Here is a 72,089-nt window from a genome sequence, read left to right on the forward strand (position 1 = left end):
GTCTTGACACTACGCTATCCAAGGCTTTCTCTACTTTTGCACTCTATGGAGTGGGAATAGTAATTTTGACCCTCCCACTATCCAACGCTTTCCCTACTGTTGCACTCTCTGGAGTGGGAATAGTGATGTTTACCCTCCCGCTATCCAATGCTTTCCCTACTGTTGCATTCACTGGAGTGGGAATAGTAAATTGTAAGCCTACGGTATCCAACGCTTTCCCTACTGTTGCACTCTCTGGAGTGGGAATAGTAATTTTTATCCCTACGATATCTAACGCTTTCTCTACTGTTGCACTCACTGGTGTGGGAATAGTAAATTTTACCTCTACGCTATTCAACGCTTTCCCTACTGATGCACTCTCTGGAGTGGGAATAGTAATTTTTACTCCTATGCTATTTAACACTTTCCTTAGTGTTGCACTCTGTGGAATGGGAATAGTAATTTTTACTACTGCGCTATCCAACGCTTTCCCTACTGTTGTACTCTCTGGAGTGGGAATAGTAATTTTTACCCTTACGCTATCCAACGCTTTCCCTACTGTTGCAGTCATTGGAGTGGGAATAGTAATTTTTACCCCTACACTATCCAATGCTTTCTCTACTGTTGCACTCACTGGAGTGGGAATAGTAATTGTTACCTCTACGCTATCCAACGCTTTCCCTACTGTTGCACTCTCTGGAGTGGGAGTAGTAATTTTTACCCTCCCGCTATCCAATGCTTTCCCTACTGTTGAACTCACTGGAGTGGTAATAGTAAATGTTATGCCTACGCTTTCCAACGCTTTCCCTACTGTTGCACTCTCTGGAGTGGGAATAGTAATTTTTACCCCTACGCTATCCAACGATTTCCCTACTGTTGCACTCACTGGAGTGGAAATAGTAATTTTCACCCCTACGCTATCCAACGCTTTCCCTACTGTTGCACTCTCTGGAGTGGGAATAGTAATTTCTACTGCTACGCTATCCAATGTTTTCTCTACTGTTACACTCACTGGAGTGGTAATAGTAAATTTAACCCTTTCGCTATCCTACGGTAAAAACATTGGATATTTTTTATTAATATTATGTTTATATATATATATATATATTTTCCAAAAGTCGCCGTTTTTTCTCCTGCTTCCCCCACAGAACAACGAAAGGAGCGAGACCACAGCGTAAGTGCAGTTTCTTCAGTGCTTTATTTCGTGCCTAGAGTTTCAGCCTGCAATCCACCATGACGCGTTTCGCCTCAACAATGAGGCTTGATCACATAGCGTGCCATGGACACAAACAAGGGAATTTAAAGTGCAAATGCTTAAGTGGATACAGCTGTGCTGGTAGCATTTAGTGAACAGTGAAAAAATACTACACGGATCTAGTGAAGGATAAAGGGCATAGTGCCCTAAGGGTTCTAAAACATATAAATGATGAATTAAGGGATGTATAAACTCAAAAAATGCATATGAATAAATTCATATATTTACACTCTTTAAAATTTCCAACTCCACTTCGAGAATTTCATATATATACATTATATTACACATAAATCTCTTCATCATATGCATATAAGTAAATACACTATATATATAACATACTATTTTGATTAATATCTTAAGAACCCAAAAATGACACTTCAATTCATTTAAAGAACCGAATGTAGATCACACTGTTATAAAAATAATGCCCATGTGGGCATAATCCAATACAGCACAAGCTCATAAATCCAATGTAGTAACGCACTAATGAATTACCCTTTTAAGGTTGCTGCAGATCAAACAGTGTAATTGAGTGAAAAGTGCTAGTGCTAACATTAAAAACATACTACAGATTATATCAGGCTACAGAGTTAGATTTAAAAATAGAAACCCTTTCTGGGGGGAACTCGTCAGTAACTCATAATTTGTCCAGAGGTGTTATATAGGGTTTGTTTACAGTGAATATAATGTATCAGGAACAGGTTAACATTGACTAGAGGCAGGTGTATAAATCCTCGCTAGCATTTAAACCTCCAGGATTCTTACTGTTGAACTCTAGGATAAATCTAGTTTCCAGTAGACGTAATTTAGCGTCCCTATTTCCCCCTCTTTTCAGAGGTAGAACAGAGTCAACAAGAAAGTACTTTAGGCTACTGGGGTCACTATTATGTACTGATTCGAAGTGCCTAGCCACCGGGTAAGCTTGGTCCTTTCCAGAAATTGCCCTGAGATGTTGTAAAATGCGCTTGTGGGCGGGCGGACGGGTGCTACCCACATATTGGAGTCCACAAGGGCATTGCAAGACATAGACTACATAATCAGTCTTGCATGTGAGTCTCTTATTAATCACAAAGGGCTTTTCTGAAAAGGGGCGTGAAACCTGTGTTTTGTTTATCCCGTGGCGACAGGCTTTGCACGATTGGCACTTCTTGAAACCTGTAATGTGATCCATCCAGGATTTGGTAGGCTCTAATGTATTACTGACTAATGCACTGGCCAAGCTAGGGGATCTACGGAAAGTAAGACTGGGTTTATCAGGTACCAGGCTCCCTATGACTGGATCACCTTTAATCAGATTCCAGTTCTTATTGAAAATTTTCCCAACTGGTGGTCTCTTTAGACCACGCGGAGGGTTCGTCCCACACCTTAGGTCCCTGTCTAGAGGCGGTCGCCAGATGGATGCATTCCTCCTGTTTAAAGCTCAATGGAGAGAAAACAGATGTCATTCTGTTGGGAAATTCTCCCCCCTCTGTTTTTACATCCATCTGGCCACCATGTCTGGGTGAACCCCCGACTCCCAAGCCCCAGATAAAGAGCCTGGGGATCTGGCTTGACCCAGCCTTGAATTTTTCAGTACAAGCCACTAAGATTGCAGCCACCTGTTTTGGGTTGATGAGGATGCTGCGGAAGGTGCTCCCTCTGCTCCCTTTTCAGGCCAGGAGGATTCTTGTCCAGGCCCTGATATTGTCGCGCCTGGACTATGGGAACTCTCTTTTTTTGGGAGCCCCTTCCTTTGTCATCCAAAAGCTCCAAGTCACCCAAAACAGTGCGGCCCGCCTCCTCTACAATCTTCCTCGCCGACAGTCAGCTAGGGATGCCTTAAGAGAGCTCCATTGGCTCCCTATTGCGGCGAGAGTGCAATTTAAATCTATGTGTATTTTACACAAGGCCTTCCATCACACTGGTCCCGCAATCTTGCAGACTTTGGCCACCCCCTACCTGCCTGGGCGTTCTCTCCGTTCTGGCTCCCTTCAGCTGGCCACCTCCGTCAGAGTCAAGAAGGCTCGATGGGGTGGTCGCTCCTTTTCACATAACGCGGCCAGGCTCTGGAACGCCCTCCCCCCATCTCTTCGGGAAATCACTAATCATCTTGCTTTTAGGAAAATCCTCAAAACACACCTGTATGCAAAAGCACACTGATCTGCCCTGCGCATGCGATAATAAAGATTAAGTCATGAGCGCTACGAGGCCTCCGGGTAGATAGCGCTATACAAGTGTAATTTAATAATAATAATAATAATAATAATTGAAAATTTTCCTAATTTGGGAGTGTTGGTTGCTGTAAGTAACAATGGCTCTAGATTGTATTAGCTCATTGTTAACCTTCTCTGCATTTGGTCTGACTTTGGGTACTAGGGCTTCCTCCCTCGTAGTTTTTTTAGTGCGTTTAATCGCTCCATCTATTAGTGTGCTACTGTACCCCCTATTTAGGAATCTGATTTTACTGGCTTGTTGAGCCAGATCACATTCTAAGTCAGAACTACATATTCTCCGTAGTCTTAGCATCTCCCCGTAGGGGATGCTACGGATTAGATGATGGGGGTGCTGGCTGCTGGCATGAAGTAGTGCATTACCGGCAGTCAGTTTCCTATGTAGTTTAGTTTGCAGTGTATTGTCCCTGATGTAAACCTCTACATCTAAGAAAGTAACTCTCTCTTTGTCGATCTGTGATGTAAACTGTAGGTTTAAGTTATTTGTATTGAGTTCTTTTACAAATTCTGTTGCCTCCTCAGGTGACCCCCTCCAGATCATGAACAGGTCATCTATATACCTGAGGTACAGCATTACCTTATTGCACATAGTCTCTTTGTGTTGGTCCATGAGGACTGAGCATATATGTATTAAAAAATGTAATTGGTTTTTTCTAGTTACATTAATTATTTATTAATTTTAAGGTTATTTAAGTATTTTAAGTATGTTTAAGTTAATTATATTTATTATTTCATTAATTTTCAATTACTTTTAATACATTTAAATTATTCGACATTTTGACTATATTTTTTACGATATTTTTGATTCAATATTTTTGTACTTACCTGTTGGGAGATAGGGAGTCGATATTTTTGCATTCTATATTTTTTACTCGATATTTTGGTAAGTCTATATTTTTGTCATCGATATTTTTCAGTGATCCGTCTTAGCCTCCATCTGAGAGGCAGAGTGACCCAATAACTGAGTCAAAAAATCTTTAGAGGGCTTATCCCTCCTGCCCCTGGCCAACAACATGATAATGCAGGACAGTCATAGGTTGCAAAAAGGCTCTTCCCAAGTGAAAGAAGGGGAGACAACGGATGAGGCACACAAAGGTCCAGCACTCACAGGGGAGCTGGCTATCACGCTAAACAGGCGAGGGAGCTGAGGTACGCCTGTGCGTTCTCGCGCCACAGAGCCAGCCACAAGGCGCCGGAGCTGTACAGACAAGCCAGCCGCAGGTCTCCCGCACCATGTGTGCTGCAGCACAAGCAGGCACCGAAGCAAAGCAGTAGTGCAAGCAGTCAGGCTCCTGAAGGGTGCAAACCCAGTGCCAATAAGCCGGTGTGACAGTCGTAGGCAAAAGTCAAGGATGCAGCCCACCTGAATAAGTGTTGACAAAGGCAGTCAAGGGGCAATCAAGGGATGGCCAAGTATCGCCAACTAGGGAGTAAGAGGCACACTGCTACTCTCCACTACTATCTTGCTGTACTCATAGTGCACTGATATCGCCATTACCAGGGGGGGCAGTGCTACCACAATGCAAAGAGGCTGGTGACCCATTTTAGCCCTGAGAACACCGCCCGCCGAACTATGGGCCGACAATGAACCTTTCAAATGCAGGAGCGTAGCAGCCCATGCCTCAACATCACTCAGATCAGAGGCCTCAAGTGGTGGCCCCCACTCTTGTCGTAGGTCCAGCCTCCCTCATGCAAAGCAGCACCTCAAGCCAAGTCTGTCATGGCAGGCCCTCTCCCCGCCACAGACACAGGGCACAACTTGCTCACCCAGACGTGGGGGGACGCAGAGGAGCACTGAGCCCCCACAGCCTCCAAGCAGCGTTGTTTATGCCTCGCGGCGATGCCACACCAAGGCACAAGTCTATCCGCTTAGTCAGAGGGGGATAGGGGAACTCGCTGGACCCGACAGCCCCCACCGCTTCCACTAGCCAGACCCTCCCCGTCCGCCGACCCACGGATCGAGCACACTCCTAAGGGTCAGACCGCCACCCCTCCGCTCTTCACCTCACCTCATTCACGTAGGAAAGCTGATCAGGCAGCCAGGCTGGGTTGCTTCACGTATCCCCCCAGCTGCCAGGCCGAGTGAGCAGATCTCCCGGCGACACCAGGTGCGCGCCACCCAGAGGCGCCCATGGGATCTCGCAGGTAGCAGCGCCACTCCAAGCACAGGCGCTCTCAGCTGCACCGGGATGATAGTCAGGCCGCTGCCTGGACACACAAAATGGCGGGCACCTCACAGCCCCTCCCCACAGGCTCCCGCCAGGAACCCCTGCACACCGGAACCAAACCTCGGGGCAGCGCACCCGGGGGGGCCTGACACCGACCCCCTTCGCCCTCAGTCGCTGCAGCTTCAAGGCACGACCGCCGTAGGAGGCTCACCCCAGACTCGCCGGACACAGCAAGGCCAGGTCTAGGCAGACCAAATCACGCCAAAAAGCCGCAGGGAAACCAGAAAAGAAGTTCAGCAGCAGATCCAGGGCAGCCGCGTGCTTCGTTCCATGCAGTGGTGAGCGCAGATGGGCATCAGGTAGGGCGATATACCAAGGCTAATTGCTGGCGGCACCGGAGGGATAGGGAAACACCTCCTATCTCGCCGCCATCTTAGCCACGCCTCTCTTTGCCAATAATTTAAAGGTAGGATAATAACTTCTGCAGTTTTTTTATACTTATTTTCTTTTGTGTGCAGTGTGTGGTGTGCTGTCTAACAGTATAGAGGTTAGTTGTTCGTTCTATACTTACATGTGTGCATTACTGAAGCCTGAGATCAGTTTGGAAACTGCCAGGAGTGGCAGAACTGCTTTTAAAATGTAAAGTTTTCCCAAAGTCGACTTTGGTGCTAGGGGCAATTAAAAATTAATAACCTTCAATGTTTTGGCATATTAGGGACCCCCAGGGTGTCTTCTAGATATCCCAGGAAAGGGGGATCAGAAATGTATGAGGTACACCCTTATAAAATGAGTTTTGTACACCTGGGTAAAATGACATTTCACATTTTTTTCCCAACTTGTGGTTAAAATACTGCTAAAATTTCAACTCTGATGCTAGGAGTTCACAGTATGATAATTAGGCATTATATAGATCAAAAAATGATTTTGGTGCACTTATTTTTAATAAACATTTTTCCCATATAGTCAAAAAAAATTTTTTAATAATGATCACCAACCCTTTTGATGGTTCCACATATGAAAAGCAAGCCTCATTCCTTTCCTATCACCTTTAAATGCATTCATTTATAACACTGAGCACATATGTTTTACTAAACTGTCAAGGCTCCAGGTTCTCCTCGGAATCAGGCTGAAGCTTAATGGGGTCCACATCTCGACATTCCCAAGTCCGAATGGAATAAATCCTCTCGGACTAGTGAGATGGTCAAGCGAGGGAAGGAAAGGGTAGGAACAGCAGGGAGGGAGATCTAGAAGTAAACAAAAAGATAAACAAGTATTATTGAGGTACACCCTACTCAAACTCTATATCTACAAAGCAGTTTATGTGAGCCACCCCATATCTATTTTTAGTATTCACAACTACCTGTAAAGGAAAAATAAGGTTGGCTGTAATGGAAAGGAAGATCAGAGAGGGGAAGGCACCGGGTAATAGCCTCAATCTAATGCAATTAAATAATGAGTTAGTTCATTTATATGTATGTATAACACAAGAAAGCATTCTCATTCTAGAAATCTCCTCCACATCTTATTTGTACTCATACCAGTAACAGACTCAGGCTTGTCCCTTACTAAACGGTATCTGTTTAGCCCAGAATCCCCCCAACAGATCTCCTCTAGAAACAACAGATAACACAAGGCTGATTTACTGTGTGTTCCAAAATGAGAACATCAATAAGAAATGTTCTGGATTGGATGACTCATGAGTTTAAATGTGTGTCACAAACTATTGCTTCATAGTGCGAACTACTGCTTCATCCGAATCAACTGATGGATGATACAAGGTTTCTAGGGTTCGAAGTTCGTCCTCACAGTTACTCTCACCGTGAGGAGAAAGGCACTCCGCTGATAGATTCAGGAAACAAAAGATCTTTCTCCCGCAAGAGACCGCTATCGAAGAGCATGTCTCGCCAACAGGAGAAAAGAGGTAATGCCAACTCTTCCTTCTCTCCGCACGAGACCGCCGTTGCATGCACGTCTCACCAACGGGAGAAGGAAATGGAAAATCTGACTGCCTCTACCTTCTCCCCGTAAGAGAACGCTCCGGAATCACGCGTCTCACCAATGGGAGAAGGAAGGCAGAGAACAGGCTTGCAAGGAGCCACAATACAATGAAGGAGTACAGAATCAGGTGAAACAGATTGGTGCATCAGCACCCTTACCGTCCGGAGATCAGGTAAACAAAACACAGCAGGAATAATCGGCATCCTCGTCCAGACCCCATCTTCCCATATACTCCGCCGATGACATACGCAAAAGGCATGTTGTCGTCAGTGTGTCAGTGGGCAACGTGCACATGGAATGATGGGAAACTTAGTTTTTCCGGTCCCCATGACGCTCTGAGGCATGCCGTGTCACCGGTGCAGATGCGCCCTGACACTAAATCATGAAAAGTCTGCGTCTTTTTTTAGGACAGTATTTATTTGACATCAGAACCACAGATGTGCTCATTAAAAAGGCAATAAAAAGAAAATCCGTACTTTTAATCTTTGTCTCTGTTATCCAAAATAATAAAACTGTCTTTTCTGAATTTTCTAATCAGCTGTCTGTAATGCACGCCTCCATACCGTGTTTCCGCTAACTTAAGATCTAGTTGACCCAGCATTTTCCTTGTGGCTTGGGACCAAGAATAGCCATGTGTTATTGACTCAGCTGTGCTCTTGACCAGCAGGCGTCAATTTCCACGCCTCTCTCAGGAGAAAAAATGCCTTTTTCTGTATTGTAATGTCCTGACAAAGTTTAATCTCTGTTTGTTGTGTCAGACAGCTTCTTCTCAGTGAGGCAGCTTAAACACAGCTGTTTGAAAGCTTTTTTTGTTCTAGTATTGAAAGTAAGCACGGTACCAGTCTATTTAAAAGTCAGGCATTTCAAGCCAGTCAAAATCTATTGTTTTGTAATGTCGTGTTTATTTCAGCAACAACCAATTCACTCATATGATGTGAATGCCTTTTAATATCTAATACAATGTATCTAAGGAGAATGCTGTAACATTTTGTATTTAGTCCTAGTTATTGCAAAGCACACAATGTTGTTTTTCTTCCTTTCTATGAGGCCTATTTTGTTCTTATTGAATGTGAATTTTAATGTATCTTTACCAGTGTGGCAATTTTCACACATATATACTTTCTTACTTTAATGGTAGCGTGCAGCTATTTAGCATATGTTACATAATTCATTTCTGGATTTTTATTCTTTTAAAATGTAATTAATTCAATGGCATTTGCATAACAGAATGATGACAAAAAACAAATTGAGCTCATTCCAGACATTTTCAGACGGGGGTCATACACTCAGAACACACAATACAGAGCGCTTAAGGCTAGCCATTCTTACACAAAGAGCGCAATCGCTACTTACTCACACAAGTACCACCGGTGTCAAACCACATAGACATTCAAGAGGGGTCAGTGTTTATTCAATTTATCTCAAATGAATAACTCTTGTAATTCAAGGTCATCATATTCTCGCATCATAGGATCAAATGAAATTGATTAATCTGTCCTAAGTATGAAGATTTTTAGGGAACTACGGATCACTTTAGACTATAAAGGTCTACTTGTATTGTAATGTGATTGTGTTATTGTCACACCACCTTTACCACGTTCCTCACCTACTTTGTCACCCCATCTTACCCGAATACCCTCTTTCTCTTTTTCACTGAGAGCACGATAAAAATATCAAAAACATTAAAGCGATACAGATGACTTTGAATTACAAGAGTTATTCATGTACTTTGGTTTTTTAAAACCAGGAGCTTTGATTTATACATTTGGAGCTATGAAATTTGTTTTGATTTTTATGATTTTGTGCTTACTAAATAAATTTTGTTGATGAATTATGACAAATCGATTTGTGGTGAACTTTTGAATTCTTGAAATTCTAAACTGTTGTACATATATATTTTTGGAATTTCCGTAATTTTTTCATTTGAGATAAATTTAATAAACACTAACCCCTCTTCAACGTACTTATTCTATGACCCAGGTCAGGTAGTTTTTAGGGTATACCCCGTTGAAACTCAACACATAGACATTCAAACACACAATCAACCCACAAATCAACACTTAGGACAGAACCAAGAGACAGCCCACAGGCTGTACTGAAAACAAAACCATTTGTCAATACTAATTGGAAGTCATATTTACAAGAAAAACTCCCAAAAGTAGTCCAAAAGACTGCACCAAAACAGCCAAAAGACTGTTCCATGTTCAAGAAGCCAAAATACACCAAATTTACCAGTTTGGCTAGTAGAACACTCAAAAAGCGCTCTGCATATCACCACTTATGAATGTTACTAAGTGCACAGACCAGGATCCTTTTGATGTACATATTTAGTTCCAGGGTGTACTCAGCCACCAAGGAAGAAATACCTTTTTTTAATATACCTAAACCTATTTAGGTATCCCCTCTAGAGGAACCGGCTGATTTCATTCAAGATTCACAATGGTACCTCCAAGAAATAATCACATTTTTCGATGACCGCTTAACCCCTTGGCTGCTGCCGTTGGCCAACGGTCGTCGCGTGCACTACCTTAGTTAAAGAAAAATCTCCTCATTACCTGACTACATAAATCGCAATTTACATATTTCCAAATTCCAAAGTCTTTGGCCAAACAACACAAATCAAGTGTCGACGACCTTACCAAGCACAAATCTCCAGCCTACCGCTGCCAAATTCTGAGTGACCGAACAGTCGTTTTAGAATACTCACACCAAAGAAGTTCGCAGTCGGGAGTGGCAAACACTTGGAGGATCAGATCAGGAAGACCAGAAATATACTGGGCTGGAAAGACAAACAATCTCCGTGCGCAGGGTACCTCCTCAGTAGATTCCTGTCCTGTCCCCCTCAGTAGATTCCTGTCTCCTTTCAAGACCACTCCCTTGGATAGCCGCTTCTCCAATGAGGTACCTGTTCGGGTGCCATTTGAAGAAATAAAAACCTTTTAAGGGGTTCACTGATACACCTGGTCCTTTAACCCAACAAAGAAGAGATTGGCACGGAAGCTGCAATATCGAGAAAATTTATTTATTAACCTCACATGAGGGAGACTGCGTCATACAGTACCCTCAGGCCACTGTAGGAGACAGACTAAGGAGTACAGAGAACAGGGGCCTTATATATGCATTTGTTACATAGTCATCATAAAACCAAGGGGAGGTCCTGGCACATACAAGCATGGCTATTGACTAATATGGGTATGCAACATTTGCTTGCTCAACAAAGTGGGAGGGGAGACATTTCTCCTTACATCAGTTAGAATAGCCTGACAGTTCTACACTAGGAGCAGGTGCAATCTGGCAGCTACAGGTCTTTTTGAGCATGTGCAAGGCTCTGGAAGAGGTAGAAAGCACATGGCGAGCACATGGCTAACTAAGATGGATGCCAAGTACAAGATGGCTTTTAGCTCATGCTAACAGCAATTCCTGCAATCTTTAACAACTAGAGTGCATCCTTGACCCAGGGGGGCCCCTGAGTCTACCCCCGGAACCTTAACTCCCACTACCAAACACTTGCCTAAAAACCGATAAAACTATTTTCCTCCATAGGATTACAATGACTGTTTTTCTGCGAAAAGTTTTTAAGTGTAGAATTTGAAAACCTAAAGAAATTCTTTAAAATTGTACTGTTTAACAAAAACGATTTTACTTACCTGTTTACAGGAAATATCCCAGAGTAGTATCCAGGTATACTACTCTGAGTAAAAAAAGTAATCCAAAAAGTAACTTACCTGTAATCTTACTGAAAATCCCATTCAAAGTAAATGTACTGTATTCTGAAAAGCATTGCTTTATCAGTAACACTACTGTAATCAAATCAAAGTACATTGACAATTACAATCCAAACTGTGTTACAATCTGTATATTTACTGCAAAGTACTTATCACTTACCTGTGCCAGGCTTGCTTGGTTCTATGAAATAACATACCTAAAAGAATATTTGTGAGACAAAACAATTGGTCTGAAGTTCAGTCTTTGAGTGTGTGAATTCATGTGCTGACTGAGTGTGTACAACAAATGCTTAACACTGTCCTCTGATACTGCCTTACTGCTCGACCACACTACCACAAATAGAGAGTAAGGTGCTATCTAACTTTACATCTGCCTACCTTTGGGGATCCACTGGACTCTGTGCACACTATACTTCACTTTGGTATAGTATATACAGAGCCAGCTTCCTATATGGCTGGGTTATAGGGTGAAGAAAAATGTTAAGGGGGATTGTGTTGTAGTTAGTGTAAGACATACTGCATTTGCCAAAGCTCTGGTTAAGAGCCCATTCAAGCATGATACTAATGCAACAATTAAGATTGTTCCCCTTCAATACTTTTATCCCACCAACTCCTTTCTTCTTGATTGCCCTGTATGGTCTGTCCTTTGGCCATATTAGGTCCGAAATTTCACTAGCAAACAGGTTTGAACCCTTGATAGGCCTAGATGGTCTAGATGGAAATGATTAACAAGTATCTGCTCAGGCTGAGTTGCTGGGTCTCAGGCCCATGAGCTCAGTGGCTAACGTATATATTTCACTCCTGTTCCATTTTGTATGAAGATTATGACCTGGAATATAGCGAGATTGAGGTCTAAAAGAGAAAACATGTGGTGCAGGTCCCTCACGTGTTGCCACATATTTGCTTTGTAGGAGACATGGGACACTGACAAGTCCTTTTTTTTTTTTTAGATGAATTGTATAAATTCTTTTCAAGTGCATCCCCCTGTCCAGTGGGGAGAGCCAAGGGTGATATCCTTGTTCTGGTATCACTCAAAATAATTTGCTCCACCAGAGTGGTTGACTGTCACTCACTCCACTTGTTAGCAGTAGAGCTGACGTCTACAAACCCCCCCCCCCCCTTGTTGGTAGTATCTTCTTACAACTGTTTTTGTACAATTTTAATACTGAACATATTGCAACACCAAAGGGGTTTCTTGAACATCATAGCGAGAGGAAACACACTTACTATGAGGTGATAATCTTAGGTGATTTCAAAACACATCTTTGTCAGCTCGACTGTACTTCTGCAAAGGGCCATGTGGATACAATACCATTGGCAGGAAACAACCTTTACTATGCGGTCAAAACACCGCAATACATTCACAACGCAGCTTTTAGAATGCAAGTCGTTACCACGACTTGCACTGGAGGGTGCTCTAGACTAAGGAATAGTGTGATTTACTATTCCAACACCTTCCCTACTGAACGTAGGCTGGAGTTGGAATAGTAAATCACACTATTCCTAAGTCCAGCACCCTACAGCGCAAGTCGTGGTAACGACTTGCGTTGTAAAAGCTGCGTTGTGATGTACCGCGATCATTGTGATCGCGTGGTAACGTCATACATCCCCATTGGCTGCCCACTTTGAGCACACAGAACCAGGTCATCATATAGAAGAGCTCATTGCAGCTAACAATTTGCTTTGCCTAGAACAGACTGGATTGGATGTCCCTGATCTGACCTATTCAGGTAGGGGTTCTTCCACCACAATTGACTTTATAGTGTGCTCTGTCCCTCTGGTGTTGGCAGTCCATAAAGTGAGTGCCTCCTGGAGAAGTTACAGTGATCATAATCCCATAACGCTTGAATTGGCTTGCTCCTTAGACTCACAAAGGGAGGAGGGAAGGAATATTCCAAATAATGTCATTAGCACAAGAGATCAAGCAAGCAGATTAAAATGGGAGAAGGTGATACCACAGGCTTTTTTAGACCATGTGTCCATAGAATGCTCACATGAGATCTCACTCTGTCTGGATACGGGAACGCAGGGCAGAACTGTATTAGAAACTTTTAACAAACGAACTAAGCAGATAGTTGTAAGAAGTTGGCCTGATATGTGATGTTTCCAATTCTGGAACCACCTGGTATCAGTCCAACAATCCCTTATGGTGTCTGGTTGTAAGTCAACCTTATTAGACAAGTTATCCTAGTGGTAGCATGGACTAAGCAGCCTTAAAGGCTAAACTCAAGAGGTCGTGTTAAGCAAGCTGTTTTACCAATCACAATACTTCAATACCAAATGAAAGGACACCACACAAGTATATATTACAAAAATATATGTATTTATTACTAGAATAATCCCCAGTACTATTTATGAGCAAAGGGGCACAAGCGTTAAACAAAAGCACAGTTAAACATATAAAAGTTGCACATTTGTGGATGAGGGCGGGTGGCCAATCAAACCATATATTAAGAAAGTGGTATAAGAGATACCAATCAAACAGTGGTTAGGCCTAGGGCCTAGGGAATCGCTGGGAGCAGTCGGGACTAGCAATTCTGAAGTCGGGAAAAGCCAGCGGGATTCGGGTGCAGCGCTTAAAGCACACGCATGCACCAATTCAAAGTCAATGGTGCGTAAAAGTTATAAAGTTACTGTTTAAGGAGACTTCCGCTTAACCTAGAAGGATGAAATTTAAGACACATATACTAGAGGTGTGTACCAGTGTGGGAACATCGGCGTTGTTGAGTTACCTCACCCACAGGAAGCGGGTGCATAGGGTCGAAGTTGTGTCGGATTTCGTCACGCAGGTTGTTGGTGCTTGAAGCTGAAGATGCTGCAGGCGATGTGAAGGAGAAGTGTCCGGTGTGATCCAAGGGTGGATCAGAGTTGTAGAGTACCTGAAAGCAGAGGGGACAGAGTCTGGGTCACTTAGCCGTGACCAGAGGGGAACCAGGACGGAACCAGGCAATGTCGAGCGCAATCAGGTGGTTGTCGAGGAGCTTCTCTCCGCTGCCATGTGGGCTCTAGGGCATCTGCGATGTCCAGGAGCGGGTGACGAGCTGTCCCACAAAGGCTCTCGCCGTCGGCACAGTTGGCTTCAAGATTGGAGCAAACAACACTTGGCAAGAGCAATCCACTCAGGACTGGAAGATTGCTTCTCACTCGGATCAGGAGGGTCAAAGCGGGTGCTCCTTTTCAGAGGAGCGGGTGCAAGTCTGGAGCAACCAGAATCACCAGTTAGATTTTGTAGTTCGTCGGCACAGGGGCCACAAGCCAGCGGGCAAGTGACCGGACCAACGCGTTTAGCCAAAAGAAGCAGAAGGGCCCCACACAGCACTCGGTGAGTGTAGAGGGGTGAGCTTCGGTGCAAAAGAGGCTCAGGGCTGGGGCTTCTCAAACCCCGGTGTACAGCTTCGAGGGTCACTCGTGGGCTGCACAGTCAGTGTCTCGTGGTTTTTCCAAGATGGCGGGCCCCACGCTTTCGGTCACCTCCACGGGTCTCAGCTCTGCAGGGACTGTGGGTCGGAATGTTAGAAGGCAGGCACGCTTGGTCTTGTCGGTCTCTGTCGCTCGAGTTCCGGCGGGAACTGCAATTAAGCAAATGTCGAGGTGCTGGATGGTGCCTGTTTGCACAGGGTGGTCACTCCTTGACCACAAGGGAGATTTTTCAGTCTTCTACGTCGAGTAGGATGTCTAAGGGTCCAGAGTTTCGTTTCTTGTGTTTCATCAGGATAATCTGAGTGCGTTGGCACTGTTCCCATTCTTATACCAATCTAGGGGGCTGGATTACCTGCTAGGTCCCCTTCTATGGGTGGGACCCAGGAAGGGGGTGGTTACACCCCTCTCCCTTTGTCCAGGTCGCGCTGGGACTGGGGCTGGTGTGCCCCAGAACCGGTTTGACCGGATTATGCAAGGGGAAGCCTTGTGCTCCCCAGGCAGTGTCTGGTTTCTTTCAAACCTCCCTGCTACAATCCACTATCTCCTGTCTGGGGTGGTGTGACACCTCCCTGCGACAGGAAAGCCTTTGTCCAGGCCTCCTCGGCTGAGTTTCGGTCAGCAGTAGGAGGTCAGACTCGTGTCTGTGGCAGAAGCATCCATTTTGTGGATCTGAGGCTCTTTTAAAAATCAACCGCGTTTCAGTAAAGTAACATGTCTTCTCCCTCTAGAGGGGTGAAATGCTATCCCCGTCGACAGGACTGTCGAGGGGATAGTATTCCAAATCGTATGACACCTTACACGACATGTTTTGATAAAGCCAAACCAAAGTTAACATATAACTGCGAGGATTATAATGCACTTAATGGTATATGGTATGGCATTATCCCGGAACAGCTTAGGGAATTGGTCCCGACAGCTGCAGACAGGCTCAGCTCATGCTAGAGCACCATCTCACATAAAACCAAGCACTCTGCCTCCAGGATTGTTAAGTCCTGCCATAGGAGTGACTGATAGGTATATATGTGTCCAGATAGGTTTAGATATAGGCATACTATATCTAAGCAAGCGGTGATTACACCACCTTGCCCCAGCTGTGTGATCAGCCAGTTGTGTCAATTTTAGATAGCCAGCCAGGGGTGGCAAAAGTTATGCTGCAGCCCCTGGTAGGCCTTGGATGCACCTATGCCCTAGGCACCTATAGTGCTCTGTACAGGGGCTGATAAGGTGACCCAAGCCAATCTAGTTATGCGCCTAGGGTACATGGAATCCATTTTACAGAGAGAGCAGATAGCCTGGGGCCCTGATTAGCAGGGAACCAGGCCAACTAAGTTGAAAACCAGCTAAACACTAGGCAGAAAATCTGGGGTAACCATAGTCAGGGATCCACCTTCCTACAATAGTCAATAATCTAACCACTAATTGCAGGTCAAACTGAGTTAAAGAAAAAAAGTTGTTTGATGGCATTTGCTCTAAACATCATAGGAACGTAATGCTGGCCCACAAGCAAAAACTGAGGGTTGAGGTAAGGGTCAGGTCTTGTAGGATGCCTATAAACTTGCAACTCAGCAGAGGAAAAACTTCATTAGGGAGCAGGCATGGGAGGCCCTTGGTCAGGCAATTGTACTGGCCGATAGCACTAAGTTTTGGAAAGTGGTCAATCAACCCTTTTTTCAGACACTGTAAACTCCAGAGTGCACTGCACTATAGCAGCTGAGAGATGGGTCCATCACTTTGAAGGGACGTATAGCGGCGACAATCTAGGGTGGTCAGATGCAGAGTGGTAGTCCGGCACTGATACTGCGCCACTGCATTTCAACATAGATGAGGTACATAAAGCCATTTTGGCCACAGCTGGGGGTAAAACGCAGGGACCGGACGGTGTCCTTGCGAACTGTATACAATTGATCCTCTGATCTGGACCATGTTACTAACACAGGTCTTTAATGTGGCCTCCCCTGTTTTTGGTCAAAGTCTTTCATTTTACCTATTTTTACAAAAGGTATGAGGGATGACCCAATGTGTTATCGACCGATTTCCCTTTTAGAATCAGTTGCAAACATTATGGGAAACGTGATCCTGGAGTGTTTAACCTCCTGTATAGATAATTCTAATGTTATTTCAGACTTACAGTATGCTTTTAGACAGGGCAGAGGGACTCTAGATCAATACATAAATCTACACTTGGTGGTGGGGAAATATACATTAGCCAAGAGGGGATCCATGCAGGATGGCTATGTGTCAGCCTCTTGGGATTTCAAGAGAGGGGTCAGGCAGGGTATACCTTAGCCCCCTTGTTGTTACCCTCTACATTAAGAAGCTAGGGGATGTCCTCTTAGCATCCAGTGAAGACATCCCTAGGGCATACACAAAACATATTCCTGCATTACTCTAAGCAGATGAAATGGTGTTTTTTGCCAGCACTGCCGTAGGTCTCCAAAATCTTTTAAATGTTTTATAGATTTTATGGACTCCCTAGACCTTGCAACCAATTTCTCCGAATCCCACACCATGACGATGGGTACCTAAAAGGATACTAGTCGTACGTTGTTTTGCAGGAGGGCAGAACTAAGTAAAATCTCAACATTCCACTATCTGGGTGCGTTGTTTGACAATAGAGGGTTGTGGGTCGAGCAAAGAGCTCACCAAAAGAATGTCCTGGCAAGGGCAGTGGGGGCAACCATGGACTTCGCAAAGAGATTAGGGGCGAAGCCTATACCCGCCCTGATAAAGGTGTGTAGGGATAAATGTATCCCTATGGCCACGTATGGATGTGATGTGTGGGGGTACAAGGATTTAAGAATCTTGCAGGTGGTGGAAAATACATTTTTGAGCAGACTCATAGCTGTCCCCCCTGCACCCCTGCATGAGGAGCTTGGTCTGGGTTACATCTCAGATGTTATTGCAGCTGCACCGTTAATGTGCCGGCTGATAATCTGTTCAAGTCCAGTTCCCAGCCTAAATCAACTTGTAATAGCAGGCTGTACTGCACTTGAGGGAACCTTGTGTATTTCCTGGTTAAGGTATGTCATGGAGCAGATGAGGAGGCTAGACTGTCCTGATGTGTATACAAACCCCAGAACATTATGCCCTAGTGACACAAGGAATATTAAACACCTGTTTCTGGCTAGGCAGTTGGGGGAAAGGGAGGGCACTTGCTTAGCCATAGGTCAGAAATTACATACACTGAGCTCAAGCTTGCAGGCGCAGTCCTATTTGTCACTCGTTAACAACGCTCACCATCGCTTCATGTTAACCAGATTCAGATTTAACTTTATACACTGGTTATTAGCCCTTCCCAAAGGTTTCTCGAAGCCAGGTGCCTTAAAGCCATGTCCATGTGACAATTTTTCTGAGCAGGACACTTTGCACTTTACATTCTTCTGCGAATTCTATGGCACATTGCAAAACAAATTTGTCTTCCGCTGCTAAGATCTGGCCAATTTGTCCAAATAAAGCCTGCATTATTATATCTACAATTTTTTTCCTCCCCCCCATGGTTTGCTTTGGGTCACAAGTTTCTATTTAGGAGCCCTAAGACTCAGGAAAAAGTTGCTCATGTACCAGAAAGCCTGAACTCGATTTTAGCTCCATGGGCATTATCCATGGGTATGACGTGTCTAGCGCGCCCTGTACGGCACCTCCTAGCCCTGATACGGCACCTCCTAGCCAAGATAAGCTGACAATCTCGCGCTGCCATCATACCACCTGTGTATCTTGAATCACCTTCCTGTGTCACCTAACCTTGGTTCTAGAGTGCACTAATCTGCGCTGGTGAGAAGAAAATTTCACAGACCTCTGTGATTGCTAGACCCTGGTGAACACCTTACTGGTGTCATATCTGGTTTGAAACAATATATGCATAGGCCCTCTATTGGAGCCAACTCACCCCTACGTGGAGCAACAGCAACCCAGGTGCCTATACAAGTCACCCAACAGACAAATTGGCCCTGACTATGTATGTATTCTGGTGCTAGCTTTGGAAAGAGCCTTGCCTTCACTTGCTGCCCCCTGGGAAACCCAATGCCTGTGCTCTGGCCGAAGCGCGGCAAAGCACTCGTGTAGCATCAAACCCCTGGTCAAATAAGAGTGCCAACTCTAATTACTTAACCCTACACCATGACCATGTGTGGAGACTTGCTCTCCCGAAACTTCGGCTGTTGTAACCCACGGTTACACCTCCTGTTCAATTCAATGTAGTAATATATGACACTGACAAACCCAAAGGCCTAATACTGGACTGTGTAAATGCGGCCCAGGGTGACCGTAAACCGTCGACTTGGAGTGGATGGATGCTAACATTACCTGGCTGAAGTGCCATCCCTTTTGACTATCAGTTCTGACCAGATGCGTCAATGCAGGTAGTTATACAGCCCGTCTTTAATTTCTGTCCCAGTTATCTTTCTGTGTAAGTTATTGAAAGATGCCTTCAAATGCTCTGCTCAGAGCAGCCCACTAGACAATGGCTTCCATTGGAAGACGGTGCCAACAGCCCTCTAAGCCCTTGAGGCAGTACCCCACAGTAGGGCTCTATTCTAACTGATGCCACTTGCATCGGATACTGCATCTGGCTGTAAGCTGCTCAGTGCTACTGATGCCTGGGTGCTTCCTGATCCACAGCCCGCTCACCCTTATACAATCCGTTCGTGGCTGGGACTCAACCGTGCGGCGAAAGCACAAGACATCCCGGCCTGACCTTAGTTCTTCAAACCTTGTGGCCTAAAGCATTTGCCCTGTGGGGTGTTTGCAAATGGACTGCAAACTAATCTTAGGCATTCTCTACCAATGTTGTAAATGGAGTTTCTGGTTGGCTAGGGAATTTGCCTGAGCCTGGCTGACCCCACCTCTCTAGTCAAGAGAAAGGAGTACACACTTAAGCTGAACTCAGCCCACCCCAAGGTGGCTAGGCCAAGGTTTTGACTTAGCCCAGGGGCAGTGTAACTGCAAAGTGCCAACCGCACTCCCCCCGTGGCACACTAGAGGGATTCCATACCAGGGTAATTCAATTACCCTGGATTACATAACTCACTAGGTCAATCGCGCCACAGTCCTACTGCTCCAAGTCCAACCTAGTTCAACACTCCACAAAATTGCAACTTTATCGCTGTGTTGCATGAGTAAGGGCAATCTGTCAAAGTATCCAAACGCAACTCATAATTCGAACCTTACCCTGAAAAGTAACCATCACTAACCCCGGAATGAGCAAACAATCCCAGGCAACTCAGCAGCCTCCCTCAGACTTCTCCTGCTGGCTAATTGCCCAAACACTGGCAGCTAAAAGCTTGTTACCCTGTGTGACCCCTGCTTGCCCTCTGCGAGGAGTGGGCCTTAAGGACTACTTCTCATGCACCATTTTTGTAGCTTTGCCTTTAAAAGATCTTTATCACGCTGCAGTCACCTAATGATTCTGGCCCTGCACTAGAGGCTCACTTCGGCGTTGGAGTGGGAAGAGTAATTTTTACCCCTACGCTATCCAACGATTTCCCTACTGTTGCACTCACTGGAGTGGGAATAGTAATTTTTACCCCTACGCTATCCAACGCTTTCCCTACTGTTTCACTCTCTGGAGTGGGAATAGTAATTTTTACCCCTACGCTATCCAACGCTTTCCCTACTGTTGCACTCTCTGGACCATCGCATTGGGAAATTTAAAAGGGGGGTATTTGGCCGCTCTTGCACCCCCCCTGTGTCTGCCCTTAATGCTGCGCCGAACAGACTGCCAAACAAAGCATACAGCGCCTGCAACTTTAGGTCTGGGAGGTTAGGACAATATCAAAGGTTGTCACCCGAAAAACCGAGTGAGCCTCGCTCACAACCCCCTGGGAGGCCTACTCTTTCCCCGGACCCCGATGCTTCACATGCGCTCGCGCCCCCTCACCAGAGGATGACGCTCACAAGCGCCAAACAGCACCTTCAGGGCCGGGGACAGCGACGAGGAGAGGACGAGAAAACACGACCTCCCAGACGGCATATCGGGCAGCAAAGAGGCCCAACAATGGCGGGGAGGCCTAAATACCCCTCCCCAACCCCCGGCGCACCGGACATGACGTGTCCAGCGTGCCCTGTAAGGGGACTCTTCCTGGAGTCCAAAGAAGGGACTGGGGAGGCGCCTAAATTGCACTAAGGGTGGCTGCCGTCCGAGGTGGCCCCCTGCAGGGGCCGCGGGCAACCGCATCGAGGGTTTATTTATTTTTATTTATTTATTTATTTATTTATGCAGTTTTATATAGCGCAAACTTTACCCGAAGGCGTCAGAGCGCTTTACAATAGGAACAGAAATGATACAAACTGAGAACATTACACAAACAGCAGATTGCAAAAGCATACGTTACGTTACATACGGTAAAGTGATCATTGTGAGCAAACAAAAATACATGAGGTAGTAAAAATTGTGAGCTACCAAAAATACATGAGGTAGACAAGGTAATAGTGACACTTCTGAGCAAACAAAATACATGAGGTAGTAAAAATGTGAGCTACCAAAAATACATGAGGTAGTAAAAAGTGCACAGGAGGAAAAAGTGACAAGTGTGCAGGCTACAAGAGAAAATAGAGTATAATTTGAGGTATAATACTGCAATATATGCTAGACACTCAAGCACAAGAACAAACGTTACGTAAGCGAAGGTGGCACTTGTGCAAGTATCAAAGGTAAAAAAACATGTGAGAGGAAGCAAACCGTGTGTTACAGGGGCAAAGTGGTGAGTGCAAGTTGCAAGAGGGTACCAAACACAAGTACATGGATAATACTGTAATAAAAGGCAAACACTCTGACCACAAGAACACACTGGGAAGGCACTTCCATGGACATGAAAAGTAGAAATTTTCAGTAGTGGGAGGTCTTCCTTCATATAAAAGAGAGGACGTGAATTACTTTTGGAGGTGTCTCTGGAGGAGGAGAACTTTGAGGTCCCTTTTAAAGGCCTGGGAGGAGGCGGTGGTCCGGAGCTGAGCCGGGAATGAGTTCCAGATTCTCACTGCGTTGCCTGAAAAGGATTGGGCCATCGTTCTTTCCTTCTTGAAAGTGGGAGGTTCAAGCAGTAGATTCTCCGCATTGCGTGAAGGTCTAGAGCCTCCAGAGAGTTTCAGTTTATTCGCCAGGTAGCGAGGAGAAGAGGAGTGCAGGGCTTTGTGGGTGATACAAGCGGTCTTGTAGATAGCTCTAGCCTCAAAGGGAAGCCAGCGAGGGTGGATAACATCGGTGTGATGTGATCGCTTCTTTTGGCCCCATAAATGAAACGAGCTGCTGAGTGGAAAACAGACTTAAGTGGGGACAAGTGGGATTTGGGGAGGCCAGTAAGAAGAGAATTGCAGTAGTCGAGTCTGGAGAGGACCAGTGATTGCACCAGGGTTATAAGGTCCCGCTCCGGGAAGAAGCGACGGATGCCCCAAAGAAGGCGCAGTTGGTATCGAGCAGATTTTGCAATGGAATTGATGTGGGGAATTAGATTGAGTTTTTTGTCTAGTATGACACCAAGGGATTTGGCGCTGTCGACAATGATGGGTTTATTGTTTAGTAGATTCATCTGATCCATCCATGATTGAACCGGGGGAGGAGAGAGTGAGGAGGAGAAGAGGAGGAATTCAGTTTTGGAGGGATTCAGAATCAGTTGATGAGTTGACATCCAGTTTTGAATGGAGTCAAGAGTGGAGCTTAGGATGGAGAGATCGTGAGTAGAGGCAATCTTGAGGTAGAGTTGAGTGTCGTCAGCATAGAGATGATAGTGAATCCTGGATTTACTTAGGAGATTTCCCAGTGGTTCTAGATAGAGATTGAACAGTGTGGGAGCAAGTATCGAGCCTTGGGGAACACCTTGACCTACCGCCACAGGAGGTGAAAGACTGTTCGCTATATTGATCATTTGGGATCTGCCAGAAAGGAAGGATGCAAACCATTTAAGCACAGTGCCCTCCATGCCCATTCTCCCTTGAAGAATATTGAGGAGGGTGTTGTGATTGACAGTGTCAAAGGCTGCGGAGAGGTCAAGGAGAATTAGAAGACAGGACCCCCCTGAATCGAGTATCCTCAACGCGTCATCAACCACTTGCAGTAGAGCTGTTTCAGTGCTGCAGTTTTGGATGAAGCCGGACTGGCAGTTGTCAAGAAGATCATTGTCCTTGATATGACGGGAGAGTTGTTTTGCTACACATCTTTCAGTGATCTTCGCCAGAAAGGGAAGGTTAGTGATGGGGCGGAAGTTGTTGAGGTCATTTGCATCAGCAGTGGGTTTTTTAAGAAGAGGGGTGACCTGCCCAGTTTTGAAGGAGGCAGGAAGGGAGCCTTGCCAGAGGGAGAGGTTGATCAGAGTGGTCCAATAGGAGAGGGAGTGGGCATAGAAGTCAATGGCAATGGCACTGGGGATAGGGTCAAGAGAATGGTTGGATGGCTTTGTTTCTCGTATGCACTTGAGAAGGGCATCTTCAGATATGGGGTCAAAGCTCTGCCAAATGGCTAAGGATTTGCGCTCCTCTGGAGGGGTAGGATGAGCGACCTGATCCACAAGTGATTTCACTTTTTCATCGAAGAAAATAGCAAAGTCCGCTGCTCTCTTTGTAGAATCATCCACCTTGGAGGTTGGGGGAGAGCAGTTAGGCATTTTGATGAGATCGAATAGTTTTTTGGGTCTATTTTTGGCGGAGTCAAGGAGGGTTTTGAAGTGTGTCGCTTTCCCAAGGAAGATGTGCTTGTGGTACTTGGATCTTGCTGAGCGAAGCATGGCCAAATTGTCGGAGGAGGGCACTTGCCTCCAATGTTTCTCCAGGCATCTTAGCTGCTTCCTTTCCTCATAAAGGGATTTGTTGAACCAAGGTGCTGAGGGAGTGGGCCTTAACCTTTTGCTTTTGAGTGGAGCGACGTTATTAATTTCAGCTGCAAGAACTATGAGGCATTGGGAGGTGAGTTCGTCAACATCTAGGTTCGGGTCGAGCCTTGGAAGTGATAACAAAGCTGATTCACAGAGGGGACCGACATCAATATTTTTGGCATCCCGGAACCATGAGATGGCCCTCTTGGGTTGGCCAAGAGTTATAGAGTGTGAAAGTTGAAGAGAGAATGGGACGAGGAGGTGGTCAGACCAATCTACATGAATTGGGGTAGTGGTAGAAAGCATGCCTGCTTTAGAAATAACAAGGTCTAGGATTGCGCCCTTAGAATGTGTTGATTCAGTGCAGTGTTGGATAAGATCGTTTGCAGAGAGGAAAGTGGCCAGTGAGTTCGCAGAGGAGTCTTGCGGTACTCCCCAGTGGAGATTGAAGTCCCCCACGAAGGTCTGATTGTCACTTCGCGAGTATTGGTCGCTGATGAAGTCGGTGAGTTCATCCATAAACGAAGGGCCACTACGAGGCGGGCGGTAAATGACATGGAATCTGAGGGGTGAACGGTGTTGCAATTGAAGCTCAAGAGAAAGGCATTCAAAGGTTTTGGAGGAGCTGTTAGGAGAGGCCTTAAGTTGGAGGGTGTTTCTAAAGATGACTGCAACACCTCCCCCCATGTTGTCAGTTCTGTCATTCCTAAATAAAGAGTAGCCTGTGGGTAATAGGAGATCAAATATAGAGTGAGACGTATCTTTGAACCAGGTCTCTGTGAGGAAGAGCATGTCAATATTATGAAGGGTGATGGTATCGGAGATTTCAAGTTTGTGTTTTACTGCAGATCTGCAGTTTTGAAGCATGCAGCGCAGCTCTGTCAAAACTGTTTTGGTGACGGGGGCACTAGGGCTCTGAAGGGTGATCGGGATATTGTACTTATAAGGGGGTGCTCGGGAGGGTTTAAGTGGATGCTTTGTTCTGACAGAGGTGATGATCGGAATGGTGTAGATAGTGGGGTTGCTAGGGTATGCCGGTTGAGGAAGGGTGGCGTTCGGGGGCTTGAGTGAGTTAACAGAGTTTTCCGACGATAGGTTAAGCTTGGCTGTACTGGGATGAGGGGGTGAGGTGCATCTCGTGGGAAGTTGGGAAGGAGTAGCGGTGCAAGAAGGGGTGACAATCTTAGAGCATAAAAGTGAGATGGCAGCTGTAAGCTGGGAGATGGAAGTGATAAGAGAGCCTAGCGTGTTTTCCAGTGAGAATGAGGCAGAGCACGGAAGGTTGGGTTGGGGAGGGTTGGGTGGCTCGATTGAAACAAGGGGGGGTGGAGTAGGTGGTGGCAGGCAGGGAGAGGTGGCAGGATAGGAGGTAATTTGGGGTATGGGGTTCATAAGTGGGGAAGGGTGGTGGGTGAGAGCGGGAGTTAGTGAAACGGTGGTTAAGGGAGAGTTGTCTTTGTTGGTGTTGCAAGAGGGAGAGGAATTAAGGACAAATTTAGGGGGAGCGGGGTGTGGAACACGGCAGTAGGGTAGAAGGAGAGGGGAGGCCTGTGTGGAGTCATGAGAATATAAGAGGTTTGGGAGGAAAAGAGGTGCGGTGGTTGTGGAGGACCTGTCAGCTAGGAGAGGTGGCTGTGAGGGAACGGGCATCTGGCAGAGTGAGGGGGGTTGGGAGAAAGGGAAGTTGGGGAAAGGAAGTGGTTCTGCTGGGCCCGAGGGAGGGAAGTGGAAGGGGTTACTGGGCAGGGAAGGGGGGTGGTGCAGCATTACTGGAGGAGTAGGAGGGAGGAGAGAGATGCAGTGGGATTCAGGAGAAGATGGGGTGAATAACGAGGGGAGGAGGGGGTGGGGAGGAGGGATGGAAGGGATGAGGGGAGCATAGGTAAAGTACACTGGGAGAGAGGGACGGAGGAGAGGTGGACTAAAAAGGGGGGTGATGGGAAGGAATATGGGGGAGGAGAAGAGATTGGAGAATCGGGATGGTGCAGATGGGATGAGGAGCGTATTGGCTTGTGGTAAGGCTGAAGTGATGTGTGAAGGGACATACTGTGAGGGGGGAGGAATAGGAGGGGAGGTCACAAGGGAGGGGGAAGGAAGGGGGCCGACCTGTGCTTCTCGAGGGAGCAGCCAATTGGAGTGAGGTGGGGCCTGCGGAGGGGAAAGGGAGTAATGGGTGGAGCTGGAAGGAGAGTCATGGGGAAATCCGGTTGCAGAGGAGGGGAGTAAGGAGGGGAAGAGGCAGTCAAAGAGCGATAGGCAGTTGTCTTTGCCTTGGATCAAGACAGTACCGTTGCTATAGAGTGAGATAGTGAGGTTACCTTTGAAGCAAGCAGAGGGGGAAATGTTTAGTTTTTTCCCATGGGGGATAGAGGAGGAGGAGGTGACGTTAAGGGAATAGTGAAAACTGTTGGACCAGGAGGGGATGTCGTGAGTGAAGAAAATGAAATCATTTTTAAGCCTCCCAAAACGACTATTGTAAAATTGATCAACAAAAAGGGAATCTGGGAAACGTTCAATAGTGTTATGTTTCCAACGTTTAGTTGCAGCTTTAGACAGGCTGGGAGGATAAATGATTTTGTAGCAATTAGTTCCAGCCTTAACTCTAGGGGTGGCCATGATGGTAAAATATGGCGAAGGAGTGTGGGGGGGATAAGACGAAGGTGTTACTGGGAAAGCGGTGGAAAAGAGAAATAGAAGGGCATAAAGGGGGCACATAGTCCGGACGTTAAGGTGAGGATATCAGAGCTAATGTGCCGTTTGGGACTAGCAAAGCCTAGGTGTGCACACCAGCCTCAACATCTTAAGACTATCAGTAGAGGTGCTCAGAGCAGGGTGCGGAGAACATACTACATGAAAAGCAATTTCTAACACCAACATATATCTACTGGCCTGGCGCCCTACAAGTCTTGCAGACTCCTTGTCCAACTGGCCATCTCGGATGGGGCCAGCACAGATGTCCTGAATGCATAGTCCATAATGTCCAGGCTGCTGGCGACGCAGCGTGAGTCATAACGCAATCAAACAAAACTGTCTACATTGAAAAAATTGTCTTAAGAGAAGCAGCTGGCACTACTTGCTGCACAGCAGATAAAGGCTTAAATGGAGCAGCTGGCACTTACTTGCTGCACAGCTGTAAAAAGGCCTAAACGGTGCAACTGGCACTAATTGCTGCGCAGTTGTAAAAGGCCTAAACGGTGCAGTTGGCACTACTTGTTGCACAGCTGAAGAAGAGGCACCAGCATCCTCCTGATGGTCATGCGGCTTCCTTCACGGCCCTCCTGACTGTTAGCGCAGTGCGACAAGGTTGGGGAGATGAAACCAGTTGTAAAGGTTAAAGGGCCCAAAGGTTCCAGCCACCGGTTCCCATGTGGTCCGCTCTTCTGCGTGTCACCGATCGCCGTAGATCACCTTCCTCCGACCACAGGACCCTATCGCCGAGCTCCTGCTCTGCTCAGCTCTTCCAGTGTGTTTCATTAACAGGAGATGTCATAAGTGTCGGCCATTTTGAGGTCAGGCAGGCTGAATAACAAACAGCCTGCCAGCTCTGTAGACTCTGCACCCAGCCTTAAGCGCTTTTTACTGCACCACAACACTGTTGCTCAGTTGTTGTGTACCAATAGGAGCAGTCCCTTAAAGAGCTTCGAATCCATATGTGTGAATAATTTAAAACTTCCTCCCTGTGTTCCAGCCACTCGATCAGGCAGGGGGAAGGTGGGCCGTTAGGTGGTGGCGTATAGGTGCCGCTTGCAGCAAGGTGGAGAAAGCCTGGCGCCACCAGCAGCTGTACGGCGGTCCCCGGCGGTAGGCCCAAAGCCGGGGACTCGCGTAGGCGTGGACGCCGGGCGGCAGGGGGGGGGGCCGTTGTTTGTTACACTGCACAATCCCTGAGTGGGCCAGCAAGGCGTGGATAGGCGGTAATGAAGCGGAATCGCCCCCGCAAGACTCGACAGGGCAGTTCCCTGGGATTCAAGTTCCCCTGGCGGCCCCGGTAGTTAGAGCAACGCGTCGGGCGGCTGTAGCCGCCATCTTGGGCCGAGGCGGGTGCCGCCGACGGAGACCTCCCAGCTCTCTCACCTCACCCAGCCGGGAACCAAGCACATCGGGGCACGCTTCACCCCTACCGGAGTCCGTCGCTGAGTTTTCCAACACTTAAAGGCGTCCGCTGAGGTAAGCGGAAGCGCTCACATGAGCCCCCGGTCACCGCTCCCGCTCGGTCAGTCCTCTGCAGCCTGCCAAGTGTATTATTCACACTTGACAAGTGTTAATTGCTTTAAAAGTAATTTTTGTCGCTTTGGTTCGGAAGGGAGACAAATCATGTGCACGCACGGACAGCCAATGTGCACGCTCTGGGCGCGTGCATCAGCTGCGGCCCAGCCAGCACATGGGCACGCGCACGGCGTATCTTTGAGCTGGTTTCAGCTGATGGGGGATATTGTAGCAAATAACAATACCAGTGTGAGACACGAGGTGGCAGCAACGGCACAACAGTTCAACACTGTAGAGTTGTGCCCTAGCGAGTGAAGCAGTGTGACCTAAGTCTTTGCAACACAGAAGTGTGCAGTGTGACACAGACTTAAGAAGCATGGCCGTGTGATTATGGTACTTTGTTATCCGTCAATGATGTGACCAGAGCTCCACATCATGGAGGTGTACTGGAGAGTGGCACAGTTTGATCCAGATCCCAGTATCTGTTATGTATGCTGGCTCAAGTATGGTGTCACCTTGAGCTCCAGCAAGAGTGATGCATTTCAGACAGCCTAATGAAGAACATTTGGGGAGGCGGCCAACATCACCAAACTGATAATGCAACAGGCCTAGTGAATAGATGTGACACTTTTCTTAAACCAACGACTAAATGCTCGCCAAGGTTAGATTCACGTTATTTTCTTTGTTTTGTGAATACCTATACTTCACAGGATGGGCCTTGAGAGACGTGAATATTAAACTCCAGTACACGGAAGACCTTAAGTACAAGTTCCAGTGTAATCCATCATATAATCATTTATAACTATTTGAAGGCAACTGGTAGTGTGGAGCGACGGCAGACGTCTTGCTTGGCTAGACTGTGCAGTTCCACCGTCGCTCATCTGAAAATATTTGCAGTAGCATTCAGCGCTTTCTAACCCCTTCTGTGGTGCTGGAGCATATTTTTTGATTGATGGCACAGTACATGGTGAGGAGTGCTTTGTTTGGAAGGTTGTATTGGCTGTGAGGCTACAAACGTGCGAAGCGTTTTGGTTTGATGCATGAGTGACCAGATATGCTCTGATATTTGTGTTTGTGCATAGTTTAGCAATCTAATGGCGAATGATGTGAGATATAGACATTCACATTGTAGCTGCTTGCAATTTGAGTATTTGGTTAGGCAGTCCTCTTTGTTTCACAAATGATAAAATGCCTCGCCTAATGAAAGGCTTGCTATTAAAAAAAAAACTCAATAGTAATAGGAGCCACATCAGGGATTTTTTTTCCTTTTAAATGTATATTTCAAGTGAATGGCAGCCACCTTTAAGTGGTGGCATATTCTTTTTTTCTTTTTGTGGCATATATTTACAAAAAAAGAAATTACAACGCACCAGCTTGCAGCCAGATCTGTTTGCTTTGCCAATGCATGTTCAATTATAGTAATCAGAGTTGGGACCTTCAGGGGTAGACTACAGTAGAGTCCTCGAAGATGCCAGCTATATGCGGTGGATCTCTTCACTTCTTGATTGCGCTTCACGTGTTAGACTCTTGTCTATGTATGACACATCACTATGCACGTTAGCTGGTTGTCTTCTTTGTTATAGGATGATTGTGTTTCTTTGTATTAAGTTTTTGTCTTTAAAAGGTAAGTGTGAAAAGGATGGCAAACTCATAGTGAAGGTAAGAGCAGGTCCTTTATCACCTCAGCCTGCAAATAACTAACCGCTAATGGAATCTCCCTCAAACGAAAACATTCAAAAACATATTGGTTCATGTCATATCCTGTAAGTGTGTCGTCAACAATTAAAAAAACAAAAAAAAAATCTTCCCTTCTAAGAAATTCCTTTTGCAAAGCCAGCAAGGTGAAACAAACGTTTTTACACAGAGAAAATGTGATCCCTTTGTGCCTGTTCACTGTCTTTACTCTGTGATCGGCACACCAACCAACATATTGAATTATAGTGCGTGTTCAAGTTGTTAATCGGTAATATGCACACAATCCATCCCGATATAATGTTGGAGGAGAGAAAAACAAGCATTTGCAATGCAATAGGTCTCGCATTTACGCAAGTTTGAGCTATTGGCATTGTAAATGACGATGCATTTTTAAAAATAAAAGGCATTGCCATTTACAATGCCAATAGCTTAAACTTGCATAAATGCGAGACCTATTGCATTGCAAATGCTTGTTGTATAAATAGTCTTAGATGTTTTTTATTCATGCTAACTGGTCCAGCTTATGCACTCACGATTCCTCTTAAGCTTTTTGTAATTATATGTGTCCTTGGGATAATTGTTTTAACTTGTGTGCTTTTTGGCCATTGTCGGCCGAATAAGGAATCTGTGACTTGACTTGTGTGCATCAGGGAAGCAACAATTGAGGTGCAGGTTAGGAGCAACTGATGCGCATCAGTAGGGCCAGAGTGGTGTGTAGCAAGAGGCACGTGGCAACGTGCATGGCACATGGGGTGATACAGAAACCCTTTAGAGGACAATGTGCCACATCAGGAAATCTGCAGTACCTGAATATGCACTCTTCAATGTGACAGCAGTTTTCTTTTTTTCATATTATTCTTTTCAAGGCTTATAATATTGACATTTCTGCCAGCTTGTCTTTTTCTTTTCTGAAATGAATTACAAGTTTTCTATTGCCATTAAACGAGATATACAGTATGCACTGCACACAAATTATTATAGCAAATTGCTGTATCAAAAATAGTTTATTTAAAAACAGGGATTGTTATAACAATGCCACCAAATACAACAGGAGATACTGCATCAACTGCATTGGTAAATGCATTAGATTGCAGCTATGTGATTAATAATAAGCAGTTTTTCTGTTGTAATTTGTAGCTTGCTGAGTAGTTGTACAATATAAGTTACAGAAAGTCTGTTAAAGTGTAATGGCTTGTTTATGTACACAAAGGCAATATATTGTGCTGTTCCTAGTGGTATAGGGCTGGTAAGTAATAGCAACATTTTGAAAAATGAAATGAAAGATGGAAATAATAGAATTAATTGATGCAATACCAATATTATGTGTTTAGAGGAGTTCCAACAACGTTTGGGCCTGGTGGCACTGCACCTGCTGCACCATTCAAAATATGACCCTATTGCCTGTAAGGTAACTGCACATGGGAATGCCTGTTTAGTAGTTAAATATAGCAATAGTTGATGTTTACAGGAGTTCTGACAACTTTTGGCCCTGGTGCCACTGTACCTGCAACACCGTTGAAATCATAGACCTAGTGCCTGCTGGATAATTGCACTTGTGACATCCTGTAATGTAGTAAAGTTTAGCAATATTCTGCCCTTAGTTGGGTCACTAGAGCTTTTGGACCTGGTGCCACTGCACCTGCTGCACCATTCAAGTCACGCCCCTTTTAACTAAAAGATAACTGCAAGTGTATCTGCCTGTATAGTAGCAAAATTTAGCAATATTAGGTGTTTAGAGGAGTTCTGATAACGTTTGAGCGTGGTGCCACTGCACCTACTGCTCCATTTAGATCATGACCCTGTTGTCTGCAAAGTAACTGCACTTGTGTCTGCCTGCTTAATAGTAAAATATATCAATATTATGTGTTTGGTGGGGTGCCTAGATGGTTTGGTCCTGATGCTACGGCGCCTGCGACACCATTCAAATCATGACCCTATTGCCTGCTAGATAAATGCACTTACAACTTTCTTATTTAATAGTAGAATTAAGCAATAAACTGGGTTCAGTCGGGGTCCCTAGAGCTTTTGGCCCCCGAGCCACTGCACCTCCTGCACCCATGCACCTCAAGTCCCTTTAAACTGCAAGGTAAATGCAACTGTGACTGCCTGTTTAGTAGTCAAATATAGCAATATTAGGTGTTTTGGGGAGTTCTGATAATTTTTGGGACCAGTGCCAATACACCTGCTGCATTATTCAAATAATGGCCCTGCTGCCTGCAAGATAACTGCACCTGTGACTGCCTGTTCAGTAGTAAAGTATAGCACAACTCTTGTATTTATTAACTTTATTTTTAACATGCAATGTTCATTAGAATTTGATCATAATGACCAAATAGATTAAGTTGAAAAAATCCTTTTGATAATGCCTACAAAGTGTAAAAAAAAGGTACTGAGGCATGAATAGGAAATGCCACAAATGTTCTTAGACTAAAGCATCTGCTTTACACAACTAAGGGTTCCATTTCGATGGCGGGCGGACGAACTGTAACGGTACACGGGACCGACCGCCAGAGGTGTGGCGGTCTCGCAATTAGGATGCGACCGCCACCCTGGCGGTCGCATCCTGCATATATTACATTGAGGCGGGTGGTGCTGTAAGAAGCACCCGCCGCAATGCAATATATGCATGTTGTGCTTTGGCATGCACAACGTGACAGGCACCGCGCGGTGCCTGCCACCTTGTGTATGCCAAAGAAGGGGGGTACCATAGGTACCCCCTGTGCATCCAGCCACCCCCTCTTCCTCGGGGGCCCACACCAGACCCCCAATGTCCATATTCGCATTCCTTTCCATGACGAAGTCTCCGCCATGGAAAGGCAGGCATCATAATATGGATGCACCACCACCATATTGTGTCCCTTTACCGCCCGGCCGGCAATACTACCTGACTGCATAGCAATCTATAATTATAGCGCTGCCACCTTGTGTATGCCAAAGAAGGGGGTACCATAGGTACCCCCAGTGCATCCAGCCACCCCCTCTTCCTCAGGGGCCCACAACAGACCCCCAATGCCCATATTCGCATTCCTTTCCATGGCGAAGTCTCCGCCATGGAAAGGCAGGCATCATAATATGGATACACCACCACCATATTGTGTCCCTTTACCGCCCGGCCGGCAATACTACCTGACTGCATAGCAATCTATAACTATAGCGCTACGGCGAAAGTAAGCTTGAAAGTGTTTTACATTGTGCTGCGCTGCCTTTTGCCTGTAGACCTAAGCTGTGCTTGCCTGGGCGGTGCATTTGCCATCATCAGAGCGTTCGTGTTGATTGTGCCCCATCGTGTTTTCGGTTTTGGCTTCCAGCCATTTTGTTGACTTGCATCCTTGTTGTTCTGCATCCCTGGCCGGCCCTCCACCACGATCCCGCCTCCCAGCTGACCCTCCCTCCCACTGATCACTTAGGCTCTGCTCTGGTGTTGTTGCGCTGTGACCCGCCCTAACCCCCTCAGAAGCGGTCGCTCCTGACGCTGCTCCCTGACCCGCCTAAACCCGCCTAACGCCAGTGGTATCGTAGCGCTTGAGCCCCTGATTGATCTTTGTTGCCTCGCATTGCCATTGAAGCATCTGTGCCTGATTGCATTTTAAAATCATATTGTAGCGCTTAGAATCGTACCTGACTGCATAGCAATCTATAATTATAGCGCTACGGCGAAAGTAAGCTTGAAAGTGTTTTACATTGTGCTGCGCTGCCTTTTGCCTGTACACCTAAGCTGTGCTTGCCTGGGCGGTGCATTTGCCATCATCAGAGCGTTCGTATTGATTGTGCCCCATCGTGTTTTCGCTTTTGGCTTCCAGCCATTTTGTTGACTTGCATCCTTGTTGTTCTGCATCCCTGGGCGGCCCTCCACCACGATCCCACCTCCCAGCTGACCCTCCCTCCCACTGATCACTTAGGCCCCGCTCTCATGTTGTTGCACTGTGACCCGCCCTGACCCCCTCAGAAGCAGTCGCTCCTGACGCTGCTCCCTGACCCGCCTAAACCCGCCTAACGCCAGTGGTATCGTAGCGCTTGAGCCCCTGATTGATCTTTGTTGCCTCGCATTGCCATTGAAGCATCTGTGCCTGATTGCATTTTAAAATCATATCGTAGCGCTTAGAATCGTACCTGACTGCACAGCAATCTATAATTATAGCCCTACGGCGAAAGTAAGCTTGAAAGTGTTTTACATTGTGCTGCGCTGCCTTTTGCCTGTAGCCCTAAGCTGTGCTTGCCTGGGCCGTGCATTTGCCATCATCAGAGCGTTCGTGTTGATTGTGCCCCATCGTGTTTTCGCTTTTGGCTTCCAGTCATTTTGTTGACTTGCATCCTTGTTGTTCTGCATCCCTGGCCGGCCTTCCACCACGATCCCGCCTCCCAGCTGACCCTCCCTCGCCCCCGCCCCCTCCATTTTCTACATATGTCAGACGTTTTGCGCGCAGCGTTCACGAGCAGCGGTCGCGCCCCATGCGCGCCAAAGGTGCGCCAAAGGTAAGCCCGTCTACGCCCGTCCATGCCTGGACCGCGCCCAGCGCCAGATCCCCTGCCCCCCGCAAACTGTACTCCTCCCGCATAACGTTTGACGCTGCCACCCTCCTAGCCCTTAACCCCGGACGCACACCACAATGCTACGAAGCTGCCCCAGGACGTACCCACGGTCCCTTCGCCTGCCACTCCTGCAAGTTCGCCTGCATCAAGACCCACATCAAAAATCCACGATCTCCAAACACAGCTCCGACTCTAACCACCTGAAATGCATCCTGCTAAACACCTGCTCGATCCACAAACACGCCACAGAACTCTGGGACCTACTCAACACTGCGTCACCTGACATCGCCTTCCTTACAGAAACCTGGATGAACGCATCATCAGCACCCGACATCGCCATAGCCATCCCGGACGCTTACAAGATCATCCGAAAAGACCGTATCAACCAAACAGGAGGCGGCATCACCATCGTCCATAAGAACACCATCAGAATCACGACAAGCTTCGATGACTACTTTGCAACCGCCGAACACCTCCACTTCCAGATCCACACCGACCCCAGGACCACACTTAGAGGCACCCTCATCTACAGACCACTAGGAACCCGTAAACAATTCCGCGAAGACATCACCGACTTCATCAGCCCACATGCCCTCCCCTCCGAGAACTACATTCTACTGGGAGACTTCAACTTCCACCTAGAAAAGAAAAACGACTGCAACACCACCACCCTTCTGGACAACCTGGCCAATCTCGGACTCAAACAACTTGTTGACACCCCCATTCACTTAGCCGGACACACGCTCGACCCTATCTTCACCTCCAGCAAACACATCTCCTTCAATCATACCACAGCTCTCCATTGGACGGACCACAGCTGTGTTCACTTCAGCTACAAAACTACCACGACTCACAACCCCCCACAACCTGCTCCTCGAAGAAACTGGAACAAAATCACCACCGACCAACTCCTCACATCGCTCAACGAAAACCCTCCAGCCCTCTCATCGGACCCAAACGAAGCTGCCACCAAACTCAAACAATGGATCACTCACAGCGCTGACGAATTAGCACCCCTAAAAAACCACCAGATCAAACAAGGTAGCAAAAAGGCCCCCTGGTTCAACGATGACCTTAAGAATTCCAAGAAACTATGCCGTACTCTCGAAAAAACATGGAGAAAAAACCCAACCACTGACAACCTGACCACCTTCAAGGCAGCCACCGGCAAACACCACCAATTGATCCGATCCACCAAGAAATCAGCATTCAAGGATCGACTCGACAACAACGCCCACAACAGCAAGGAACTATTCAACATCGTCAAAGAATTTACCAACCCCACCGCAGCCTCAAACGACATTACTCCCTCCCAAGACCTCTGCGACTCTTTATCCTCTTTCTTCTACAACAAAATCGCCGACATACATAACAGCTTTAAGAACATTTCTAAAGAACAGCCCACCCCACCCACTTCCAAACCCGAACCGCTCTCTAACAACCTTAGCGCCTGGAACCCAATCACCACTGAAGACACCATCCGCCTAATGAACTCCATCCATTCAGGTTCGCCAACCGACCCCTGTCCCCACCACATCTTCAACAAAGCAGACTCCATCATCGCACCCCATCTCCGTGATGTCATCAACTGCTCCTTCAACTCTGCTACCTTCCCAGAAAGCTGGAAACACGCCGAACTCAGTGCCCTCCTGAAGAAACCCACAGCTGACCCCTCTGAACTTAAGAACTACCGCCCCATTTCCCTCCTCCCATTCCCTGCCAAAGTCATTGAGAAAGCAGTTAATAGCCAGCTCGCCGCCTTCCTTGAATCCAACAACTCCCTCGACCCCTCACAGTCCGGCTTTTGAGCCAAACACAGCACCGAAACCGCCCTCATTGCAGCGACAGATGACATCTGAACGCTTCTGGACAACGGAGAAACAGTTACCCTCATCCTACTCGACCTCTCCGCCGCCTTCGACACAGTCTGTCATAGCACCCTCATACAACGCCTCAGCAACGTCGGAATACAAGGAAAAGCCTTGGACTGGATCATCTCGTTCCTCGCCGGGAGAACCCAGAGAGTCCGACTCCCCCCATTCAAATCAGAGGCCACCAAAGTCATCTGCGGAGTCCAACAAGGATCATCACTCAGTCCCACCCTCTTCAACGTTTACATGAGTCCCCTCGCATCCATCGCGCGACAACACAACCTCAACATCATCTCCTACGCTGACGACAACCAGCTGATCCTTTCCCTCACCAAAGACCCTAACACCGCCAAAACCAATCTTCATGAAGGCATGAAAGAAGTAGCCGAATGGATGAAAAACAGCCGCCTAAAACTTAACTCAGACAAAACGGAAGTTCTCATCCTAGGATCTTCACCCTCTGCCTGGGACGACTCTTGGTGGCCATCGGCCCTGGGCACAGCACCCTTACCCACAGACCACGCACGCAACCTGGGCTTCATCCTAGACTCCTACCTCTCGATGACCAGACAAGTTAACGCTGTCTCATCCTCTTGCTTCAACGTACTCCGTATGCTCAAAAAAATCTTCCGTTGGATCCCCACCGAAACAAGAAAGACGGTCACCCACGCACTGGTCACTAGCCAACTGGACTATGGAAACACCCTCTACGCCGGAACCACAGACAAATTACAGAAAAAACTCCAACGCATCCAAAACGCATCTGCCAGACTCATATTGGACATCCCTCGCCAAGCTCACATTACCGGCCACCTGAAAGACCTCCACTGGCTCCCCGTCAACAAGAGAATAACGTTCCGTCTCCTCACCCACGCTCACAAGGCCCTCTACAAACTAGGACCCGAATGACTCAACACACGACTGTCCTTCTACACATCCACCCGCCAACTAAGATCCTCCAACCAAGCGCTTGCCGCAGTTCCGCGCATCCACAGATCCGCCATGGGAGGAAGATCCTTCTCCTACCTGGAGGCCAAGACCTGGAACTCTCTCCCCACTCACCTCCGCCTCACACAGAACCACATTTCCTTCAGAAAAGAACTTAAAACCTGGCTATATGATAAATAATGCACCCCCTCCCACAAGCGCCTTAAGACCCTATGGGTGAGTAGTGCGCTATACAAATTTCTGAACTTGAACTTGAACCTCACCATACTAATATGGCGGGGGTGAACCGGGGAAACCTGGCGTGAGGGCCGGCGATGGCAATCCGCCCGCCATTGTAATGGACCCCTAAGTAATAAAAATGCAAGCATTCCATATACTGTTAGAAGCTGTCTGCCTTTTCAATTGGAAGCGATCCTTATCTTCACAGTGAATGTAAACAGTGTGAGCAGCTTTAGTAGAAGTATTGTAAATGCGTGCAACCAGGAGAAGTGCACTAAACAAAGTTCCACAAAAAAGGAATAGAACACAGTAATTTGGCTATGTAAATGTAAATTGATACTTGTATAGCACACTACTCTCCCACAAGGGTCTCAAGGCGCTTGTAAGAATACCGCTGTGGAACCCATCCTGGCTTTCCCTGTGAGGCGTCCACTCCTGGGCACCCCCAAGGTGGAGGCCAGGCATTCTTAGCATTGTGGAGATTAAGCAAGCTATTGCCCAGAGTTGCAGAGTGGGACTCCATGATTGGAATAAGCACCGAGGCGAGAATTATCAGGTCCGTGGAATTATTTGAGCCCATGACCCACCGAGGCAGGGAATTGAACCCTGGTCCCAGGCTAGACCTCTGCATCAGGGTCTGCCGCTCTAACCATTGAGCCACACTTCTCCACAATGGGAACTGATAAGAGCCTCCCTTTAAGATATATTAAATACAAGAGATTTCACAAGCACAGTGCAAGATCTGTGTAGGGGACACCTAAAAAGGAGCAGCAGTTAATCTCCTTCTATTCTTAAATAAGGAAGTGACCATATCTTCCTTTCTTGGCAAATCGTAAAGTCTGTAATTGTTTTGGTTTCAAACCATAAATAAACAAGATAATTGGTACTCCTTAAACAAGACCTTAACAAGCTCTGATAAATCAAATAGGTCTGGGATTCCTATAAACCATGCTCACAATATATGGGCTTTAATGGAGACATACAGCCTGCAGACATGCTCGCAGACCAGCACAACTACAGACGGTCATTCACACAGACAGATAAACAGACATCAAGCACATGTACAAACTAACATGCATAAGTTGAAGTGAAACATTTGCTTATTTATTCCATTCAGGCAATGACCCAAAACTTTTGATCAGAGCATTGGTTATCCCTGGCGTCTTTTAGCCCTTCTTGAACACCATGGACGAGATAAAAAGGTGGCTGGCAGTCTTCTCTAATTTAATGGCTATAATTGGTATTCATTCTCAAAGGTCTTCAGACCTAAGTCCATCAAGACTTTTAAAGATGCTTCTTTCAAGTAGCTCAGAAGGTTTAAAGAAACTGTCCTCTTTGATGCTTACATGGTTCTGGCACCATATCTACCAAATTGAGGCACTGGGAAAAAACAGTTTTTGCCAAATTGATAAATTAGCTCTCTCTCATCCATTACTGTAATGCAGCCTATGCATAGCTAGCCTGTGCCCTCATTACCAGGCCGCACAATGCCCTAAATTCTGTCATCCAGCTTATTGCAGGACCTTTTAAAAAGCAACCATTGTTTCTGAAATCTGAAGATTAATTCACTGTCTTCCGGTTCAGGACAAAATACAGCTCAGGCTTGTCTCCCTGGTCTTCAAATATGCTCACAACTTGGCCACTACCTAGGTAGAATCTCTTGTGTAGATATACTCATCTTACCTTTCCTCCACACATTAGTCCGCTCTACTGAATTCACACTAAAGGAGGGCGCAGGTTTAGTGTATAGACTTGCAAACTTTTTATGCACTATTAAAGAAATTAAGAGAATACAGCTTTATCCAGTTGATTAGGACACACTGCTTTAGTCCCACCTCTTGCTTAGATTGCTCTTTCATGTAGTGTGCCTGCCATCAAAGTTGATTAGGTCAATGCCAAAAGACCCCACGGGGCAGTGGCACTGGAAGTAGGGGTGCATGTGGGGCACTGCAGGGCCCCCACAAACATTTGATGTAGTTCAAATTAATAATTAGGACAAAAGAGGCCTTTATTTATTGGCCGTGAAGCATTTACTGTGCGTTCAAATACCGACTGTGTCATTACAGGCACTGTCGTTCAGTGGTGCTATTTCTTTTAACTGCATGTTTCATGAGTGCATATTCATGGTATTTTAAGATTGTATCTAGTGATGCCTTGATGGAGTTTAGGAGAAAGAAAATGAAACACTATTCCAGAGGTTTTGTAACACATAGATAATTACAAAAATGCACTATCTTTATTCAACACTATAGAACCATCCCCATTGACCTAGACACACACAACCTACAACAACACACATTAATGGACACACAGTAAATCTCATTCTTGCCATCCCAAACCTAGGTACACTCCAAATAATTACTACTGTTACTTGGTCAAACCACTTCCTCATTGCCTTCCAACACAAGACACCAAATCCCACTTCAACTAAAACCTTCCTATGCTCCCAACTACCTGCCAACCATTAAACAAGTTTAACTTGGAGGAACTAGAAAATCTGCTCAAATCCAAAATGAATCTGGTCACCATCAATTCTGTACGACCGATCTATGCATGGCTCCAGAGAGCTCTTGATCTCTTAATTCATCTGAAAACATCAAAGCATAACAATAGAAAGCAAGCCCTTTGGATGAATGGAGAATTGAAAAAGATAAAACAACAACATGCTAAGCTTCAATGAAACTGGCTCAAAACAAACAACCTTCAAGGCAAGATATGCCTATCCAGACACAGCAAAATATACAAGTCAACAATCAAAAAAGCAAAGAAACTATACTATTCAAACCAAATCCGCAATGCACAATGCAAATTGTGCCAACAAAGAATTCTAAAAAATACTTACCAAAATCCTTAAGTCAAAATGCAGAGAATCTAGCAATTCCATTTCTCAAGATTTTTGTGACAGACTGGCTAACGATTACACATCTAAGGCAACTATGTTGGATACCTACTTAAACAACAAAAAACAACATCCCTAACCATTTCCCACAATACCCTCTAGCCAAAGGCAAACACAGCAACTACACTCCATCAAAAAACTATCACTAACTTAATTTCTGGAACTTGTCAACGCAAGCAAGTCAGCTGGCTGCCCCTCTGACCCTTGTCCACATCAAGTCTTCTAAAATATCCTACTCTCAACTTCGGCGGTCATCCCAATAAGAACACTCATCAAAAACTCCTTAACAACAGGAGTTTTCCCAGAAGACCTTTAAAAGGCATACATACACCCTAATTTAAAAAAACTAACCCGGACAATCAAGACCCCGACTGTAAAAACACTGGGTTACTGGTTGACTAGGGTGTAAGCTCTGGTCAAGCAGCAACCACAGTCCTTGTCACCCCCTTGGTAGCTTGGCACAGAGCAGTCAGGCTTAACTTATAGGCAATGTGTAAACTATTTGTGCAACATTTCAAATAGTAAAACTGTGAAAACACCACACAAAAAGATCCGAAACCAAGTTAAAAAAAGAAAAAATATAATATATAAAACAAAACCAGAATGACAAAAATCCAATTTGTAGAACCAGCGATTATGAATTTTAAAGTTTTTAGAGAAAATAGTGCCAACAGTGGATATCTGGTCGTGCTGGACATGGACAAAGTCACAAGTTCATGGAGACCGCAATGGAACACGTTTCTGGCTGCAGGGACCCAGGTAGGCCCACTGAAAAGAGTGCCTTAAATCCTGGGTTGCGGAACGTTGCATTGCTCGGCATCGAAGATGCGTCGCGCAGCTGAAGCTATACTTAAGTGCTGAGGTGCAGTGACAAAGCGGTGTGTGGTCCTGTCGCATCAAGGATCCAATCGACAGGGCTTGTAATGAGAAGTCTGTATCAGAGATGCAGTGTGCAGTCAGAGCGATGCATCAGTTCAGAAGAGCTGCGAGGCTGCGATGCGGGGTCCGTCATCATGGCTTCCATCAACAATAGGTGCAAGGGCCTGTGGCGAGGAGCGTCTCACAGTGGCGGTTCCCCAAGGTGATGTGGGCTGCGGCGGCAATGCAAGTCATTGTAATTGGTCCTGTCTATGCAGTAGCGGATATAAGTCAGTTCTGCTCTGTGTTGTGCCGCTCAGCAGAGCAGATGCATCGGTTACGCTGGATCCACAGATGCTGTCAAAACACCTTAAGCCCACTTCCAGGGGCCCAGGATTGGTTTGGCACAACTTGACAGGGTAGACTCACAGATGGCAGAGTCCAGGTGCAGATTCAAGGTTGTTGGAAGCCTGTTATATCCCTGAGGATTCAGATCAGGAAGCCAACCAAATAGCCCTGAGAGTTACTTTGAGTTCTGGGATTAAGATATGCAGTTCCAGTCCTTCTCACCAAGGCAAAAGGGCAGCAGGCATCATTTAAGATGTCATCAGTGATGTCACTGACCATTTCATGAGTGTTGTAATATATGAGGTGTCATAAGCAGTACATTTCAAGTGGCATAAGTTATAGTTAGCTCAGGTAACTATAACTGCTGAATTTCACTGGGTTTGTACAAGGGAAATATGAGCCTAACTATAACGTCCCTGTAACCTTTATTTTCTTCAGTGAATTTCTACAGTTTGTGAATGTTGTTTCCTTACTATAACATCCCTGTAACCTTTGTTTTTTGGTGAATTTCTATTTATTAATGTTATGTATTTTAGTGTATATTTTATATGTATGTGATGTCTTTTTGTATAAGAATTGTTTGTACTTTTAATATATGTGTTAAATTTTTTGTAGTAATTAATTTTTTATTTGAATTTTGCATTTTTACTTCCGTAGCAGGTTGTGGGTTTATAGGAGAATAGGATGGGAAGTAATTTAATTATATTAAATGTATTGATTATTTTTTATTTATTAATGTTTGTTTAATTGAGATGTTATATTGTAAATGTGTATAGTAATTTATTTTTAATTAATGATTGGTTGTTAATTAATTTTAATGAATTGGTAATTAATGATGGTAATTGTGTAATTAATTGTAGGTATGTGTTGTAGTGTTTATAGGTGTTAAAGGTGGGAGGTAATTTATTTTTTATTGATGAATTAATTGGATGCTAATTAATTTCAATTAATTAATTGATAAATAATTATGGTAAAGGGGTAATTCATTTTAGGTGTGTGCTGTGGTGTTCATAGGAGCAAAGGGTGGGAAGTAATGTGTATTTAATTAATTAATATATAATTAATCAATGTTAAATATTTGATATTTATTTAGAGTAATTGTTTATTTTTGTGTGTTTTGATTTTACTTTTAAAGGGTAAAGGGTGGGTATTAAATACACTTTAATTACTTTATTATTAGTTGTCAATAGTAATATTTTTTAATTTAAAAATTAGTTTTCATTGTCTTTTATTTTTTATAGTTTAATTTAGGTGTGTGTTGTGGATAATATAGTGTTAAAGTGTGTGTAGTCAATTAATGTTTATTAGTGTTTTTATTAATAATATTTTTAATTGATTAATAATGATGTTAATTATGGAAGAACATTTAAAAATGTTGAAGCGCTTTGTTAATGGTTTTGTGCTATAGGGTAGGAAATAAACTAAACACATTTATGTATTAATACATTTTTTTTGTTTGTAAATATTTCTGAGTTTTAAAGAATTTTTATAAATGTATTTATTATTTTATTTATATATTATTTGTAGGTTTTGGTTATATGTAATTACAAATATATTATGTTTTCTTTTTTATATATTTAATATGTTTGATTTTCCATTTTTTAAATATTGTTTATTTTTATGATTCTGTTTCATTTTTAATAATTTTGTTTATGTTTTAACTGTTTGAGTATGAATAGTAATTTTTGTCTCTCCGCTATCGAGCACTTTCCCTACCGCTGCACTCACTAGAGCTGGAATAGTAATTTTTATCCATCCACTATCCAACACTTTCTCTACTGTTGCACTCACTGGAGTTGGAATAGTAATTGTTACCCCTCCACTATCCAAACTTCCTCTGCTGTTGCCCTCACTGGAGTGGGAATAGAAATTTGTATCCCTCCGCTATCCAACACTTTCCCTACTGTTGCACTCACTGGAATGGTAATTTTTACCCCTCCACTATCCAATACTTTCCTTACTGTTGTACTCACCGGAGTGGGAATACACATTTTTACCCCTCACCTATCCAACACTTATCCTTCCGTTGCATTCAATGGAGTTGGAATACTAAATGTAATTCCTCCGTTATCCAACACTTGGAGTCGGAATAGTTATTTTTAGCCATTTCCTATCCAACACTTTCCCTACTGATTGTATTGTGACATTTAAGATTAAATATTTTTTAATAGCTTAATGTTTTAATTTATTATAGATTCTTGTTTTTTTATATTCAATATATATTATTTTATTTTATATTCATAGAGAAGCCGATATTGTATACTACTATATTTTTTACCTTGATATTTATTAGTCGATATTTTTGTACTTACCTGTTCATGTATAGGAGTCAATCTTTTTGTTGTCTATATTTTTAGTCAATATTTCGTACATCAATATTTTTTACATCAATGTTGAGTCAGTGAACCCAAAAAATCTACACAGCACAAGAGGTCAGCGGCAATAAAACAGGAAGCAACAACCGCTGTAGAGGTCCTCAACTAATATTCAAAACAGCTGAGGTGAATCAACCAGTTCAAAATAACTGACCGTGAAAGCTGCAAATCGTAGATTACAGACGTGGAAACGCCAGCTTTCCGCTGCACACCACTGGAACTCGCCGCCAAAGACGAAGTGGTATCTCTTCGAAGAAATACAAGAATCGTAGAAGGTAAGAAGATTTATTGTACATCAAAGGTGTTCCCAACAAAAGCGAACGGTTTTCCAAGTTTCTCAGCTGACTCCTCATGAACATTCTAACAGACACTCCCAGGGGTTCTGAGAGTTGTATAGGATAAGGGGCTATGATACGAAGGAAGGGGACAGATGGGGGAGATACCAACTACATAAAATAAAGTCAATGACTAAGAATGGAGATTATATATATATTCAATGAAAAAACCATAGGTTATAGACCATATATAGTTAGGGATTTGCATTTACAAAACCATATTTTACTCGCACAAAACCATTGAAATTCCATATATAGTTAGTTGCACTAACTATATATCGCGCACCCGCAATCCACTGCTGATGATGTCACATATTACATCATTCATGACATGGTCAGTGACATCACTGATGACATCACTGATGACATCTCAAATGACATCACTGATGACATCTCAAATGACATCACTGATGACATCAGTGATGACATCTCATTTGACATTACTGATCACATCACTGATGATATCATTCATGTGATAATACGATGAACCTCTTCAGACTCTAATATAACCTTAGATACAATCAGTGTAAACAGACACTCACAGACTGTCACTCATCCATGGAGTTACTCACACACCTAGTCAGTCATGCAAAGAATCAATCACACCTCCATTTCCTCAACTATACAGTTATACAAACTTTACTTATTCAAACATATACTAACACATATTTACTCTCTTATACAATCCCTGATACAAGTTCACAATGATCCATACAGCCACTCACACATTCACTGGCTCTTATGCACAGTTATTTATATATGTCAACTCTCACATGTACTGTGTTTTACATATGTACTTACTTTGACATGTAGCACTGAGATATCCATTCACTCACCAATACACTCATGCACACAGTCAACCGCCCATACAGCTGTTACCACATGCACTTTTGAAACCATACCTCTAGTGAATCAACTGCTCACACATCTATGCACAGAGTCATACACCTCCCAGCCACCCACACACACACTCAGTCTCCCATACAAATACTAAGGTAACCAATCAATAACCCATATAGTTACTCATATAGCTACTTATCAACACATGCAACAGTTTACAGAACAACAGACATAATGATGCACAAATTAAGACAGTTTAGTCACTAACCCATGCACTCAGTGAGACACATTTAATCACTCACTCATACAGTCAGTCATGCACCTACTAAATCCTTCATCCAGACACTTATACATCCACTCATTCTTCAATATGTAAGACATATTTTAACTTTACAGAAACATACAGTCACTGGATGTTGTCATCAGTGATGTCATCAGTGATGTCATTTGAGATGTCATCAGTGATGTCATCAGTGATGTCACTGACCATGTCATGAATGATGTAATATGTGACATCATCAGCAGTGGATTGCGGGTGCGCGATATATAGTTAGTGCAACTAACTATATATGGAATTTCAATGGTTTTGTGCGAGTAAAATATGGTTTTGTAAATGCAAATCCCTAACTATATATGGTCTATAACCTATGGTTTTTTCATTGAATTTCAATGGTTTTTTAAATGCAAATTTCTAACTATATATGGTCTATAACCTATGGTTTTTTCGGTGAATTTCATTGGTTTTTTAAAAGCTAACATCTGTAGCTGTAAAATGTATTCTTCTTTAAATCCCAAAATATATTTAGATATTTATTGATAATTTTTTTTTTAATATTTTTTTCTTCGCTTCTAGTTCGCGAACTGGGAAGCTTTCCGTTAGCTCATCTTGATGCCGCGATCTAGTCCGCGAACCGGTCAACGTTACGTTAGCGGAACAGTGACGCGTCGCGGAAGCGCGACGTATCACGTTATCGCGTAATGCGTCTAATGACGCGTCGCGTTAGCGCTCCCGGAAGTGCTCCGGACCGCGAACCGGAAGCGATCTGGGACGCGGCGCGCGCCGCGTAACGTAAGCGGAACAGGTCATGTGACTTGTTTATCAAACTTCTCATTGGTTCATTTCACTTTTGGTTTCCAAATGATGTATGACTAGGTCATGTGACCAAAAAATAACACTTTTCATTGGCTCAGAACTTTTGTTTTCCCCAAATCATGTAAACCCCTCCTTATTTCCTCACTCTGACTTTCATCTTGGTGAGAGAAAGACCATTTACCTGAAGTTCCACAATGGCTTCCATTCTTGCTGCAGCTGGTGCACCCCCACCACCACCTCCACCTCCTCATAAGAAGAGAGGACCACCTAGTCAAATTATGACTAACAGAGAGGAGGAAGAGGAGGAAGAAGAAGAAGAGGACAGAGAGGAACAACAATTTGTCGATGAGTTGCCCCGGGTTTCTAAACGAAAAACCAGTTTCATCTGGCAGTTTTTCACCATCCCTCCTGGATCAAAGAAAGTGAATGCAAAATATGCCACCTGCCTCATCTGTGATTACAGATTGTCGAGAGGCACAGAAAAGAAGTACAGTATGGGGAACTATACAATGCATCATCACATGAGCAGGTGGCATCCCTTGAACTACAGCCGGGCTGAGTTAAGGGATCTTCAAGACAATCCGACGGCAACTCCTGTGGCAAGATCTACCTCCACATTGTCTTTGACGGGAAGAGAGGCACAAGAGACTGTGCCAAACATCCAACCCAACTTCCAGCATATGAAGTTATCTTGTATTTACTGTGGTGCTATGCTGTCATATGGCAACATGAGTGTCAACCTGATGAACATTGCATTTGAAAATCATAAATGCCCTAATGCACCCAAAAAGTAATTTTTTTTTTTGCTCCAGTTGAGCCGTTTTGAAAGCCTGTTTTTTGTTGTCTCCCCTCCATAAAAAACACAAAAAAAACATAAAACAGTTCTAAAAATACAAAAAAATCAAAAAATGTTCAAAAAATAAAAAAAAAATATAAAACAACAAAAACAAAAAAAAAACAGTTCTTTTCAGAACTACCTCCCCTTTTAAACAAAATTGCTAGAATGTTTATCACTCTGGCAAGCTCTATTTCTTTTGGTTCGCTTCAAGTTCGCTGACCGGTTCGCGAACTTTAAGCGAACTAAAAAAATATTTTTTTTAAAAAAAGAAGAGTTAGTATAAGGGAAGTAAACAGAGAATAATGTAAAAAGAAAGACAGCTAGAGAGAGTAAATGAGAGATAGTGTCAATGACATCATCAGCAGTGCATTGCGGGTAAAAAGAGTAGAAAACATTTACCTTATAATTCTTCTTACCTTTTTTAAATATTTTTTCATACTTTCAATCTGTAAAACAAAGAACAAACATTTCAAAAAATATTAAAACATGTATTTAAAAATTAGAAAAGACAAGGGAAAAGGTTCATAAACAAACAGTTTTTCAACAACTTTGACATTTACAGAAGTCTCTGCTTCTCTACGTCCCCTACACAATCCTAAAGATATATATTCGAAAGAAACTGTATCTTGATATTGCTGAACTGAGGCATATTTTGGAACATGATGTTTTTCTTGCACTGCTAATGTCTCACAATAGTGATGCAATAGCAGCGCAAAAAAGATGTAAAGCCATCATAAAATTGTGTCTAACATTGTAAATGATTGTTTTAGGATGCAAATAAGATGTGTGCTTTCAAGAGCTTTCTTTGAGGTGGGGCCTCTTTTTTTTTTTTAAAAAAAACACTACCCAGAAGTACAGCACTCTAAGCATTAAAATTGATATTTACAGAACTCAGCTTACCCATATGTACCTCACATTTCTAAATGTATATCATAAGGACAAAAAGCATAACATTAATTATACATGTTAAATGGTTTATTTTTGCTGTTCTCAGAATGTATCAAATTTCACTTAAATCAGTGACTTGAAGGTATTCATCATGTAACAGCGGGGAAAAAAAAACACAATCAAAATGACTGTGTTTAAAAAACCCAGACAACCTAAGAAATCTGATTTCAAAACTTCTTAAAATTAACTTACTTTCAATGACGTCAAACGATCTCCTATAAACAGCATCCACTCTGTTGTGCTTTAAATATTTTCAGCCCGCCACTTTCTGAAAGAAAACCTCCATCGATACGTGAAATATGTTACATAGAAAAAAAACTTCTCTCATTATATCACATGTTTCCACTAGGCCAAATCATGTTGCCGCGATTCGCAAGTCTTGTAATTCTTCCAATCAAATCCCGACATTTTCTATTTTCGCAACTTTCAAAAATTAAATATTTGAGATTATTTTCACAATCCTGGACTACTAATATCTTACTCTTCTTTGTCACTCATGTTCTCCTTTTCCTATGACACTGATACTGCTTACTATGAAGCAGACTTACTTGCATCAGGTTTATATAGTTGAATTTTTAATCGAGACAGCATTGCAGACTTACATTCCCTCTACTTAAAATTTTGGTTTTAAAAACACCAGGTAAGAATTTTTAAGGTCAAACGGCAATTTTTTTTTGAAAGTTACAACAGAATCATTACAGAATGACCAGCCGTTTCCAGACTTTAAGTAAGCTGTATAATGTCCTGATGTTGTTGATGGACCATCGTGATAGATAATTGCTACAGTAACAAAAGTCCTCCCTGATATTGACAGCTGAGAAGCCACAAAATTTTTTATTAAAGTTGACAATTTTGATCCATCAGGCCTACATCGTTGGATCATTAAAATGACATACTGTCCATATCTACGTATAAATAATGTTGACATCATTTCAGATTTACATTGGCTACACTCCATGTTGTGATCCGCTGCATTTACTAGCTTATTAAAGGAGACTGATTTACTGTCTGGCAAAGTTAAATATATAAATCTTTCTGAGTCTACACTAGTAGTACTTGATACCATACAGTTCTCGCAGTCATGCTGCCATTGATAAGAAAGCCCAAACAGGTGATCTACATCTACACCCTCATCTTGCAATACATCAAGCATATACATTAAAAACTCCTGACAATCTTGCTGATTATTTTCAGAGAAGTCTGTTTGACCTGAACATTCATCTAACAGATAACGAACTTCAGACACACTTTCTACTTTTGTTCGATCAGTGCTACATTTCTCTAACACAGAATTCAACAAGCAGCATAAACTTTGTTCTGAATTGAACACAATCTGCTCTTTTAAACTCTCTAGTGAAAAGAGAACATTAACCACTACATTTGCATAGCAGTTGACACCAGAACTGTTTTCAAATTGAAAACCAACAACATCTTCAACAGAATCCACTTTCTTTCTGCTAACAACTTTCGGTTCATTGACTTTTAGTCTTTTTGCAACAACCTCCCTACTATTACTGATATTTCTACGTTTCTGGCCTACCACACGTTTTTCAAATAAAGGATATTGAGGCAAATGTGGCGCATACTCTCTTCTTAACCTATTGTATTCCTTAACACAATCTAGATCCGCACAAATGTTTGTGACATCACAGTCAATCAAATACAATCCCGATAAAGTTCTAACTCGTGACAATGCCACATATGCCATACCCTCTTTGAACACTGAACTGCCAATATTCACCAATGCACAGTCTACACTTAAACCTTGCGATTTATGGATTGTCACCGCATATGCCAAGCAAACAGGAAACTGTTTACGGCGAACATATAAGTCTTTAACAAGCAAAAACCTAGCAGAACAACGACCAATTTGCTGTACTTCCTCAATGCCATCAAATTTAATTCTTAAAAATTCTATTCCATCTCTATTTCTGTATTTCTCAAAATCAACAACATTACCCATTGATCCATTTACCAGACCTCTTTCTACATGTAAATTCCGTCTCAAAATGATTCGGCAATTTAAACACACATTCAAAGTCTTTTCAAAACCCGCTGTTTTAGATATAGTCTTCTCTAATGAATCCAATTTTGATTTCAAATTGTCTGACAAAATAATTGTTGATCCCATATGCTCTAATTTGTCGATAGCTTCAAGTTTCACAATCTCTTGCTTTTCTAAATTCAACATTTTGTTGTTGAAGATGGCACATTCTGCAAGAGTTGGCATGAGACATATCCCGGATTTCTTCTCAGTAATTTTCTGAAAAATATTCTCAGGCACAATCTCTTGTTTGGGATATAAATTTGACAGTAATCGTGCATTTAAAGCTTCTTTCCCATGCTCGGTCACTTTTCCAATTCTAATATCTTGTAGAATATTCTTGTAATCTTCATCCTTTGCCTGACGCATATTTTGATGCAGTTCTGCATAATTGAAGTTTAACCATATATTGACGTTGCCAATGCTCCCTAGGCACTTCCTGGTATCTTCATGCGTGAGTATTTTGAACACAGGTTGACCTTTTACTGGTGTCAGCTGTAGAAGATCTCCAAAAACAATGATGTGTTTCCCACCAAATAAGACATCATATTCAGTTTTAAGTACTTCTTGCATTCTCAAATGCACAAAGGCAAGCATGACATTGGAAACCATGCTTACTTCGTCAATGATAAGTAGTTTCATTTTCCGCAAAACTCTTGAAACTTCACAGCAAGCATCTCCAGATAACTTGTTGTATTGTAATTTGTTGTCATGCTCCACCGGCAGCATCAGTAGACGATGCAAAGTAATACCTTTAATATTATGTGCTGCCAGTCCAGTAGGAGCGGTGACAACACAAGACAGCGATGACTCAGTCCTTTCCTGCAAATAACAAGAGATTGCTTTAATGAGGAAACTTTTTCCAGTTCCCGCTTCTCCACTCACGTACAGTCGGACAGGCTTCAACGACGTACATGAGCACTCTTTCTTCTCATGACTTAATCCGTGCTCAATTTCCTTGGTAACTTCATCATATATTTTCCTCTGCTCAACGTTGAGTTGTTTTTCCAAGTCTTGTAAGTTAACTGAATCCTCCTGAGCATGTGCCATGGCTCTTTCTACTTCATTCATAGCAGTGGCAGCTTCATTTTCAATAATAGGTCCTCCAAGTGGATCTTGACTCAATGAAACAGAACTCTGACTGTCCTGAGAACTGTCTCTGGCAATCTCGGCTGCAATCGTTGCTTCCTGCTCAATTTCCAAAGTTAGCATTTCTTGATATTTAGAAAAAGCAGGACATTCTATGGACTCCTTGGCTGCATTGAAAGAGTCTTCGTAACAGAGGAAATCTCCAAGCAGTTCCTCTTCTGCACGCCAAGGCTTGAAAAGTTGCAAAAGTGCTAAATAGAAAAACTCCTTTTTTTCTGGAGATTCGCCACTCAATTTTCGATGGTTTACTAATTGGCATTTTCTTTGCTTGACCAGGCATCCCTCACTTCCAATTACAGCATACACTCCTTTCTCAATATCTTCTTTGATGTTCCTCTTGAATATATAATTTTGGAGAACCTCATATAGACAAACATTCTCAAGGTGACTGCTTCGATTTGGATAATATGTATCCAACATGTTGGTCTTCAAAATGTCGGTACTGTTTGGTTCCTTTTCTGCCAAATACTCAATTTCCCGAACAGGTTTTAGAACTCGATTTCGCGTTGCAGCAAGACCAAGACTCGCCCAAACGAGACTCCTGGATTTGGCATAGAGACTTGCTGAAGACAATCGATCAGAACATTCGTAAGCTCCAATTTCTCGATGCGACAACATCTTCAGACTGAAACTGTACAACTTCTTGCTGAGGCTCTTTTCATGGGAAATGTCCTCCCACATATCCTTCAGTTCGGTCTTTTCTTTTTTGGTGATGTAAGATGTCACATACCGAGCCACAGCCATACAGTTGTCAGCCACAAACTGTATATCCATGTTGGCATTCCACATGGACAAAATCACTGGGTTGTAGTCATTGATGTACTTGGACTCTTCGTTCCTTTTCAAATTGTATGTATTCTTGGGTGATTTCCTCGTCACATTATGTCGCAGCGAAGACATCAAACTGTTCACTCTTCCTTTAGAAATCACCGGTCGTGGAAAGTTGAAACGACATTTGGTGTAGAACTTGTCCTTGTTTCTGAATTTACGACGACAGTACTTTCCACAACGATGGCTTTGGAAACGTAGAACTTGTTCTCTTAGACTTTTCTTCTCCGTTGCGTTTGGAACAGCACACGTAGAATACTGTTCGATGAAATTCATCACTAAGTCATCCGGATCTGTTCCAAATTTAGGTGCATCCTTGATCCACAGCAACATATGTATATGAGGGGCACCTCTTGCTTGGTACTCCTTTCTCCAGAAGAAATCCAACACCTCTCCAAGAGGTGGATTCTTTTTATTTGTGATGAAAGACATCATAGCTTCAAATCTATGATTGAAGTACCTGCATACATTCACTGGATCCAAAGAACACAGTTCTCCAGGTGTCTTGAATTCAATGTTTTCAATATTTCCATTTGCCTCTCGTAGAAATTCAAGTAAGTCTTCCCAGCCATACTCGGCACAGCTCAGAGTGAGGAACCATGTTGGAGTTCCTAAGTTCCTCAGCATACATTTTAAATCACCATGACGACGGTACCAGTACTCATTAGTACCACGCTGACACGCCATGAGATTAATTAAGTGAGAATCCAAAATACTGTCTTGGACATTGACTTTATGCATAAAGTCACTTGCCGAGATGTTTCGCATCTGTATACCACTTTTTAAGATGTGGTTCACTGCATATGACAGTCCAGACAGATCGCTTTCAAACAGGAGATGAAACAAATAGGGAATGCATTGCCGAAACCTAGGATCTTCTGCATACAATCGTAAAGTCCGGTATTCAGACGCAGGAATTTGATGAGGTCGCTCATCATATCTTCCTCCTTGACCTGTGGGAAATAGCTGTGGGAAACACCGAGCTTCCAAACTTTCCTCCCAAACACTAATGGGACTCCCTTTGGCTTGTTTCATTTGAAACAACTCAATAGCATTCCCCATGACTTCCTTTGAATGCAAAGGATGAACACTATAATGTTCATATATTTCTTCACTTTTAGAGGCCTCTACTTTCTCAATTTGGCCTGCACACAAATCGCTATCCTCTTCATCACTTACTTCCTCTTCTGCAACATATACATTCTTATAGTACTTATTATTTTTCTTCAAATACACTGTTGCCTTTTTGACTTTCCTAACATCCACTAAATCTTGCCATATTTTCTTATTCTTTGTCGGAACCCCATTAACCAAGATAACCAGAGGTTCCTCTTCCACTTTTTCTATTCCAATTGTGTTAATGTTTTTCTTCAAATCTAGAGGCAAATAAACAACTCTTCCCTTTAATCCTCTCTGTAAATCTGCTGGAGGCAACTTCCCTGTCTTTGGCTCCATTCTTACAATAGCCTGAAAGGGATGGATACTTTGAATCAAAATAGATTCATAAGTATTTAAATCCTTCAATTCAGAAGGAATCTCAACCAATTCCAGATTATTATGAACTGCCCTAGCAGGCATCTGGTTTTGGTTTAATTTATTACAACAATAAGTACACACACGTTGATCCGATCCCAAATCAAAATAATTTTCTACCATCAAGTATGTGGCAAAATCCTTCCATTCACTATTATTTTCCCTTTCACTTTTTGCATATAAATCCACTACCTTAGTCTGATTCTTATAATAAGTGCGTCGACAACATACACAAGTGAAATTAGGCCTCTCACTTGATTTCATCTGAAACGTGGCAATTTCCTTCTGAAAATTATCTGTACTGGAAACCTGTACATTATCTTCCACATTACCCTCTACTTCAGGGTCATTTTGAACATTCTCATCTTTACTACCAAAGTAACAAAACTCAATTTCTTCACAAATATTCTTCACATCTATTTCAGAACCATGCAAAAGAGCAGCACATAATTGTTTAAGCATAATTGCTGGACTCTTTGCATAATACAACATTCTCACTAATTTTCTCACTTTATTATGATGCACTGCTAGCATCCTGAAATGATGAAAAACACTCTGGCATACTCTCCTGGAAAGACAAGCCAGTGAATGACCACGCAAACCTGTCATTTGTCTCACTCTGCAAGGATCTAAATCTTGCAACAACTTCATTTTCTGCTTCAAACTTTTCTTATTAAATGTCCGTATAAAATCACAAAGGAAATTGATGGAAACCTGTCGCACACTGCAAATAGAACTACACTTCCAAATGTACACAGGACCCTTAGGACGTCTTCCTAAAACCTCATCACTTAGCGCCTCTTCTGTCTCTGTTGTCACAAGTTGTTCTTTTTCAACTGGACAACCATCCTTCACTTCATAAGCTCGACCACTGATGTCAACTGCATGCACCAAATCATTATCCTGAAAATAAGTCTCCTCATTAAAAAATGCCTCAGAACTTGAACTATGCATCCATTCTCCGGAAAAAACTTCACAAAAGTTAGTACGATTTACTACTCTCTTCCATCTACTTTTTGATTTGAAATCAGAAATTACCTTGCTTAGTTTCCTAATTCTATTGATTACCAAAATAAACAACTTTCGCTTAATTTCAAAAGCATGATCAATAATTTTCTCTACATTTTTCTTCTTCTTATAAAATGCCGCTTTCTGTTGGCCTTTCTTTTTAATACTTTTCAATAAATTAACTAATATCCTATTACGGAACATTCGATTTCGAATGTCCCTAAACTGTTGTTTCCTTCTACTTTCATGCACAGAGTTATCTCTTCCTCTACCAGTAACATTTGTGATGGGTCTCTCCTTTCCATTTAAATTATTTTTTTTTTTGTGAACTGAAACATTTTTTTGAGCAAAACTTTTTTTACTACAAATATTTCTTAAGAATGATTTCGTGCTCTTACCCGGACCTTTCTTGGTGTTTTGACAAGTATTTGGGGAAGAGGACTGCTGCAATAAAACATCATCCTGCTGTCTTTGACGTTTTCTAGCCTTTCGTATTCGACTTTTGGAAGGCATTTTCCAAACTATGAAAGAATCTGCAGTTGAATCTGTGGAAAAATATAATATAAAATGTTATTAACCACTATTACCAAACAGTAAATAAATAACAGTCATCAAAAACTTAATGCCGTACTAATTATTTAACATAGCAAATGTTTTCCACCAGCACTGCATCACAAAAATGACACTCAATGGTACAAAAAAGGCATTCAACACTCATAAATCACTCCCTAATATTTTAAATCATTAATTCAGGATGACGATAAGATGTAGCCTATCTAAAGATTTGTTTAGGCCCTGATCTTTAGACTGGGGTAAATGTGTGTCATTGATCCACATTCAGTCCATCACCTGTTTTGTTTATTTGAGGTGAGGCGAACACATGGTTGCAGATAAGATTTTCACTGAAAAATATCAAAATAAAAAAACATGTGAAGGCCTACCAATGAAGTAAATCATTAAATGAAAACCAATACATTTCTGGAAATATGCACTACTAGTGCTTCATAAGATGTTTTGGGTCATATTTATAAGGCATTTGAGTATCTAGTATGCTATTTTACGTTCTTCCTGGTGCAAATTTATTGTAAATATGCTCCCACCTGCGGTTGGCAAATTTAGATTTTGATTATGGGAGTTAGATAGGCATGTTACTAATTTCCCAAAAATGGTGTATAACCCCAAACAACCTTTGAAGCAAATGCTCTTAGCCATGTTATCCACCTCCCATTGGATAACATGGCTAAGAAGTGCTTGCAAATGTGAAAAAAAACGGCCGCAATGCATGAATATCGCTGAAAAGTCAGCGATATTCATGCATTTTCAAGCACATGCTCTTAGCCATGTTATCCACTTCCTATTAAATAACATGGCTAAGAACTGCTCAGGGCCCCATGAGGAACGCTTTCCATTTAAAAAGGGAAAAATAACATCAAAGACACTAAAATGCCTTCTAAATATGACCCCAAACAACCTAAGAAGCTCTAACAGTACATATCCTGAAATGTAATTGATTTCAAAATTCGTTTTTAAACACAGCATATAAATCAATTGTATACCTGCATTCATGGAGAAATGACTAAAAATGTCCTTGAGACACATGAAAGTGTTTTCTGGAATGCCCTAGCACCATTTTTGGGACACTATTAACATGGCTACGTAACTCCCATAATCAAAATCTAAATTTGCCAAGCGCAAGTGGGAGCGTATTTACAAGACACTTGCCCCAAGAGGAACACTTTCCATTTAAAAAGGGAAAAATAACATCGCAGAAAAGTCAGCAATATTCATGCACTTTCCAGCAAATGCTCTTAGCCATGTTATCCACTTCCTATTAAATAACATGGCTAAGAACTGCTCAGGACCCCATGAGGAACGCTTTCCATTTAAAAAGGGAAAAATAACATCAAAGACACTAAAATGCCTTCTAAATATGACCCCAAACAACCTAAGAAGCTCTAACAGTACATATCCTGAAATGTAATTGATTTCAAAATTCGTTTTTAAACACAGCATATAAATCAATTGTATACCTGCATTCATGGAGAAATGACTAAAAATGTCCTTGAGACACATGAAAGTGTTTTCTGGAATGCCCTAGCACCATTTTTGGGACACTATTAACATGGCTACGTAACTCCCATAATCAAAATCTAAATTTGTCAAGCGCAAGTGGGAGCGTATTTACAAGACACTTGCCCCAAGAGGAACACTTTCCATTTAAAAAGGGAAAAATAACATCGCAGAAAAGTCAGCAATATTCATGCACTTTCCAGCAAATGCTCTTAGCCATGTTATCCACTTCCTATTAAATAACATGGCTAAGAACTGCTCAGGGCCCCATGAGGAACGCTTTCCATTTAAAAAGGGAAAAATAACATCAAAGACACTAAAATGCCTTCTAAATATGACCCCAAACAACCTATGAAGCTCTAACAGAACATATCCTGAAATGTAATTGATTTCAAAATTCGTTTTTAAACACAGCATATAAATCAATTGTATACCTGCATTCATGAAGAAATGACTAAAAATGTCCTTGAGACACATGAAAGTGTTTTCTGCACTTCACTAGCACCATTTTTGGGACACTATTAACATGGCTAGGTAACTCCCATAATCAAAATCTAAATTTGCCAAGCACAAGTGGGAGCGTATTTACAAGACACTTGCCCAATGAGCAACACTTTACATTTTAAAAGGAAAACATAACATCTTAGACACTCAAATACCTTATAAATATGGCTCAAAACAACCTATGAAGCTCTAGCAGTACATATCCAGAAATGAAATTGATTTCTTAAATCGTTTTTAAAAGCAACATCTCTGTTTCAGCTTACATAACAGACCATAAAATGGGCTCCATGTACCACAATAACTTGTGTTACTGCATGCCAGAATGTTACACCAAATATGCAATTACAATTTCTCAAAGAAACAAATTCTATTTGTATATCACTAGAGACAAAACCACATTTTAAAAACACAGCTTTCTTCATCATTTTCTCCTTAAATCATACTATTCTCTATCTAAATTAAATAAATCTTTTCTCACCTTAGCAAATATTTTTTGAGTTTTGAAAACAGTCTGAGAAATACACCAAATTGTCTTCAGCAGAAGAAAAAGGATGCACTCCAAAGGCTGCAGCTATTGAAAGCACAGAAATACAGATATTCTTTTCACATATCTCTCATATTAGCCAATCATACCTCTTCCCTCACTTTTTTCAAATCAAAACCCTTCCCCCCTCTGCCCTGTCTGCCTTGTTTCCATAGCAACCACCTCCTGGAAGACCTCTCATGTTTGCAAATTCACACAACAATGTTTCAATTGAACTCTGAACTCTCAGTGCACCTGCGTATCCAGTGCAATCTTTCATTAAATGTTTCTTCCTTGACCATTCAAATTACATCTTTCAAAGAACACATCCATGCACCCTAACTTTCTGTTTTCAGAAATGGAAATGCACCAATCACTGCTAATGAATCATTAGCATTGTAAATCCACAGTTTTTTTTCTTTAGAAACTCCTACTGTTTCAACTGCCCTTTCATTACCACACTTCATCTGACTGCAGAACAACCTTCTCCCACCATGTTTAAGGTCTGGATTGTTGGACATAGTTACATCCACTGGGCTCAAAGGTATGCTGAAAGCAGAAATTTACCTAACCTCAATTTACAAGATGTGGAAATTAAGTGGTTGGGCCAAAGAGGATTAAAATGTCACCAATTGATACCATTGGTGAAAACCTTTATGCATTTGCCTAAACCTGACCTGTTAATAGTGCACTGTGGAGGTAATGATTTGGGCACTTTGACAGGGGTAGGTCTGGAAATGCTTTTAAAGGACACCTTTGAGCAATTAATGGCACTTTCTCCTCAAACTGCCTTGGTATATTCCAATATATGCCAAAGACAGAAATGGAGGTGGTCCAACCAATTTTGTCCACAAATTGAGAAAGCGAGGAAGCATGTAAACAAATCTGTTTCAGCTTACATGAGAGACCATGGAATGGGCTCTCTGTACAACAATAACTTGCGTTACTACATGCAAGATATCTACAGAGGAGATGGAGTTCACTTCTCAGATGAGGGCAACAGAATTTTCATTCTGAATTTAAGACTGTGCATTGGTACCTACTTATAAGTACCTAAATGTACCATAAACCCAAAAGCTCTTCTCAGAGCTACCCTACATCTGATCACTCACAATTATTATTTTTCTCTAACTTTTTTCACTAATTTTCCACAAAATTCGCTCCCCGGAGCGCTACCCGGTTCGCTAACCGAAAGCTAACCTCGCGGAATTTTTTTAAAAAAAGTTTTTTTTTCCGCACATATAAGCCTCCTCAGCCACGCTCAGAAAACCTAGGGGGTCAAGATAAGTCTACCATGACCCCTTCTACCCATTCTAAACATTATTTGCCCTCCATCTTGTATCTTAATGCGAACGAAACACAAAATGGTGGACTCCCGTGACGCTTAAGGTTCGCTAACCGGGCAGCTTCCCGGAAAGCGGTCCTAAAAAAAGGCGGGAAAGTAATTTACAGAAAAACGACTAGAGACACTCTCACCAAATATAGATTAGCTCATACTACATAACAATCCCTTCCATTCTCACAAATTTCATTGAAATTCCATTTAGCCATTTAGCCTGTAGACCTCTCCAAGTACCGTGAGGTAAATTACTTCACAAAACACATCTGAATTGTTGGAATTGACAACCAATGAAAATGTTACTTTCATTTTCTACTTTTATTACCTGACATTTAATTGGTTATATACCTGTATATATATAAAGGGAGAGAAGGAAACACAGCCATTTTGACTACTACTTCTTGTTGTACCTCCTATTTCAATAGCTTCAAAAAACTTCAACTTCTTTGTGAAGGTAAGTTATAATTTAATATATTGTGCACTATGACTTAATATAGTAGACTTTTTCTGCTAGATATACACTATCCCTCTGTAGTAGTAATGTATTTAGATAGACTTCTCTGTTATAGTTATCAATGGAGTAAGGCTTGTCTTGGTTAAATCACATACACTTTTTTATAGTCCTATTTCCACTCTCATACTATACACTGCCAAAAGATAAATTCACTGATAAAAACTGCCTATCTAAAATTAATCCCAACAGTGCCCTATCTCTACTAATATATATTTTTTTAATCCAAATTTCAGGCAAAATGGAAGGCGAGCAGCAAGTTTCTTTTGAGATGGACCTGGAAGAGAGCAGCCAGGAATTAATTGAACCAATTGACATGGAATTTATGGATGAAAGCTTGGATAATGAACTGCTGCAATGTGTCCAAGCAGTAGATCTCCTCCTTGCAAATGAGGACATTTTGCAACCTCACAGATTGCAAACAATATTTCAAGAAAATAATGACATTTCAGACACTGAAATGTTAGAAAGTTTAATAAATTATGAAAAAGAATCAAAATAAAAAAAACACTTTAAAAAAAAGAAAACAAAAAAAAACAAGAAAAACAACAAACAATTAACATACAGTATTAGAAAAGTCTTTCATTCTTTTATCCATAAAGTTCCCTGCCCAGAAAGCTATCCGGTTCGCGAACTTGGCGCTTACCACGCAAAAAAAAATTTTTTTTTTTGGACCCTCCTAGGCCCTTTTAAAACCTCCACATAAAACCTAGGGGGTCAACGAGGATCTACTATGCCCCCTTATGGTAATTTCCCCCTTTGTTTTGGCCTCCTCTTGTCTCTCGATCCTACCGAGAGACAAGATGGCGGCCGCTCCGGACTGTTTAGAATGTTGACAGACACCGGAGGGCCAATCAGCTTCTCATCGCAAAGTTCCGTTACGCGAAAGGTTCGCTAACCGGATAGCTGCCCGGAGCGCTGTTACAGATATATATCTTGATTTAAACGTTAATTTCTCAAAATCCACTGAAGCACATATATTGAGACCTAGCAAAGGCACATCAGGCTAACAGTCCCTACAATTTTGCCAAGTTTCGTGAAAATCCATTCAGCCGTTCGGGCTAAAAGTGAGTCCAACCGCCCTATGGAAATTAACATGGGAAAAAGGCGTTTTGGGACCCCCCTTTTTTCTCGGCCCCCCCTCCACAAAACCCCCCCAAATTTTCAAGGGCTGCTCAGAAACAAAATGTGCCATTTTCCTGAAAATTTCAGCCAATTCCGTCCACAAACGCAAAAGTTATTAGGCATAGAATTTTCAGAAATCCCATAGGGAAAAAATCCTAACTATATATACCTACTGGCGACCGCCAGTAGGTAATATATATATATATATATATAATATATATATATATATATATATATATATATATATATATATATATATATATATATATATATATATATATTACCTACTGGCGGTCGCCAGTAGGTATATATAGTTAGGATTTATTCTCTATGGAACTTTTGAAAATTCTATGTCTAATAACTTTGGCGTTTGTGGACGGAATCGGCTGAAATTTTCAGGAAAATGGCACAGTTTGTTTCTGAGCAGCCCCTGAAAATTTGGGGGGGTTCTGTCAAGGGGGGGCCGAGAAAAAAGGGGGGTCCCAAAACACGTTTTTCCCATTCATTTTTCTATAGGGCCTTTGGCCTCACTTTTAGCTCGAACGGCTGAATGGATTTACACGAAACTTGGCAAAATTATAGGGACTGTTAGCCCGATGTGCCTTTGCTGGGTCTCAATATATGTGCTCTAGTGGATTTTGAGAAATTAACGTTTAAAAAAACAGATATATCTGTGACAGCGTCCCAGATAGCGCACCAGATCGCGTACTTTTCGCGTTACGGAGCTTTGCGTAGCGAAGCTGATTGGCTCTCCGGTGTCTGTCAACATTCTAAACAGTCCGGTGCGGCCGCCATCTTGTCTCTCGGTAGGATCGAAAGACAAGAGGAGGAGAAAAATGAAGGGGGAATTTAATGAAAGGGGGCAAGGTAGATTCTTCTTGACCCCCTAGGAATGATGTTGGGGTTATTAAAGGGTCCCGTGGGGCAAATAATTAAAATTTGATTTTTCGCGGTAGAAGCGCTTCTCGGTTCGCAAACCGGGTCGCAAACTGGTAGCGAAACGTGAATTCGCTATTTTGTGTTTCGATTTAATTAAATTACTAGGTATAAGGGGGTACGGGAGACGTATCCTGACCCCCTATGTTTTCTGAGGGTGGCTGAGGAGGCTCATATATGTTGATACATGTCTTCCAGCGGCTGTGCATGAGCTTTTTTTTTTTTTTTGCTGTGTAACGTCTGTTAACGTTCGATTCGATGGAAATCAGGAACTGTTGACCGCCATTTTGTCACGGCGAGTTAATATTTTGTTAAAAATAATTGTTTATTGATAAACATTGTTTGCGCCATCTTGCCTTTTTTGCAATGCCACACTTTTGTTGAGCACAGCAGCCATTTTAGATGCCTTGACCAGACCTACTCTCTGCACGCCGCCGATCCTCAGCATGGCTCCCCACCTTCGCAAGCATCTCCCTCACGCACTGGTCACCCCCGCTCTCTCTCTCATGCATGGGCCAGAAACCTCCTCCCATCTGCGCTGTTCGTGAGCGTTTTTTTTTTTGCTGCGTGCACCCCCGCTCTCTCTCTCATGCATGGGCCAGAAACCTCCTCCCATCTGCGCTGTTCGTGAGCGTTTTTTTTTTTTTGCTGCGTGGCGTCTGTTAACGTTCGATTCGATGGAAATCAGGAACTGTTGACCGCTATTTTGTCACTGCGATTAAATATTTTGATAAAAATAATTGTTATACATTAATCCTTATTGATAAACATTGTCTGCGCCATCTTGCCTTTTTTGCAATGCCACACTTTTGTTGAGCACGGCAGCCATTTTAGATGCCTTGACCAGACCCACTCTCTGCACGCCGCTGATCCTCAGCATGGCTTCCCTCCCTCGCAAGCATCTCCCCCACGCACTGGTCACCCCTGCTCTCTCTCTCAAGCATGGGCCATAAACCTCCCCCCATCTGCGCTGCTCTTCCCTGAGAATCACACCCTGTGACACTCCTCCCGACACCTCCCTTTCACCCTATTCACTACCGCACCCTGTGACACTCCTCTTCCTCTGTGTCCGATTGTCCAGGCCGGTCCCAGGCTATCACCTAGTCCTGCAGGTGTAGTTTATGGCCCCAGCTGTAGAGAATCACCCCTCTTCAAAGGAGTTACAGTAGATCAAGGCCCCCACCTCATGAGATCCGTCACACCACACGCGTTCCTACTATCTGATAACCATCCTGTGTTGTGCTTGGGGAGGGGATTCTCACTGTGAGGGTGTGTGGGTCCGAGCCTGAAGCGGAAGATTCCAGGGATGCCTTTTTGTACATCAAAGTCTTCACAATTATGTGTCACATTAAAAATATATAGCACTCCAACAAAGTTGTAGGATTATAACACTTTAATAACTTATAAATATATACAACGGAACAAAAACAGTAAATACATTTAAACATTTTTTTAAAAAAGAAGCAACAATGGTCAGTAGCTGTGTTTTGTGCGAATAGTCCCAAGGCAGCACAACGTGCTGAGTTCTGGACGGCACCCAGGTGATGTTACCTGGGTGCCGCACTGGTTTTTGGTATCCTACAATGCAGCTCCGAAAAACGGCGTGGGGCGTCCCGGGTGGTGCGGGGGGAGGCCTCGTCAGTAGCGGTCTGTTGTGCGAATAGTCCCAAGGCAGCAGAACGCGCTGAGATGTGGATGGCAACCAGGTGATGTCCAGTAAGTTGCCGCACTGGTTTTGGCATCCTACAATGCTGCTCGGAAAAACGGCGTGGGGCGCCCCGGGGGGGGGGGGGAGGCGGCGTGAACGGGCCTCCCAGGTGGAGGCTCGTCTGCTGTACTGGGGCGCCCCTTTACCGTTTCAGTTGCTATTCTGCCCGCTTTTGCTACACTGTGCCTCATCCTCCATTCAGCTGGTTATCGCCCGCTCTTGCGGCTACAGCGTCTCGCTCACCATGTAGTTGAGTTGCGCCCACTCTTGCGGTGCAGCGATAGGCGGCTGCTACAGGACTCTTAAAATGGCGGACGGCTCTTCGGATTTGGGCCTGGTCCACTAAAATGGCCCTGGGACACCTTGGAACTCGGATGTCCCCTGAGCCTTGAAGATTTTACAAAAGTCTTGAGGGCCCCCGACTCCTGCAGGCTTCCGGTGGGGAGCGGCTGCCATGATTGCTCGCGGAATGACCACGACGAAGCCACGAGTTGGTGGTGCTCTCATGCTGACGCCAGCTTCAGTCTGAAACATCCAGAAACAAGGTGGGGCTTTCATCGTTTGGGAAAAAAAAAATTTTAATCCAATGAAAAGTGTTATTTTTAGGTCATATGATCAAGCCTTCTATCATTAGGAAACCAAAAGTAAAATGAACCAATGAAAAGTTTTATAAACAAGTCACATGACCTGTTATGCTTACGTTACGCGCTGGTATAAAAAGCGTAGAAAATCCGTTGGCACGTGAGGCGGCGTCAGTAGCGGACCGATGTGCGAATAGGCCGAAGGCAGCACAACGCGCCAAGATCCGGATGGCACCGATGTGGTGTTCAGCAAGTTGCCGCACTGGTGTGGCCATCCTACAATGCTGCGCCGAAAGTCGGCATGGGGCGCCCCGTTGGCCTGTGAGGTCGCGTCAGTCAGTGGGGGCTGTTTGAGAAAGCAATGTGATGCTGTGCGTCGCCCCCAAGATGGAGGCTCCTCGGCTGTAGTGGGGCGCCCCTTGGTGTTTCACTCGCTATCCAGCTGAGTTGCGTCCGCACTTGCGGCTACAGTAGACCGAAGGCAGCACAACGCGCCGAGATCTGGATGGCACCAAGGTGGTGTCCAGCAAGTTGCCGCACTGGTGTGGCCATCCTACAATGCTGCGCCGAAAGTCGGCGTGGGGTGACCCGTTGGCTTATGAGGTGGTGTCAGTAGCGGACCGATGTGTGAATAGGTCGGAACCAGCACAAGGCGCCAAGATCCGGATGGCAAGTCCTGGATATTGGGTGCCATAGTTGAGAGCCAAGATCCGGATGGCAAGTCCTGGATCTTGGGTGCCATAGTTGAGAGTTCTGAGCAGTGCTTGTAACACTGTCTGAAGCTTATTTGCACCTGCTGCAGCTTTACTATTGCCCTGGTATGGCCAAAGATCGCCCATGACATAGGCGGCCGGCTCCCATGGTCCGGCGGAACTTTTTTCCTTTTCCTTTCTGCATCTTGTCCCACAACCCGTTTGACCTGAAGACACGACCAGGTCCCTGAATGTGTGCAGGGGGACGCTATTGATTGAATCAAAATGGCGGCTTCACACAAAGCTGACTCAAGCGTTGCTGGTGATGCTATACAGACAAAAAATGGTTTTCAGTTTGTACATTCTTCAGGATTTTTCCATCCAAGTCTGCTTGAGAGTTTGTAGAACAATGGCTTCAGATCTTGCCCTCCCCTCTTTTGACTGTTGGTTCTTGTTGCCTATCTCTTCTGTTGTCATTTAACTGAACCTTTTTTGACTGCCGAAAGGGGTTCTGGTCCGACCGCTGGTTGGTGGAGACATTTTGACTATATCCTGGACCTACCCGGCCTCGCCCAAAATGGCGCCGGTATAAATGGGACTCGTAACTCCTTGTTGTGTACTGGTTGCACAACCTTGATATCACGAGATACGTATGCAGTTTTGAAGCACATGGCGGGCGGGGACGAGAATTGATTGAATATTTCGACATCCTTATTGATATTAAGTTCTGATGTGTTATTGATTACTGTACTATTGTAAGTTCGAATTAACGTCACCCATGGTACTTGCCCGCAAATGTATATCTAGAAAATTGTATTGTTAGTGGCCCTGTTGTATTTTAATTACAAAATGTACGTCCACCGTTTCCGCAACTGTTAGACACCTTAGTTCTTGCAACCTAATGGCCCGCTCGTTACGTTCCTTTACAGTGTAAATGTTTCCTCATCATATACGATTCCAGTTTGCTCCGTGGCCAGCCCACGTGGTTATAGGCCCGTATTTGTATACTGACATTTTCACAATAAAGGTTTTTAAAAAAAAAACATGGTAGTAGTATTTACATTGGTAACGTTTTTAATTTTAGTCACTGTTTTCGAATCAGTAAAAGGCAAGTGAAATAAAGCAGTCCAATTACATGACGGATAAAAGGTATAATACGCAGGAACGTAGTTAAGATAAATGGTCAAGGGCTGTTGTGTTTTTTACTCCTGCAACATAAAGTGATTGATAAGAATCTGATATTCAGGCGTATCGGCGACTAAGACAGCAGGCCGAGCATCTTTTGCTCAACGGCTCCGTCATGGGACGAAGAAACGCCCTTTTGCTAGAAAAAGGAATATATTTTACTTGCAGGACAGTTGTAAATTTTCCGGGAAAGTACATTAGCCTGGAACATTATAACATATATGTTTAAGAAAAAAGAATGTTCGAAAGCAATAAAAAGCGTAATTTTTAGGTCATATGACCAAGCCTTTCATCATTAGAATAACAAAAGTAAAATGAACCAATGAAAAGTTTTATAAACAAGTCACATGACCTGTTATGCTTACGTTACGCGCCGCGCCCCGGATCGCTTCCGGGAAGCTGCGCTTCGCGCACCAGAGCACTTCCGGGTGCGCTAACGTGACGTGTCATATAACGCATTACGCGACAACGTAGGTCCAGAATATAGTCAAAATGTCTCCACCAACCAGCGGTCGGAACACAACCCCTTTCAGTAGTCTAAAAAGTTCTGTTAAATGACAACAGAAGGGACAGGCTACAAGAACCATCAGTCAAAGAGGGGAGGGCAAGTTCTTCCCTACCGGGTCACGTTGGGGCGCTACCGAAACTGATCGAATTGGTAGTCTACAGTGTTTCTGGATGTTTCAGACTAAAGCTGGCATCAGCATGAGAGCACCACCATCTCGTAGCTCAGTCGTGGCCATTCCACGAGCAATCATGGCAGCCGCTCCCCACCAGAAGCCTGTGGGAGTCGGGGGCCCCCAAGACTTTTGTAGAATCTTCAAGGCTCAGGGGACGCTTTCGAGAATGGGGCCCAAGTCCTAGCAGACAAGCGTCCGAGTTCCAAGGTGTCCCAGGGCCATTTTAGTGGATCACGCCCAAATCTGAAGAGCCGGCCGCCATTTTGAGAGTCTTGTGGCAGCCGCCTATCGCTGCAACGCAAGAGCGGGAGCAACTCAACTACATGGTGAGCGAGACGCTGTAGTCGCAAGAGCGGGCGGTAAACAGCTGAATGGCGGAAGAGGCAAAGTGTAGCAAAAGCGGGCGAAATGGTAACTGAAACGGTAAAGGGGCGCCCCACTACAGCGTGTCTTCAGGTCAAACGGATTGTGGGACAAGGTCCAGAATGGAAGAGTCATCAAAAGGCAAAAAGTTCCGCCGGACCCCGGGAGCCGGCCGCCTATGTCGGGGGCGATCTTAGGCCACACCAGGGCAACACGACTTGGGGAGGGGGCAGGAGCCAAGCGCCCCCTCCCAGTCCGCGCCACCACATCGTATGTTGAAAATCTGAAGCCATCGTTCTACAAACTCTCAACCAGCCTTGGATGGAAAAATCTTGATGAATGTACAAACTGAAAACCAGTTTTTGTCTGCATAGCATCAGCAGCAAAGCTTGCTATCAGAGTTTATGAGTTTCATGCTCGATCGATTGAGCTAGCCGGATCGGGCAACTAAAAGTATAAAATAGTTATGTAAATAGTTATTTAATAAAATGTTTTACCCTGTTACTTTGCTGGTGTGTTGTATATATTTATAATATTTGCATAGGGTTTGTCGTTATTTTGGGTGGGGTGGGTGGCGGAGCCGAGCTGTATTGCAGCCATCATCGTGTGGAGCTCAGTTCATCTCACTAGTTTCGTATTTCTCATGAGGGGTTGTTCTTAATGTTTCTATTTTAGCTAGGTCAAAAAGAGATCCCATTAGTGTCCTACTGATTTTGCTCGATTCCTTTTGTTTTTTAAAACGATTTTTCACTATCTGCAAAGACTAAACAGAGTATTGCGACTCTGTGCTTGTTTGTAAATAGAGAATGAACCAAAGAGAACCAATTCTAAAACAGTAAATGCTTGGATAACAATCAATCAAATGGAGAGAGAAGCAGACACGACGGATTAGAACGGGGGCATAGGCCTGCGTTAACTATCCTTCACTATCTGCAAAGAGAGAGTACTGCTAAGAGAAAAGAGGGGGGGGGGGGCAGCGTTCAAAGTACATCAGCGTGCATAAATACGAAAATGTTTTTACCTATCACGTACTTCACATTTGACAGCTTTTGATATTTGCTATTAAAAAACAATTGAAATTCACTGAAAAAACCATAGGTTTTAGGCCATATATAGTTAGGGATTAGCATTTACAAAACCTTAATTTACTCGCACAAAACCATAGAAACTCGCATATATAGTTAGATGCAATAACTATATATCGCGCACCCGCAATCCACTGCTGATGATGTCACATATTACATCATTAATGACATGGTCAGTGACATCACTAATGACATCACTGATGACATCTCAAATGACATCACTGATGACATCTCAAATGTCATCACTGATGACATCACTGATAACATCTCATTTGACATTACTGATCACATCACTGATGATATCATTCATGTGATAATACGATGAACCTCTTCAGACTCTAATATAACCTTAGATACACTCAGTGTAAACAGACACTCACAGATTGTCACTCATCCATGGAGATACTCATACATCTAGTCAGTCATGAAAAGAATCAGTCACTCCTCCATTTCCTCAACTATACAGTTATACACACCTTATTTATTCAAACATATACTAACACATATTTACTCTCTTATACAATTCCTGATACAAGTTTTCAATGATCCATTTAGCCACTCACACATTCACTGGCTCCTATACACAGTAATTTATATATGTGAACTCTCACATGTACTGTGTTTTACATATTTACTTACTTTGACATGTAGCACTGAGATATCCATTCACTCTCTAATACACTCGTACACAGTCAACCACCCATACAGATGTTTCAACATGCAGTTTTGAACCCATAGATCGAGTGAATCAACTGTTCACACATGTATACACAGAATCACACACCTCCCAGCCACCCCCACACACACACTTACTCTCCCATAGAAATACTTAGGCAACCAATCAATAACTCATATAGTTACTCATATAGCTACTGATTAACACATGCAGCAATTCATAGAACAGCAGATATAATGATGCACAAATTAAGACAGTTTAGTCACTAACCCATGCACTCAGTGAGACACATTTAATCATTTACTCATACAGTCAGTCATGCACCTACTAAATCCTTCATCCAGACACTTATACATCCACTCATTCTTCAATATGTAAGACATATTTTAACTTTACAGAAACATACAGTCACTGGATGATGTCATCAGTGATGTCATCAGTGATGTCACTGACCATGTCATTAATGATGTAATATGTGACATCATCAGCGGTGGATTGCGGGTGCGCGATATATAGTTATTGCATCTAACTATATATGCGAATTTCTATGGTTTTGTGCGAGTAAATTAAGGTTTTGTAAATGCTAATCCCTAACTATATATGGCCTAAAACCTATGGTTTTTTCAGTGAATATATATATATATATATATATATATATATATATATATATATATATTTATATATATATATATATATATATTCACTGAAAAAACCATAGGTTTCACACCAGTTATAGTTAGCTGGAAATTTTACTGATATAAAACCATTGAAATTCCCACGTTATAGTTAGTCGGACTCACTATAACTTGCGCGTGCAATGCACTGCTGATGACATCACATATTACATCACTCATGACATGGTCAGTGACATCACTCATGACATCACTGATGACACCATCCTTGTAACACAGTGACAGACCTCCTTTCACTGTAAAGTAACCTTTGAAACACATATTCAAAAATAGAAACTAACATTAACAAAAAAGTGGATATACCCATACCAGTTACAACAACCAATTCAGTAATTTCACCATCTATATACAAATTCACATATTCACCAACAGTTTTATGTATTCACTCATACATATACTCACTCATCATATGTAGTGATACTCCTATTCATTCTGTTACACACCGACAGTCATCAAAAACTTACTCATACATATACTCACACATGCAAATAAACTAAAAAACATCCATTTATTTGCATATACAACTATACACACATTAGCACATTACTTCTAATGAAACTTACACATACTTACTCTCTTAAACAATCACTTATTGAAACACATACTTATTTAAACAGGAACTCTTTCAATGTCTCACTCTCACATATACTTACTTATATACATCAATTCTCATATATACAAGATTAAAACATATGTAGTTACTCATAAAGACACTAGTGAGAGAGGCATTCACTCTCTAACACACACATATACACACTCATCCACCCATACAATCCTACATAAATGCTGTCTTCAAAACACATACAAACAGTGAGTCAGTCATTGATGCATCTATGTGCTAAGTAACAGCCCCACCAAACCATACAGACACTCATACTGATACTAAAAAAACATCTAATAACCCATATACACACACATGTAGCTACTCACCAACCCATGCAGCCACTTATACATAAAGTAAAACACTGACACATATATTTAAATATTTAAACATTACTCGCTAATATATGTATTCACTAAGATACACTTAATAAGCCAGTTAACCAATCATTTAAAAAAAAAAAAAACAATTAGACACTTATTTAAACATTTATTCTTCCATCGACCTTAACATATACATATATAAAACATATTTATTTTTCAGAAAGGCACATATTCATTGGATGGTGTCATCAGTGATGTCATGAGTGATGTCACTGACCATGTCATGAGTGATGTAATATGTGATGTCATCAGCAGTGCATTGCACGCGCAAGTTATAGTGAGTCCGACTAACTATAACGTGGGAATTTCAATGGTTTTATATCAGTAAAATTTCCAGCTAACTATAACTGGTGTGAAACCTATGGTTTTTTCAGTGAATTTAATAGGTTTTTTAAATGCTAATTCCTAACTATAACCGGTGTGAAACCTATGGTTTTTTCAGTGAATTTCATAGGTTTTTTAAATGCTAATTCCTAACTATAACTGGTGTGAAACCTCTGGTTTTTTCAGTGAATTTCAAACGTTTTTTAAATGCTAATTCCTAACTATAAGTCTCAGTTTATATGTAAGACTGTTAGCACTCTAGTTGTTCTTTAGAACACTCTGGTACATTCTGTCATTGGGCTACAGTTGGGCTACATCTAGCTGATATTTGGGCTACATTTGGATTTTTTGGTCTCTGGTGGCCATCTTTGGGCTACATTGGGCTACATTGGGCTACATTTGGGCTACATTTTGGCATATATATAGCCCAATGTAGCACAATATATATTTTATCAAAGTTAATTTTCGTAAAAACCACTTTAGAATAGGGCTACCACTCCCTACAATTTTTCCCAAATTTTTTTTTTTTTTTTTGCTTTGGAGCGCTTCCGGTGCGCTTCCCGGGGAGCGCCCCAAAAAGCATACTTTTATAAAGCGCCCCCGGGCGCGCTCCGGGGAGCGTCTCGTAAGCGCCAATATCGCGAACGAAAACATGATCATGACGTATCGCGTAGCCGCGTCCGCGTGATACGCACGGCGTAAGCGCACCCGGAAGTACTCGAGCGAATACGATCGCGCATCGTAAACATCCGACGCGCTTACGCTACGCAACCCGAAGTGCCCCCGGGCGCGCCCGGGGACGCGAAGCGTAAGCGCGTCGGTTCATGTGACCTGAAAATAACACTTTTCATTGGTTCATAACAGTTTTAGTTTCATAATGATGAAGCCCCTGGTCTTGTGACCTGAAAATAACACTTCTCATTGGTTCAGGACAGTTTTTTTTCAAAATGATGAAAGACCCCACCTTTTTTCCTTATTCTGACTTTGTCCTTTGACTGAGGAAGACCTGTTTGTACATCTCTGTACCTTTTTGATCTTAATAATGGCTTCAGTAGCAGCAGCAGCTGGTGCATCTGCCCCACCACCACCACCACAACCACCAAGAGGACCAGCTCCAAATTATATTGGTGGTCAAGAACAGGAGGAGGAGGAAGAGGAAGAGGAGGAGGGGAGGAGAAGATGGCTGCCTGAAGAAAATACCCCATACAAACCCAAGCCACACATTGTATGGGAGTTTTTTTCAATCCCAGAGGGCAAAAAAAAGTGAATGCGGCCAAGGTAACTTGCCTAATCTGCAATGAAGAACTTTCACGGGGCAACCCAAACAAAAAATATTCATTTGGTAACCATACCATGATTCGTCATATGACCCGAAAGCACCCAAACAACTACTCTCGTGCAGAGTTCAGGGAACTGGCCAGTAACCTCCCCCAGTCGTCAAGGACCACCTCCCAAAGAACCCAACCCACTTCATCGGCACCAGAAACATCAGAGATGATGCCTTGCATTCAGCCAAGATTTGCTGATTTTAAAATCACTTGTTCTGCATGTGGCAAGCTTATCGCCTATGGTGAAAAAAGCGTTAAGCTCATCGTCCTTGCAGGTGATAATCACAAGTGCCCCAAAAAGAAGTAATTTTTTGGGTTTTTTGTTTTTTTGCTCCAGTTGAGCCAGTTTCAATTCCCTTTTTTTGTTTCTCCCCCTAAAAAAATACAAAAAAAATATAAAACTGTTTTGAAAAGCCAAAAAAAGTTCAAAAAGTTCAAAAAACACAAAAAAAATATAAAACAACAAAAAGAAGAAAAAAAAAGTTCTTTTTAGAACTACCTCCAATTTCTAAATAAAGGCTTCTTTTTTTTATAAACTGTCATCTTTTTCCCTCATTTTACGCTCCCCGGTGCGCTACCTGGTGCGCGTACCGGGCGCTTCCCCCGCGCAAAACGAAAAAAAAAATTTTTAAATGCCCCGCGGGGCCCTTTTATAGCCCCCA

The sequence above is a fragment of the Lissotriton vulgaris genome, chromosome 3_1, assembly GCF_964263255.1.
Source record: "Lissotriton vulgaris chromosome 3_1, aLisVul1.2, whole genome shotgun sequence".
Classification (NCBI taxonomy): Eukaryota; Metazoa; Chordata; class Amphibia; order Caudata; family Salamandridae; genus Lissotriton; species Lissotriton vulgaris.